Source organism: Euleptes europaea, chromosome 10 (assembly GCF_029931775.1).
Source record: "Euleptes europaea isolate rEulEur1 chromosome 10, rEulEur1.hap1, whole genome shotgun sequence".
NCBI classification, from domain to species: domain Eukaryota; kingdom Metazoa; phylum Chordata; class Lepidosauria; order Squamata; family Sphaerodactylidae; genus Euleptes; species Euleptes europaea.
Genome location: NC_079321.1, coordinates 25,246,926 through 25,308,795, shown reverse-complemented (window position 1 = coordinate 25,308,795; position 61,870 = coordinate 25,246,926). Strand labels below are relative to the sequence as shown.

General features: G+C 43.7%; 1 protein-coding gene across 1 annotated transcript; it reads right to left on the bottom strand.

Moving 5' to 3' along the window:
* Positions 1-9,764: 9,764 nt before the first annotated feature.
* SMC6 (structural maintenance of chromosomes 6) lies at positions 9,765-53,244 on the bottom strand. Its single transcript, XM_056856899.1, has 26 exons — positions 53,118-53,244; positions 51,236-51,346; positions 49,429-49,534; positions 47,460-47,596; positions 45,216-45,277; positions 44,531-44,611; positions 43,859-43,960; positions 43,322-43,441; positions 43,130-43,228; positions 42,671-42,817; positions 41,584-41,672; positions 36,728-36,892; positions 36,023-36,201; positions 33,798-33,999; positions 29,492-29,606; positions 28,047-28,207; positions 23,288-23,423; positions 22,328-22,399; positions 21,627-21,797; positions 20,979-21,116; positions 19,376-19,521; positions 18,646-18,771; positions 15,114-15,219; positions 12,157-12,309; positions 11,239-11,336; positions 9,765-9,880 (listed from the first exon to the last, which is right to left on the bottom strand). The coding sequence occupies exons 1-26, from the start codon at positions 53,242-53,244 to the stop codon at positions 9,769-9,771; spliced, it is 3,261 nt and encodes a 1,086-aa protein (XP_056712877.1). The 3' UTR covers positions 9,765-9,768.
* Between the last annotated feature and the right edge of the window lie 8,626 nt (positions 53,245-61,870).

Genomic DNA, 61,870 nt, shown 5'->3' with positions numbered 1-61,870 from the left:
ATTCCTGCTAGCTTCTAAAATAATGTCAAGCCCCCCAAAATAATGATATTAAGAACAAAATAACAGTCTGAGTCGTTAAGGCCATCTACTCCTGCTTCAAACAATATTGTCAAGAATCCTCTAAGAAGATCCCACACATAGCTTGATTGTGAAAGAATAACAATCATTTTCCTATGATTGTTATTCAAGATATACTTCCTCTAAACATGGAGATCCGATACAAGGTATTCAAGGTGATACCCGTACATAGACCTAGTCTCCATTGTTTGTATTAGAGTGAAATCAAGTGTGATCTGGTTTTATGGTTCGATTCCAGAATTCTAAGAACCAAGCAAATCAATATACACTTACTTAAGCTATATATGTTACTCCCTTCTTCTGTATAGACAAGTTGTGAGTCCAGAAGGAAGCCACTACTTGGAACATTAATAGACCAATTGCCTACACTAATGGTAGATGAAGCGTGGCTTTATGCACTGGGGGAGGGGAGATGATAAAATATGCTGAGCTGAGGAAGTATGGGGCTTCTGAAGTAATAAATCCTACCTCCCCAATAAAAAAAAAAACAGGCAGCCTGTGCAACTGGCAAAATGCCAGTGTGATATCATTTGGACCAGTAATGAAGTGAGATTCTGCAATCTGCACCAGCTACAGTATTGTAATGCATTAATTTTCAGGAACAGCCCCACACAGAGTACAGTGCATAAATTGAACCATGTGCCTGTTGATCCAGAGCTGTATCCAGGAAAAACTTTAGGATGTAAACCTAAATATTTCAGGCAAAAGAAAAACCTTCAGAACCCAAAAGAGAGTCTAGATAATCTACTGTCATCACCCCATCATCTTCTTTGAGTTTGTTTCCCTCTGTCAATTCAGCCGCTTCATAAAAATGTGAAATGAAACTGGCCAGAAAACTAAACTTTACTCAGTACCAAAATATGCAATTAGGGAATAACTCATCCCCTCTTTCTGGGTCCAGTCCGTCAGGAATGAATGGAGCCACTCTGGTGCAAAACCCTGATCTGATCTCCCAGATGGTCCAGCAATGTGAAACTAACAGTTATGCCAAAGTCAATGAGACCTTAGAAAGGACTGTACGGTTGCAGTTTCCTTGTCATCTTCTGCACAAGCATCATTATAATGCTCAGTCAAAAGAAAAAACCAGGCCTGAAGTTTGTTCATTTATTATTTATTTGAATAGTTTTACCCCACATTTCTCCTGCAAAGCAAGACTCAAAGTGGCTTACAAAACTGACAACAACAACAACAATATGAACCACTATTTAAAAATCACCATACAATAAACCACAGAAACAACATTGAAGAGGTGGGACTGAGCAGCTGCAGTCAATCAATCCCAAACAGAGCGTTCCCCTTACCAAGAGTTGCCAGATACTAGCTGGAGATCTCCTACTATTACAATGGATCTCCAGCCGATAGAGATCAGTTCACCTGGAGAAAATGGCCGCTTTGGCAATTGGACTCTATGGCACTGAAGTATCTCCCCTCCCCAAACCCTGCCCTCCTCAGGCTCCGCCCCAAAAAACTGCAGGTATTTCCCAGCCCTGAGCTGGCAACCCTAAAAATGGTACATGAGGAACTGCTGAATATTCCTTCATGTTATTGCCCCGTGGCGCAGAGTGTTAAGCTGCAGTACTGCAGTCAAAAGCTCTGCTCACGACCTGAGTTCAATCCCAACGGAAGTTGGTTTCAGGTAGCTGGCTCAAGGTTGACTCAGCCTTCCATCCTTCCGAGGTCGGTCAAATGAGTACCCAGCTTGCTAGGGGAAAAGGGAAGATGACTGGGGAAGGCACTGGCAAACCACCCCGTAAACAAAGTCTGCCTAGTAAATGTCGGGATGTGATGTCATCCCATGGGTCAGGAATGACCCAGTGCTTGCACAGAGGACCTTTACCTTTACCTTATTGTAATCTATCAATATAATCTCTGAACAATTTTTTTTTAAAAAAATGGAAATTCTCTCTCTTTGAGGGAAGCATATCCAATTTCCATTTAACTGTATATACATGTGCATGTTTAAAGTTGCTATGTTTGAGTCCAAACCTCAGGCTTTCCACTTCCTCATCAAAAGATCAAGAAAATCAGAAGAAATTGTGGTATACAATGTATTATAAAAAATGCCTCAGGACAGGGGGCCCCAGTGTGGTGCTCATAGGTCTCACAGCATCAACCGACACCTTTCCTGGTGCCGGTCAGGAAAGTGGGCAGGGTCAAGTGAGGCTTTTTGTCCAGCAGGGCTTCTGATAGGTCACTGAAGATCTGATTGACTGCAGATTTTTAAAAAGTCGTTTTCAGCAGCTGCTGCCACCACAGCACAAGGATCTTCTCTCGGGTGTGCATGCAAAAATTGTATTTGCTGGATTTGGGTATATTGGAGGCAAAAAAAATATTGGTATTCCCGATATCCCAGAATTCCACTACAGGTATGGTATTCAGATTTGGGTTTTATTCAGGAGTCTAAATTTATTTGGCTTCTTTATAGCTTATGGGGAAGTTATCCGGGGGTCTGAGGCAGCTGTTTTTTAACCTAGAGGCAACAAATTTGCCGAAATGTTGCTGGTGCCTGTCCACAGAAGAACCCCAAATTTTCAAGACGATTGGGTCAGGGGGTCCTATTCTATGGGCCCTCAAAAAGGTGCCCCCATCCACCCTCCATTGTTTCTTATGGGGGGAAACAGCCTTTTTTGCTCTAGGGCAAAAGCAAAGAGGCATGCCTGCAGCAACCACTGGTCAAAACAAGCCCAAAAGAACCAAAGCCGAGCACTAGCCTAATTAAGGAGGAACATAAGCCCTATGCTGAAATTTAATTTGAGCTTTTAAAACCAATTCCTAACACACCCTTATTAAAAGTTGCCTCCTTTTAAAACTTTACCAGAATCTCAACAATTATATGGCTCAGCTAAAACCAACAGGAGCACAACACAATAACTCCAACCAACCACAAAGAACACAGCAGCAATGCTAAACTTCCAAAGAACAACCCCCAAACCAACCCTCGAGAAAATTAAAAGGGGAAAGGGCCACAATAAACAGACCCCAAGTCCTCTAGGCAACTAAAAAACAGAGTATTGGGGATGTGTGGGGGAGGTAGTTGTGAATTCCCTGCATTGTGCAGGGGGTTGGACTAGATGACCCTGGTGGTCCCTTCCAACTCTATAATTCTACCTGGAGGTTGGCAACCCTACCTCCATCCATGAGATTTTGTGGTTGGCTCTGCCTTGTGTGGCAGCCGTTTTGTAGTTGCCCCACTGCCCTGCGGCAGAATCCCAAAGGTGCCTGCGGGCTCAAAAACGTTGGGGACCCCTGCCTTAGCATAACTCACGATGGAATAAATTATTCCAATTTAAACGTACTGTGCCGTTTCAGAACTTCAAACGGGGTTCCCAGCAGGCAAAATGTGTGTAGAAGTGGATGATCGTCTGTCTTAAAACGTCATGTGAGTAAGTTCACAGCATCTGAACATAACCTTCAATGAACTCAACTGCCATTAGAACAACTGCCAGTCAGCTGAGTATACTTGTTCCGGTCTCTGTGCAGGAAAAGTACTTCTAAGTTACCTTGATGTTCATGAACCTGGTAATTACCTTGGTAAAGTGGAAGCGAAGGCAGGCAGATAAATACTTTGCTTCCAATAACAGAAGACTATCTTGTTTCTTTAGCACGAAAATTAGCTAGAATGCATGTTTGAAAAGCAGATTCTTCTGGAGAAATTCAAAGCTGGGCACCCAACCAACACATTTCTGATTAAGCAGCTGGATAATACGAAAGAACAGAGTTATCCCTCAGCCACAGAAACATCAAAGGCTTTTTAAAAAAGTGGCTGAAATTTAAGTTGACAGTTTGAGCAAAGCTCCTTTGAGTTCCTAAGGGACTAAAGTCAGCAATTTACCTCAAGTGAATTGAGAAGCACAGTTACTGTCTTCCCTCCAGCAGTATATTCTTCATTATATAAGCATTTCTCTCACAGCACTGTAGATCATAGAAAAATGAAACCGTATTATTTCATATTGCTTCCGCACACACAACTCATCCCAACAGCGTCTGGGGTTTTGTTTTCTATAGTCCTTTTTCTGCAAGGGGGCCATTCGGAATCAAGGCACTACTGTGCTTGCTCCTTCAAGCAGAGTTTTTCTGTGCTGAGGACAGGTAAGCTACACCTTGCCTTACGGTGTATTAGCTAGTTGATTTCTAGGGTTGCCAGCTCCGGGCTGGGAAATACCTGGAGATTATGGGGGTGGAGCCCTTAAAAAATAATATGTGATGAAATTCTCCTTTCTTCAAGCCTATTGATTTGAACTGAAATTAGGCTTTCACAGCGCAATCCTAAGAGCTGCCAGCTGCACTGCGGCCTGCCACTGGTGTAACTGTGGCAGTGCTACTCTGCATGCTGCTGGGGTTTTGGAGGCCACAACTGACGTGGAAGCAAGTGGATTAGGAGTTCCTCCAGGACATAACCACCAGAAGTTCTGCTTTATAAGAAACAGTGTCTTTTATTTACAGTGCACAGATAAAACATACCATCATGTACACTACTCCACTACTACTTCCAGGCTTCTTCCAAATAGGATAGAGCTTAGGTTAGGTCAGGTTACAGAATCACAGTTACATAGCCTTATATACACCCACTGCACCTGATCTGTATTAGGCCACCTGTGGACCTGCCCAAGGCATTGCATCAGCAAACTGCCCAGATCCAGATTCCTGCAGTTCACTTTGGTACCAGCAAGGCTATTGCTTCATCTTGACCTCCCAGATCTCCCAGATCTGACAGCTATCACACAGCTGTTACTGTCAGATTATTACAATCAACTTGATACTCTGACAGCCTTCTGGTAACTGTGCAGGAGTGTCCCGTCCAGGTGTTGTGTTGTGACGGCTGGGCAGGCAGAACTGTACACCTCAGATTTTGTATTTCTGTATGTTCGGTTATTTCTGTATTATTAAATTTGTTTTGCTCATGACCTGTTGGTCCGCAAGCATAAAGAACAGAAATAAAGGAAAGGCAAGCAGAACCAACCAGGGGCTGGCGAGCGCGCGCATGTGTGTGTGGGACTAGCCCTGCACATGTCACACCTGAGGGATGGGAAGGGCCGGGGCCAGGGATCAAGGCTCCGTGCTGTGTCATATCCCTCCACCCCCTTAAAGGGACTGGGCCCTACTGTCATTCCCTGGGCAGCTGGCAGAGTTGACTAGGGCCCTAGCAATCCCCATCCCACAGACACCCCAAGCAGGCCCTTGACCGCTTGACAAAAGTGATGCAAAGGTTGCCATCACCTTGAAAGGGGCATGAGGACATAACAAGAAGAGTCTGTCCAGTGATGTGTATCCTCTGCCCACCAGTGGGCATGCCTCCCAGCAGCCTGGTCCTGCTGCCAAGGGCACACCTGTGCCACCCCCCTAACCTCTCCCGCAAGTGGTGGAGCAGGAGAAGGTGCCATTAGAGAAGGGGGAGGAGAAGAAAGAGAAGAAGAGTTGTTTTTTATATGCCAAGCATTTGGGACTCTGAGGTCATTTTTGCATGGTGATTAGCTGCGAGTTTCAGGCTGAATTGCCCCGCAGATTTTTCTGAATTTTGCACACTGAACCGTCATTCTGGAAGAGGAAGTGACTGCGAAGCTGGCACATACCTGCTTCACATTACAAAAGAGCCCACTTAACGCGACCTTTGGAGTTTGCCGCAAAGATTCCCCCTTAAAAACAATGCAAAACAGAGGCGTGTTAGCTATGCAGATGCTAATGGCTATGCAAGCAGGAACAAAGGAGCAGGCAAGTGTGGGGAGTGTAACTTCTCCTTTTGTGTCGGGACCGTGAAAAGGCATTTTTAAAGTCACATTTTAAAAAAGAGCTTTGAGCGAGCATCAAAATTGACCATGCAAAAATGGCCCGACTCATTGGAGAAAAACGAAATAATACAAATTTTAAAAATGAGGAAAAAAGGATAAAGTGAGACCAAGCAAGATGCAAAGTTAGATCTCTATAATGATGCAAACCAAAAAGAAAGAAGGGATATGGTTATTTAGATGGCAAAACTACTAAGGCAGTGGGATAAGAGGATCTGAGAGGGGGGAACACTGCAAAGAATAGGACCACAAAAGAAGGCAGAAAATAGGGAAGAAAAAGGTGGAAGTTGTCTAATCTAAGAGAACGTTGAAGCAGGTGGATAGTGAATTAAGAAGAAATTCTACTGCTGAGGGGAGTTCCTGAGGGAAGTGAGAAGAATGTGTTGTTGTTTTTAAACAAACACATGGGGAAATAATTACAAATGAAATACATTTATACCCGAGAAAGCTTTTAGGGCTGCTTCAGCTTTTGCACATGACAAGAAGCCAATGAAATACAATTGTCAAATAAATGAGCACCAGAGTAAGAGATGCATTGGTATGATGTGCATGGAACAGTACTGTTCTATACAGAAGAGCAAGAAATTCAAACTGTGACAGATGTTAGCCTAGAGATATTTTTAGATAGGCGACAATTCATGATTTTGGCTGACATGTTCAGCGAATTAGATACAGATGGAACATTCCTTTTAGACTGCACATTTCATCAACATGTGTGGATTATTATGAAAACAATGGAAGCTCCAACAATTCATAGACTTGATAACCGAAGCTGTGCCAAAAGCATAACCGCCAAAAGGTAGACATGCAGAGAAATACTTTAGGATTAATCTAAACTGTTATTAGGGGAGTAAAAGTATCATTAAATATATATGTGGCACCATGAATGCATGCAGCACTTAATAACAAAAGACCTTGCTTACACTTAAGCTGTTAATGTTTTATTGAGCAGGGGGTTGGACTTGAGAGCCAGCGTGATGTAGTGGTTAAGAGCGGTGGTTTGGAGCAATAGACTCTGATCTGGAGAACCAGGTTTGATTCCCCACTCCTCCATATGAGCAGCAGACGCTAATCTGGTGAACTGGATTTGTTTCCCTTCTCCTCCATATGAAGCCAGCTCGGTGACCTTGGGCTAGTCACACTCTCTCAGCCCCACCTACCTCACAGGGTGTCTGTTGTGGGGAGGGGAAGGGAGGTGATTGTAAGCCCGTTTGATTCTTCCTTAAGCGGTAGAGAAAGTCAGCATATAAAAACCAACTCTTCTTCTTCTTCTTCTAGATGGCCTGTATGCCCCCTTCCAACTCTATGATTCTATTATTAATTTTCCTTTCCCTAGCTTTAACAAATATTAGCTATTCATCTGCCATTTCATACTTTAAAAAAAGGGGGAAATGAAGATTAATTAACCATCTAAAGACAGGATAAGTCTGAAACACTTGTTTATACAAAGAGATCTTGTGAGTGCTCACTTAATAAGTCTAAATCAGAATATAAGGTTAGCCACTGGATACCTTTTGGCTGCATGATTTGGCACAGATTTCCAGGAAGCTGCAGTTATATTTTAACAAAAATCATGCTGGAGAAGTTTGGATTCAGTATGGGAGAGTGATAAAGGAATATTTTAATACTTCTGCATCACATAGGAATAAACAGAATATTGAAGTACGCAGAGACCTTTAGGGGTTGGAAAAAGCATGAAGAACTTTAAAAACAAACCGTGAGATCTTAATATATTGCAAGTGGTAGGAGAAACCAGGACAGAAACGTCCAACATGGAACAGTTAGTTTTGTAAATAGATGCATTGATAAAGGGAATAAAACAGTTCAATTGCTACCATACACTGAGAGCGTAGAGGCAAAAGGCTAGAATATCGATTACTTGTAAGCAAGAATTCTTTATGAGATTCTGTTTTCAGAAATAACATTATGCATCTGAAAAGTGACATCACGGGAAGGTTAAAATAACTAGAACTTCCCCACTTGCGTGTGTGTGTGTATAAAATTGGTTTCACCATGTCTCTCTAAAACAAGGGAAAACTACCCAAGAGGAGGACTGATGATGCTCATTGTTATCTAGAAATAGCAAAAACATTTGAGCATTGGTGAAACAGAAACAAGCATCAGTGGAAGAGAGCATTGATGGCATAGATGGCTTTAAAAGGGGGTTAGGCAGATTAATAGAGGATAGATCCATCAATGGCCTATCAGGGAGGAGATAAAATGCCTCTGCCTTTGACTGGGCCACACAGGTAAGGGCTCAGTGAGCAGTCCCCTACACACCTAGATAAGCAAAAAGGTACACAGCCCATAACTCAGCAGTCTCATGGTGGGGTGGAGGGAGAACTCCCACGTGCCTCAGTGCAGACTCCCACAAACTGTCAAGAAACATTTTCTACCTAATTTAATGTTTGCCATTGCATTAGCTATAAATAATAGGTTGGCTCCAGTGGATTATCATCAGCAGGAAAGGACATCCTCACCTCCACTATCTTGGTGCAGCCCAAAGGGCTCCCCCAAATACTGATCCTGAGGGAGAGAGGACCCTCAGGAGCAACGTGAGGGTGAAGCTGCAGTGGAAGGAGGGATTCAGCAAAAAATCTATGAATGGAAATCTACCACTGGATCCAACCCAAAGAATGGAATAAATGAAGCTGACTACAGAGAGCTCCAGATTGGCAAAGAAGACACACAGATGAAACAACAGAGAATACATTAAGATTATCTAATATTGCCATTGATTAACTGATGAGGACTTTTCTTCTTTTATCTATCCACTCTTTAGTCAAGCTCCAGTTTGTTGTTCAACAGATTTTATTAGAAGAATTCACTGGAGAGAAACAGAAGAACCTATACAGTTAGTTTTAAAGGAACAAATTCTGATTAAAATAAGAAAGTATTGCTAGAATTTATAGTAAGCTCTGGCTTTAGTAGGTGAGACTTTAAAATATCACTGAAATGAAAGTGTAGACTATACATAGAAGGCTGAAATGGTCTTTTGAACTTGTATGAGTATGTACTTGAAGATCTTTGCAAGATAGCATTATATCCAATAGATGCTGAAAATGATACCTGGACAGAGAATGCTATATCCCAGAAAAGTACTTGTTAGAATTATTGTATGCTGATTTAAAATACCCCTATGGTGGCTATGAATAAGAACGGAACTTAATAAAATTACAAATTTGAACAGCAATAACTTAAAACACACAAAAAATCAGTCCCACTAAATCCAACTCTCATAGCCAGTCAATTGAGTTTAAAGGCCTTCTGAAGATGTCCAGCTTCGTTCAGAAGGTCCTAGGGTTGGTAACCGCTCACTTCCAGAATTTGGTTACAGCAGCTGAAAAGGCCTTCCCTCTCATGGGTCTCAGTCAACCTCATTTCAAATCAGGTTGGTTCCACAGGAAAACAATCTCTGGACACTAAAAGCTTTTGGCCAGTTGCTACGTAATGGTACACAGAAGTGATAAATGTATTAAGTACTATCAACGTCAATCTGTAGTAGCTAAGATATACACCGCCAGAGTCCAGAAAAACCGACTGTTCTAAACATAAGTTAGCTGATCAATATGGGATACTGCTTATGTCATAGAAAAGAGTGGCCATTTATTTATTATCAGAGGAATCGTGGACAGGAATTTGTTCAATTGCTATTACAGGTGTTAAAACCCCTTTTGTAAACTTAATTGTCTCAGAATAGTTGCTATGTAAAATGTATTTATTGCCTGCTGTCTGGTATTTTGTAATACTTTTGTAACAGTAAAATCAGCATGTCTCTTGCTTCCACGAATAATATATTTCTGTTCATTTCTTTGTACAAACAAAACAGCTACTGCAATGCAGAGAAGGCACTAGTGCAAAATTTCAGTCATGTATTAAGTTGACAGTGATGTGCAGTACAAGGTGCTCATTCTTCATCTTCATCTTCTTCGCCTCTATGATGGAAATTCAGTGTGCTTTGTCCTCTCTCCGGGTCTTGCATTCGGAGGATTCGAATTAAGCGGCTGGTAGGCAAGGAACTAGATATTAAACAGTACAAAGATAATTAATAATGGTTTCTCCTTGAGCAACTTCTGCACTCCAGCCATGCTAGCTCTCCATTTCTGATCTGACTAAATTGATAATGACTTTAAACTGATGTGCAAATCCTCAGTAAATGGTATATGCATTACTTTAATCAAGACTTTCATATTGAACTTTTTTAGTTGCTTTGGCAAGGAATGTTGCTTGTAGCCATGAAACAATCCCTGAGGGGAAAGTAGCTGAACCAATAGGGCACAACGTGGCATAAAAATGCTATCATCTGTTGTTCGCGTTCCAACTTCTTATTTCTACAGGAGCCAAATTACAGGCTCGTCACAAGCTAATAGCATAATAATGGTGGCAATGTACACCCTTCAGCTGCAGGCTCCAAAGGTTTTTATGGGTGTTGTCTCATGGCTCCTATGTAATTCAAAATTCTGGGGGAAATGCCACAGGGAGCTTCTGCAATCTTCCTTGGAGTTTACACGAAAAGGCTGCAGAAACTTGTTTTAAATACAGCAGGAGCTGATAGTGTGCAAGCATACATGGCATCTGCCAACTGGACTGGAAGCTTTATTTTAAAAAGGGTGTGGGGGAATGTGACCTTGATCAGAGAAGGAGAATGGCTAGAAGTTCTTTTGTTCCAAACCTAGAACTGATTGTACATGCATACTACTTCAGTGAAATCAGCTTCCTCAAGTGTAAGAGTTTCAGAAATACCACATTGATTTTGGTACATCCATCTGATTGAGTCAGCAGCCGGACCTCTCCCGCTAATGGGTGCCATGATGGCATGGAGCAAGGCTGGCAAAGAGCAGAACACTGCTCCACACAAAATGGAAGCCTCACAGAGAAGTCTGGGATCCACCTTGTGTGTTTGACCTGGGCGGGAAGACTTGGGCATATATGCATTCCAGCTACTGCTGAAGAATAGAGAACCCTTGTGAACAATATATCATATTACATAGGGGTGGCAGGAACAAACTTGGATCCAATATCCTATTTGATACTTCCTTATTTTTTAAATTAAAAATGGAAAAAAATTCTGCAGCCTCAATTTAATTTTCTATACCCTTTATTTCCATGAGTCAGTATTCCCACTGACATTATTAAACCTCATCTAGCAAGCATTTACCTACTGCAAGCCTTTGAGATGGAAATTTAAATTATATAATGTTTCTGGATTTCGTGGTTAAATACCAAACAGTATATTTGGCAGCATGGAAGATGCATGCAACAGGGCACAAAAGCGGGGGGAAACCTACTAAAATCCCACACACTACACATGAAAGGAATTCCTGCTAACATCTCACAGTTAATTGCTTTAAGCCAGAAAAACAGATGAACAAATCACCTCATATTCTGTGGCGTGAGCAAAATAAATTGACGGTAACGTTGAGAATCTGCCATCTTAAGCATCATGTCCATTGCAATTCTTCTGTTAATCATATCCTAAAAGATTCAAACACAACTATGAAGGGTCTCATCATATAAACATCTTTAATTCAGGTTTAAATATCCACCATGTTGTAGCACAAGCTGAGATCCAAAGACCAAAGCAAAGAACACAGGTACGGGGGAATCCAAAGAACAATGTTGCAGGGAAGGGGGGAAGGCAAGTTCTCTGGACTTCCTTGTATGTAGTGAGCCCAAGAATACCCTATGTCTTACTGAGCAATGGACCACCATGAGATGGAAGATCCATGACTGGATCTCCTGACATTTTCTGCCATGGGAGGGAGCTCCAGATTTGCTTGGACCATCACCATAGAAGTGGGCTAAACGTATTTCCATGCATGATTTTTCGTCCTTTTCCCAAGCTATTAGCCCTGCTGGCCGAAGTACACACCTACATTTGAATTGTATGGATGTGGGGTTTTCTGTTTGATAGGATGCTTATGAGCTTAAAGGGAGAGTACAGATGAAAGATGCTGCCAGCTCCTCCTCCAGCCAGCTTTGTGGGTCCTGACCCTTCATCTCCTGGTCACCCATCCCAAGAATTCCGGTTTCATGTATAGGTGCTGACATCTCAAGAAGCCAACACAACTCTCCAGGGTGGCAGCCTAGAATAACTTATAAACGATCTTTGGTTTCAAGGGAAAGGCACATGATACAAACAACTTTGCTGAAGTTAAACAAGTGCAGGTCTGAGAACGCCTGGGTGGGGAGATTTCTGGGAACCCTGTATATTTCACGCTGAGTTTTGTGACGGATGAAAACTGGCCTATCAATTATTAGAATAAGCATTAGAATGAGTACATTAAAACTATACCATAAAGACATCAAATTCATCCAAACATCTGAAAGGAGATTCTGCAATTGACCACAGGGAAAGGATGAAGCACACAGTAGAGAAGGAACGTTCACCCCCAGATAAAGACTTCATGTCATCCAGAGCAGCCTTGTTTCCCTCTCCAGGTTGAACCTTTGGTTTTATAAAGAAAGAGAAGTATTATTATTAGAAGCAAATTTGAAAAATACATATTTCCAAAAACGAAAACATTTTCCCAACACTGCAGTACAGATTCTCTTCGTGAGGGAACTTGCTCTTCATGAGCCAGAAAGTATCCTGTGATGGTGACTCCTTCCATGCTTTCTGATCTATCTGCCAGAGAGGGACCGCCTCTCCCCATTTTGAATGTATACTGGCTGAAAAAAAGCCCACCCTGACTCTAGTTGCTCAACACAGATTTACAAGTCAAAAACACGCACAAAAAAATGAACTTTGTGAGTGCAGAGGGTACAAGCTGTTTTTAACTGTTAAGGAACACTGACCATGGGCAATTGAGTTGCATGGAAGTTGAACACAAGTCACTTTTAACTTCAAAAAAGGATGAGATTAGTTTAAAAGAAACTGAAAAGAAGAGTTGGGAGGAGCAAATCTCGTCAGGATGTCTAGAAATAATTTAAAACTTCAATAACAGATGCTCAGCTAGAATGTATATTGTTACTAGGAAAGGTAGAAACGATAGCAAGAGGAGGCTTGCACGGTTAGCAAATGGGGTCAAAGAAGCTATAAAAAGCCTGGGCCAAATGGGGAGAGTTTGATCAAGCGTAAACTCTGGTAAAAGAAATGCAAGATAGGAATAAGGCAAGCAAAAACAGAATTTTATGGAATGCATCACTAGAAACATTAGGACAAACAATAGAAGAGTTGGTTTTTATATGCCGCCTTTCTCTACCACTTAAGGAAGAATCAAACTGGCTTGCAATCACCTTCCCTTCCTCACAACAGACACCCTGTGAGGTAGGTGGGGCTGAGAGAGTGTGACTAGCCCAAGGTCCCCCAGCTGGCTTCATGTGGAGGAGTGGGGAGTGAGTTACCCGGAGGCTGCTGAAAACACTAACTCAGCATGCAGTTTGGGCTGGATGGTGGGGTCTCGTCATGCCTCAGGGAAGAAGTTTCTCCATGCGATTCATGGTGAACTCAGTACCACCACTACAGCACTCATGTGCCGGAGAACCTAATAAGCCTACCTGATATCTCAGTAGAGGCAGACATGATGTGGATGTGGGAGATATTCCTCCATCTTGGGGGATTAGAATAACTTCCCATAAGCCCTGCCTCCAAATCCGGATAGGACTAATCCCTCTCAGGATGTGGGTCATCCACTGAGCAAGACTTATCACAAATATTCACAATGCGGTACATTAATTTATTCATAGCTATGTAACAGATACTTCAATAGACAACACTGTTTGAACGGGAAAAAAAGTGTTCACACTTTCATCTCAGGGTGTCTTGAAGTAAAAGCCGGTAATGAAATAAAAGGATACAACTTGTGTTAACAGTAATTAAACTAGTGATAGACAAGTGATGCTCCCGCTCAAAATTTGCTGAAATGAATGAAATTTTTACACTGAAAGTGCTTTTGCTGAATTTCATGTGGTGCAAGTAAATACCAGAAACACAGACAACCTCACAGAAATTATGAATCCCCATTCTGACACGGAAGCTTTCTGGGTGATCGTTGGCCAGTTACATACTTTCAGCCAGCCCACCTCCCATGGTTGTTGTTGCAAGGATAAAATGGAGGAGAGAAGAATGATCTAAGCTGCTTTGGGTGCCCATTGGGGGGAAAAGGCAGGATATAAACGAAGCAAGAAAATGACTAATCAAATAAAGCAGAATCGCTACGGCTTGAACAGCTGTAGAACCCCACTGTTCTAAGAAAGTGGCATACATGGCATTTATAGTCCCAGTAAGGAACGCGTATTTTTGTAAAATTAATTCAATGTTGCTAGAGTCTCTCTTGGGAGTCTGAGGACACCTGCAGGCTATAATGATAATGACAATTTTCCAGATTAAGAAAGTGACATGAGCAATCCAAGAATAGCTCAGCTAAATCCTGAGCTGTATGAAAACCTGAAATCAAAGAAACACGCTGCAGTATTAAAACACAAATGGCTCAATAAATATGGCTGCTTAATAGGAAATTCCTCATGCACCAACAAGTTAAAAAAGTTTCAGCAAGAGGAAAAACATACTAACCACGGTCTCAGGGGTGGGGGCGAAACCTTTCGTCAACTAGTCAAGGTTTTCAAAAGCATGCAAACTAGAGAAGGTAGTTTCAGACCTATTTATTCCAATGGGACTAAACTAGCCAAAGTGAAAATGCTTGCACTTAACTTTGTAATAGTTTTTACAGTTTTATCAAGTTGGACAATCTGATATACTAATTTCTGGCTGTTCAAACAGACTGTATCAATAAACTTGAACTTGCACATAACTGGATTAAGCTTGATCTACGACATATTAGTATTGTAGCAGCTTGCACTTTAAGTTTAGCATTTTAGATTGCCAACGCAGATGTAAAGAGTATCTCAATAAAGGGCCAGTATCTTTTCTCCCCATAATACACCTCGTCCAAAGCAGAATATGGAGAGAAGGGATCTGTACAGACTAGCCCTAAGAAGTATCATGCTGTCAGTCATACTAGGCAGGGCCAGAACAAAACTCTCTGTGATTGGTGAAACCTCTCTTGGATGCTTAGCTTAGTTCCATTGTATGTCTGAACACCTGGTAATTATGGATAGCCTAGCAGCATCATGAGAACTGGACCACCACCCCCATATGACAGGGTATTCACTCGTGCTGCTCAACCACTACTACAGTTTCACTGCCAAGCCTGGCTCAACATAGAAATTGAGAAAAAGAAATTGAATAGCAAGCAAATATCAAGATAATTACTGCAAATTCATCCACACTAAAAATATAAAGTTACTTACTGTAATTGACAGCTTTTCATTTTTGTGGTCAAACTCAATTTTTCCAGAATATGACCGCTGACTTAACAAAGAATTAAAGTAGTATTTGCACCGCATAGTCAGAAACCTTCAGAATGAAAACAAACAAAATACTTAAATGCCCACTGAAAATATATATTACAAAGGATAAGGAGAAAAAGCTCTACTTCTAAAGCAAGTATATGGAAATACATTTCCATTTTTCAGTCTGAATATTCAAAGGATCACCCACTTCCTTTGAGTAGTTAAAATTTATGTAAGTGCTAGTATGAGTCAATTACCACTTTAAAAGATAAGGAAATTCCAGTTCAACAAGTTCCACAATTCCCTGAAAGATCAAGCAGAATGGAGGCAAAGTATGTAGGGTTTTACACACTTTATAATAATTTATAGTTATATTTCAGAGTGGTACTTCTGGGACTATTCAGTACAACTGTACAAATTTTGCAAGCTTTATTCCACTCCCAGGTGAAGTTTACAATGGGAATAATTATAAGCATGTTACATCTATAGGCCATTTTATTCAGTGGGGCTTACTCCCAGGAAAGTGTTCTTAGGATTGCTGTGTCTCTCACAAGCTCTGCTTGCAGCAGGCATATTGAGGGTAGGGATGGGGGAAAGGGCATACCCTAAGAGATCTATTTCAAAATAAATGTCATAAGTTCCAAATGATAAACAGAGAATTGTCTGAATTGGTCTCCACATTACAATATTACAAAGTAAGGCAGTCCCGCAAAGGTTTTCCACAGATTACATTGAACCTATGTCAGACCAGATTTCCAACCATAGACAATAATTGAGGGTGTGTGTGTGAATGTCTCCATTGAAGCCTATGTGGAATCTTTGTGGGGCTCTGGGGGCTGTTTTTTTAAGGTATAGGCACCAAATTTGCAGCATAACTACTGGTGACTCCTCTTAGAAGAACCCCTGAGTTTGGCAAAGATTGGGCCAGGGGAGTCCAAACTGAAGAAGAGTCACCAGTAGTTATGCTGCAAATTTGGTGCCTCTGCCTTTAAAAAACAGCCCCCCAGAGCCCTGCAAAGATTCCACATAGGCTTCAATGAAGGCATTCTGCAAATCCAATTTTTTTTTTGCTTTTTTGGATTGAGCTTTTTTGGCTCCAGTCAAATGGCACCTTCTTTGTGCCATATCTGAATGCACACCCCTAACCCAGACCCTAGAGCAGGGGTCCTCAAACTTTTTAAACAGGGGGCCAGTTCACTGTCCCTCAAACACTGTTGGGGGCCGCCCCCCCGCCCAAATGGGAAGGCAGCCAGGCGCCCAGGCAAAGAAAAGTTAACTTGCGGCAGGAGGGCGTGCCGCCCCTCCCCCAGGTGCCTCTCCATGGCCGACACTCCCCCCTTCGCTGGGCTGAGAGACCCCCCCCCCCCGCCGTGCGCCCTCCTTTCCCGCCTCCTGGAGCGGGAGGCAGGCTGGGCTGGCCCCCTGCTTGGCAAAGAGCGCCTGAGGGGAAGGGTGGGGGAGGAGGCCGGCAGGAGACGGGGGTCTCTCAGCTGTCCCCTCCCCGGAGGCGCCGCCACCCAAGCCCCCCGTGCGGGGCCCCCAGCGCTTGCTCACCCGCTCGCCTCGCTCAGCTTGCAGGCAAACGGGGATGTTCTTCTTCCAGCCCGGCATGGCTCCTTCAGGGCTGTGGCGGCTTTTGTGGCAGGAGGAGCAGCGGCGGCGAGGGGCACATTGCAGTCCGAGGCGGCGCCTCCCGTCCCCCAAGCCGCGCACGAGCCTCGGGAAAGGAAGGAGGCGGCGGCTCTTCAGGGCAGCCGCGGCGGGGAAGGCGCAGAGGCGGCGGCGGCTCCCGGGTCGGTGCAGGTGTCACCACTCTGCTGCTGCCACCGACGCTTTATACGGCAAACGGCCACCTTAGTTTGGGGAAGGGACGGGCGCGGCGGCGGCTCCGGAGGAGGGGGCCGGGTTCAGGACCCTGATGGGCCGGATCCGGCTCGCGGGCCGTAGTTTGAGGACCCCTGCCCTAGAGTAAACCTCTAATTGCTACATCACACTGTCTTTCATAGTGTGGCTGCTGTTGAATAGTTGCAAACAGCTAGGACTAGGTGAATCATGCAACTCAGGCAGTAGCAAGTCGCCTGTTGTGCTGACCCTGGCCCCAATGAGTTTTCCCTCAAAGGCCAATTTAGCCCTGCCCTCTCCCTCTTTTACTGACAGAAACTAAACCTGGAATGTTGAAGTTGCCTAGCAACAGCCACTGAGGGCATCCATTTCTTAAAACTACAGCTACTCCTTTTACTATTTCGGGGGGATTTTCAACCTCCCCTTTTTTTAAGACTACTGATTTTTCTGCAAACCTGAGACATTTTTCAGGGATGCATAAAAATCTGTCTTGTCCATTCATGGCTACAATCTCTGGACTTGAGTAACCAGTTTTGGCCAGGTTGAGAATTATTCAGTACAACTATACAAATTTTGCAAGCTTTATTCCCTCCCAGGTGAAGTTTACAATGGGAATAATTATACAAGGCAGGACCTACTGGACTTGTAGGGGGGAGGAATCCCATCCTGCTGGGCAAGACTGCTCCCCCCACATATGTTCAGCCCACCTGACTCACCCACTCACCAACTCCCAGTGATTCTGGGGAAAGCATTAGCAGCTCCTTTCTTCCTGACCATATTGCTACCCCTATGCAGCTTACAGTGGTAGTGGGAGCAGTGGTTCCTGCTACTCTCCCTGCCCACCTGTCCATCCTCCCACCCCCGCTTGCCAGCAGTCAGTTTATGTCTTTTAGATTCCCTCCCTGGCTGAGTGATGCTCTGACAACTCAGTAGTGGGGGAGGGGGAGCAGCAGCAGCTCATTCCTCACCCCCTCATTGCCTGAAGTCAGTGACTGAGTGGGTGGGTAAGCCAGGCTGGTGAGTGGTTTACACTGAGGCAGTTGAGGGGGGGGGGCTGCCAGGCTTTTCCTTCCCTTCCCTGCTTAGCCCCCGTGCTGCTGCTAATGTGGCCATGATGGGGGGTAGAGACTCCTCCTCCCCATCCTCCTCCTTTACTGCCAGCCTGCTGCACCTCTGTCATGGCACCTGAGAGAGTGCTGGGGGGGCAATAGCCACTTCCCCAGGGAAACGCAAGGCAGGGAAACTTCCCTGCTCTGCCTGCTTACCTGTGACTCCCCTCCCTCCAAAATCTCTATTTATAGAGGATGCGTGCCGCCAGGTGACAGACACGGCACTGGCTCTTCTGCCTGGGCACCTAAACAGCAGCGGAGACAGAAACTCGCTTGCTCAGCAACCTACTTTGCCTTCTCAATGGCAGTGGCTGCCAGGTGCAGTTAGCTTTTTCTGTGCTTGTGCAGTCAACACTCTTGCACTGGAGGGATTAAAATGAACTGTTTAAAGAGTTAAGATTTTTCTGCAAGCCTGGAGGTCCTCCAAGTTTGTGGGGAAAATCTCACTTTTGTGTAAAAGGCTCTAATCTGTGGATTTAAGTATATGTGCAGACCAGGTCACACTTTACTATCATGTATAAGATGATAATCACACCCACCTTCTAAAATGTATAAATGTTTTATATCTCTGATCCATCACTTCATCCAATAGTTTAATAAATTTTTTCAAGTTCTTGACTTCACCCTCTGCATTCTGGTATTTTTCTTTTGCTTCCTGAAGTTGCCTGGTTGCCAATAAAAGGGATGGTGGCATATGAGAATTAGCAGAAGACACAGTCTGAGAATTCAGGACCAGCCCACTTTAACAAACTTGGTTTGCTTAAAAAACCTTGTGGCAAAACAAAATGCTACACCGGCTAAATTTTCTCTGTGACTTTAAAATATTACCACTATGTAGCATAGGAATGGTTTACGACAAAAACTATCAACTGCTAATACCCTTCTCCTGGTTAACAAACTAAAAGATCTGTGTCAGAAGCAAAGAACAAAAAAAAGATCACCTGTACTATACCTGAATACAAATATTTACAGGCTGCATTACAAAAATGTGAACAAGAGCCAACTTGACTTGACCCACAATTCTACTTCCACTGAAATGTATAATAAAACAGTCTAGCCCCTTTTCATATCAGAAATGTCACTGCACCCCATGTTTAGGCAGAGCTGCAGTGCCTCTACGTGAAGTCCATGGAGAAAACATTTAGATTTGTTAGGCACTACAGAACATATCAAGACAACCCCAATACAAAGACGACAGCAAAAGTCAAACAGAAATACAAAGAATATCCTTGTATACTCAGAAGGGAAACAAGGAACAAGTACGTTTACCTTATTATTTCTTCTATATCTCCAGTACGCTCCCTTTCTGAATTTATCTCATTTCTCAAGCGATTCATTTCTGTATCAAGACGCTTAACAGTTTTATTTACTTCTATTCTCTCTGGGTGGATTTCGGAAGCCTTTGCAATCATTTCCTACAGATTATGTTAAAATATGCCAAAATTATCTTCATTAAATCTCTGCAACATTTTGAATGAGAAAGGGAAGACAGCAAATATAGAAAAAGCCCTACTTAATTTTATTTATGCAGCTTCATTTCTGATAGTAAGAACAATTTTGGGGTGGGTGTGAGTTGTAAAGTCACTTTCAGTTACTGTTTAAGCAACAACTGTAAGGAAATAAAGAGAAACTAGTTCATAGTATCCAATACTTTCAGATCATTCAAAACACTTTGAATGATCTGAAAATCCTCTGATATCAATGGGCTTAGAAGGACACTATAATTCACTAGGATCATTCACTGCGCTTTCCCGGTCCATATCTAATACTATCAGCCTCTATATTACATCTTTTCGTCATTTAAAGCAAGACATTAGTATGTGCCTATTTTGAAGCACTAGGGTAGGATAATCTTTCAAAGGTTAAGAAAAATACTGCACATGCAAAATGTAGCTTCAAAATACAGAGGAAAAAGAGTAACTTTCATTGGCTGATGATTACCACCCTAATGTTTCAGAACCTAAGAACTGCTTTAGTGGATCAGACCAAAAGTAATTGTCATCTGGCAATTGCTCCTGGAAGACCATAATGGAGACATCTACCCTTCCTAGTTTTTTTCTGATTACCCTTTTGAGACTGTGACTAGAACTGTATACGACATTTTTAAAATGTCAGTACAAGTTCACTGGTGCAGTTATACAAATCTTTATTTGAGAAGCTTTGAGTTATTTGCACACTGTAAACATATACTAAAGAGAAAATGAGGCATACCAACACTACCATAAGGACCAGAATTCATCTTTTATAAAATAAAATAGTTTTAACGCTTGGAGATTATATCCTTTTTCAAAGCCAAGTCAGAATTATGTGAAAGTAAAATTATGCAAATTCAAGTATAAATCATTCAGATAGCGGCACCAGTTTAATCATTATTTTGGTACATGGAACAAAATAACCTTGACATTAGTTTATCACCTTGTCTTTTGTTTTTGCTAGCAGGCCTCTGGTTAGAACCTAACAGGAGATCTTACAGTATTTCTCGTTTCATGAGGGCCTGCCCTCTATAGGGTGAGCTATCTTATAACATTGCATATTCATAAGTTTCATCAGTATGCCTATCTATACTTTCTCTTGTTAAAATACCTCCCCTGCTTGGGCAGAAGAGGAAGCTGGAAGAAGGGAAAATAACAAGCTATGTGTGAGTCTGGAAGAAAGGCCTCCTTCTAAGGATCTTAAGCAATGCATTTGAAAGCATACAGTACAATATTCAATGTGCGTATTTATTCATAGTTTAAGACGGCCATTTGGTTTTTACATAAATGTAAAGAGATGAATAAATGAAAGTAAGCACAAGGGAATGCTTACAAATGCAGTCTCAGCATTTAGTAGATAGCCCACTAGCAAAGACAGACTTTATAACCATATCAAATACCGTCAGTTCTCTCTCTTTTGCAGCTAGATGATTTTTAAGGTTTTTTATGGATTCCAAATGCTCTTTCTTTTTCCCCTCATAGTGTTGCATGTAATTTCTACTGTGTTCCAATTCATCGTCTGCTTGATTTAGTCCATCCTGTTAACCATAAATGAATATGAATGTCAATTGGTTACAATATTGACTTAAGTTATTATCACTCCATTTGACCTATTAATCTGTTTATCCTATAAATTCAATAAAAATGGGTAACAACGGGCATACCAATCATACTTATGATTATTATGGAATAAACAATACTAGAAAAATAATATTATTTTTGGTCTCAAAGAGATCAAAATAATCCAGATACCAATGTCATTAAACTCTGTTGAAAGTTTCAATAGCAAAAAACTCAAGTCAAATATAAAAACTGCATATTTTAATCACTAGGTAATTATCCTGTGAGTGTTAGTATTCATCATATTCTCGTAGGTGTAGTGTCTATACTACTCTAGGTTCTGAATACTGCATTATCTCAATTTAAAAGTTGTCAAATAGTTCCGTCCATACTTCATTAAAAATTGTAACACTTTTCATACAAGATCTTTTAAATTGTGCCCTACACTGAACAGCACTTTCAGAGTATATACTGTTTTCATAGTGTACCTTGACTGGGCCTGCTTCTTCTTCTACGTGATGGATTTTTTCTTTAATTGCTGCTAATTTCTGTTCTGCTTCTTGTAGCCTATGCTTTCCCTCCTCCATTTCCTTCTTCTGCTGAAGTATATTCTTCTTATCATTTTCCATCTTCTGCTTGACCTCTTCAGCTTCCTCTTCCTGTTAAAATTTTTGAATTTCAAGGGTAAACAGGTTATTCTTTTAAAATGTTAACACTATTGTCAATCTTTGGCCACAAAATTAGCCTTGGATGCATCCAAGCCAATCCCAAGTTTACCTAAAATGTGCCGAAAGCATGCTGCAAGAATACCAAAGAGTAGAAAATGCTAAACTTACTGCTGTTATTCCCAAAAACTGCAAATGAACTTAGTTGCTATCCCACCATTGAAACATTTATCATTTTTTATTTCTTATTAAATCAGCCAAAGGAATCACCATGCTGGGCCAGTTTCATGATAACTTCAAGTGCATCAAAGTATGAATGCAAATATTTTCAATTTCGAACAATTTAGTATTTACTAAATTTCAATTATTTCAGAATTAGCTTTAGTTAATTTAATTTAAGTGTTTAAACTTAGACTCTTCTCATGATCAGTTAAAACAAATTAATATCCACAGAATTCTTATTAATTTTCATAATAAAAACTACTCTCCCCCCATACCATTCAGAAAAGAGCAACAATGCTTACTAATGTAGATATGATGGCTGACTGTTGTTCTTCTAGATCTGCAATTTCTAGACTTATTTCTCTCATTTCTGCCTGAAATAACAGTGAAAATAAGTACATTATTGCTAGCAACATTATAGGCGAGGGATAAGGAGAGACATTCAACAAAGACATTAAATTACTGGGATTAAATACAGATAAAAAGCTTTTAAACCAATTTGTGAACATTTTGCAACTAAATCCAGGAGAGCTCAGTTGCGTTACAATACGGGGGCTGGTTGGCTTCCACAGATGCATATTTGGTGGACTAGTAATATTCATGTGTTATGATTCTAATGTGTAAGTTGGCCTGTATAGCCCCTTCCAACTTTATGATCCTACGACTTGGCTGGGACCTGCAGCCCACCCCAATATTGCCTGCTTGATGCTGCTGCACTCTTGCCACCTCCCCACATGCTTCAATCACTGTCATGTGCTGGCCGACTGACTCATTGGCACATGCTGGCAGGAACTAGGAGGAAAAAGGCACAAGCCAGTTGACTTACTCACAGACACACCTTTCTCTTGTACCTATTTGTACCCTTTTCAGGTTGTACATTCTCAGATTGTACTTTCTTGTGTTTTACCATTCTCAGGTGGTCTTCCCTGGACGTAAGCCTTGCTGAACTCATGAGAACTTACGTCTGAGTTAACATGCATAAGATTGGGCCGTAAAAAGGTCCCGAGCCACCTGAAGAAACCTGGAGAATTATTTATGAGCCCAGATGTACAAAACTGTTTCATCCTTCCTTTAAAGCAAGCATCAGGCCCCACTAGATCTCTCTTACAAACAGATGCTAAAGCTTTTAAGCCTAAAAGACAAACACGCCTTAGAATTCAGAAGAAAAACAAAACTATTTTTAAGATGCTGTATTATGTAACATATCCAAGCCAATTGTAATTATTTTGCAATATGACTGTTTCTTCCTAAACATTTCTTACCTGTTTTTTCTTTTGATGCAGTTGGTGATTATTAATGATGTTTTGATTCTTTCCTATACTATTGTTAATGGAAGATATTTTTTGTTGACAAGAGGAAAGCTGAGCTTTTTTGTTTCCAATTTCTTTCTCTAAGTGACTTAAAAGGAACAAAGCATTATGAAAGTGCCTGTAGAAAACAGATCTTCCAAACAGCAATTCAGAAATAACAGAAGAATGGACTGCTTACTTGTAATGGATGCTCTTTGAGTCGTCATATGTGTGGTGATGCATACAGGAATCCTTGATCCTGCACGCATCAGATGGAATTTTTTCCAGCTAAGCTGAAAGCAATTTTGGCTGTAGATCTGCCCACTCCAGTGCTGTAGGTACCAATGTATGTACCTCAAGTGGGTAGGGCTCAATGTCTTACTCAGTTCTTCCCAGAACTACACTGGCAAGTAAGATAACTGCTACTGGAATGGGTGGTTTGTGTGACTACTCAGGTGACCACTCGAAGAACATCTATTACAGGTAATTTATTCTTCAAGGTGTCTGTGCATTCCCATATATAGAAAGGACAGTAAGCTGGGAACAGATCAAGTCATGCCATCAGACAAACACAGCAATGGAGACACAAGTCCTGTGTTCTTTCTCCAGACAGAGAATGAGCCTTGGATACTCACCGTGAAGGCTCCTTCTGCTCTAAGATACGAAGGGCATCTACGATGGGGTGTTTCGGCTTCGCATGCTTCGGGAGGCAGGACCTAAAAACTTTGACTCCCACTTCCTGTCTCCTGGGAACGCCCCCTGTCTTTTCCAGTTCAAGACTTTCTGAGAATTAGTGGGCTCAAACAGAAACTCCCCAGGAAGGAAGCAAGCTCAGAAAATATGACGTGGTTAACACAGGACAACAGTGTAACAGGTAAGAAACAGTAGCACGGAGAAAAACAGTGCAAACAGGTAACAACAGTCGTAAATGTATGATACCTAACTAGGTAACGAAGGCAAGGCACATTGGTAATAAGATTAGTGAGAAACTGACTTACATTTTTAAGGTTAATTTTACCCTTACGGGGGAGAATACCCCTGATAATTTTCTTCCAATTTTACTCAGAACGTCTGGGCGGGGAGATGCCCTTCGTATCTCAGAGCAGAAGGAGCCTTCACGGTGAGTAACCAAGGGCATCTACGACTCGGACATACCAGAGCTGTCCCCCTATGGGTGGGATTAGACGTCCTGTAATACACTTTGAAGGACCCGTCTACCAAAGGCGGCGTCCAACGAAGCGTATAGATTTAGCTTGTAGTGCCTAACGAACGTGGAAATTGATGACCACGTAGCAGCCTTACATATTTCTTCGAGTGGGGCCCTATGGTCAAAGGCGGTAGAATGGGCAGTAATACTAGGAGGAACCGGCAGATTACTGTGTGTGTAAGCGTGAGAGATACATTTTGTGATAGTTCTACTAACCGCCGCCCGGGACATGGGTTTTCCCTTGTTAGGTGGGGTGAGATTAATGAAAAGAGAATCTGAAGTCCTCAGAGGGCCTGTGCGTCTAATGTAAATCCGCAGAGCCCATCTTAAATCTAGGAAATGCCATTCCTTTTCTTTTTGACACTTCGGATGTAGGCAAAAGGAGGGTAGCACTAACTCCTGTTCCCTATGAAACCTGGAACTAACCTTTGGGCAAAAGGATGGGTCTGCCCTTAGCACCACCTTATCAGCATGAAACGTACAGAGGCCCGGTCTAATAGATAGGGAACTGAGTTCCGAAAACGCTTCTCTTAGATCCACTGAGGTAAGGAAGTCTCCCGGTCTGAGAGCCTCTGAGATGGATTTCAGGGTCTCCATGCGGAACTTTTTTCGATGGATGAATTTGTTTAAGAACTTTAAGTCGAGGATGGCTCGCCAATTGCCGTCTCTTTTCGGAATTGTAAAGAAAATAGAATAGACGCTGGATTTCCGCTCCAGGAGAGGAACTTCCTCTATGGCGTGTATATCTATCAGATGTTGAATAGCTGCCAGCGTTCTCAATTGCTTTTCTTTGTTCAGAGGACGTGGAGAGGGAACCACCCGATTGGGGGGTTCTTGAAGAACTCTATGTGATAGCCTAACGACACTATCCGCATGACCCATGAGTCTGGGTGGAAGGAGGACCACTGGTCCAGAAAAAGACTGAGCCTGCCCCCCACATGCTGTGGAAGAGAGTCACTGTTTGGGTTGTCGTGGGGTTTTATCCCCTCTATCCGACTGGAAATTGGAGAATCGGGAGTTCCTGGAGTAGCGACCACCTCTGCGAAAGGAACCACGTTGTGAGTTCCACTGACCTCTCCTGTTGTCTTGTCTGTAGAGTGACAGTGTGAAAGGACTGAAAGGAATTCTGTTTGGATATTTACTATCTCTACGTAAGACCTTGGGCAGTGCCTTCTTCTTATCCTTGGTTTCGACAAGGATTGGTTCTAGTGACTCTCCAAACAGTTTGCTGCCCTGATAAGGATAGCCCATTAGCACTATTTTGGAGTGATGCTCTACCTGCCAGGGACGTATCCACATAGCTCTCCTGGCAGCTACTGTAGTGGCCATTGCTCTGGCAGAGAACACCATGGTATCTAGGGAAGCCTCGGCCAGAAAGGAAACCGCTTTAAGAATTCCTGAGACCCCCTCTAGGGCATTCCTGTCATCTTCGGGTATGAGCTGTCCTAACTTTCTGACCCACACTATTCCTGCCCTGGATACAAGGGCTGACGTGATGGATACGCTAGAGGCCAGGGCCGAGGCTTCATGGGAATGTTTGCAGGTTAAATCGACCTTGCGATCAACTGGGTCCCTAATCATTACCCGGCCTTCCTCTGTGGCCAGGTCTGCAGAGTGTAGTGCAGATACTGGAGATTCTACCGTGGGTACACGTAGAAGGTCTGCAGATGCAGTGGCCAAGCTATAAAACCTTTTAGTGGTTTGAGGGACCCTTTCCCCCGCTAGGGGCTTCACCCATTCAGCCTTGACCAGTCCCGTGAAATAATCTGGGACAGGGATAAAACTAGAGGGAGTGTCATTCATGTGGAAAAATTCCTTTGACCCTTTCAGTTTCTCAGAAGAGGAACTTTTGGAGTCTTCTGACAGATCTAATGCTGCTAAGGTTTTAGTTAACAGTGAGGGAAAATCTTCTGCATTAAAGATTCTGTTTTGCTTATTTTCCACAACTATCTCCTCTCCACTAGAAGAGAACTCGCCCTCCTCTCTCTCTTCCTCCTCCTCATCCATGCAGAAGGGAGAAGTATCAGGCCCCTGCTGTCTAGACAGAGAGACAGGCTGAGGTTTCAATCCGGCCCCCCGTGAGCAGCGTGTTGCGTTTGCTTGCCTTGGCGCACGAGCTGGCGCTTCTCTTACGCCTGGGGGGAGACGCCTCCCTGGAGGTTGAGGTGAGGGGGGGGGGGCGGGAAGGCTAAACTAACCATTCGCAGCCCCTCTGCGAAGGAGTCCCTAACGAGCACAGCAAGCTCTGCCCGTAAGAACTCCAATCCCCTCGCCCCCGCAATCACCGGTGGCGAGGGTACGTTACCTGTGGCTGCTCTCGTGGCAGGCCCTGGGTAAGCTGAGTCGGCGCTATCTTGTGGCGTCGGAGCGGCAACCGCAGCTGTGTGCTCTGCGCCGCAGCCCACAGACGGAATGGCAATAGCCGTTGTATGCTCGGGGGCAAAACCTGGGATCGGAGCAGCCGGAGCCGCTGTGTGTCCCTGAGCACATACAAACTGTATCGGCTCTGCGCTCATTTTTTGAAGCTTTGGAGCTTTTGGGACACGGGCGGCCGTGAGGAGGCGTTTTGCTGCTTTTCCGTGAGCCGAGCCGGCTTTCTTTTTCTTAAGTGTGGCTTTTTTTTAACTTTAGTCTTAGCGCTTGCCGACTGACTGCAGGAAGGCTGTTCCCTGTCTGTAGCGGGTCTCAGGAGGGAAGGATCCAGATCACCCTGCATAATGTACTGGTCTGGGCGACCCTCCGCCATTTTGTTTTGGCGGGAACCCGGCTATTATCCCCTCACCCTCAGTAATCCCTTAGACAGGGGTTAAAACACAGTGGGTAACACACAGGAATAGACTACAAGAGGTAAACAACTAGGAAAGGGTATGAGATTAGGTAAGGATAGAAGACAAGATGAAACCTTTCCTATAGCTGAGCAGAGAGCTGCAAAAAACACGCTCTCCTGATAGCGAGGCAGGAAAGAACTGGAGAAGACAGGGGGCGTTCCCAGGAGACAGGAAGTGGGAATGAAAGTTTTTAGGTCCTGCCTCCCGAAGCCGAAACACCCAATCGTAGATGCCCTTCTCTCTCAGAGCGAAAAGGCAATGATTGTGTCCATCACTGCTGGGTAGTTTTCCCCAACACCTAGATTGATACTTGAAAGTCATGCAAGTGCCATAAGGCATGAAACGACAACAACACACAATCCGGAGACTGATAGAAGGGTAGAAACACTGAGGCAAACAAGAAAGAAAGAATAAAAGGCCTAGTTCATTCATCATTTTTTTTTTTACATGATGAGGCTGCTGCAGTGGTCAATGAACAACTGAGCCCCAATGTGCACCGGAGCCTCTGGCCTCAGACTGGGCAGAGCTACTGCCAAAATCAGCTTAACTCCTGAAAACTCCATCCAATACTCTGCGCAGGCTCAAGCAATCATATATGTCTGAATGGACACAGACACCCAGAGAAGAACTGAACTGAACCACTGAAAAGAATTCTTAGCCATTTTAGAGAGAGTGCTAGTAAATACTTGACACTAACCTTATATCCCCTTCCACATCTCTACTGAGGAACCTGGGCCTGGTATTGTCAGAAGAATAATAACGATTGTGAAACACCTGATCACCATCAGCAGTGAAAGCTTCTCTACAATTTTTTGGAGGCATTCGCATCGTCATTACTTCGCGAGCTTCCACATTATTCTAAGGAGTAAAACAAACCCAACAATGGGACCTTTTCTGGTTGTGCAGTACTTAGCATGAATAGGAAACGACATTAAAAGAGGACCTGTAGAATTAAATTAATGCGGCTTCAGGCCCTTCCTGGTTTTCTCATGCCCTGGGTGACTGCCCCTGAAAAAAACCCTGCTGAAAGAAGATGGGCATACGCCAGTATTCTCCTGATTGTAGTAGGTCTGCATTCATCTTTCTGGAAGAACCTAATTTGCAGGCAGAATGTTCTTTCTTGAAATCAGTTACATTTTGTTTCCATAGAACAGCAAGAGGGATTACTACAGACACCAGGGAATCTTGCTTACTATTTAAATCAGACCTCAGTCTCTGCCTCACTCCAATACATAGAGGCCATCAAGCAGGTTGCTTACAACAAAACCATTGCAGGGCTAGCATCTAAGGGGCGATGGGAGAACAGCAACACAAACAATCAGGCGTAAATAGCAATACCTTACTGGGGTAAAATGGCCACAACTTTATTGGTTCCAGTTGACAGAGCCTTGGCGCAGCATACGGGCAATGGATCTGGGCATCGGCTGGCCTGCCTGATGGCTGAGGAGCAGACCACCCAACCCCCAGCCAGCCTGCTGGGGGAATACAAAGGATGGCAGTATGCGGGACTCCAAATGGGTATAAGCCACTGCATGAGTTCCCCTGCCACTTGAGGCAGCCCACTTGCCCTGACAGCCCCCAAGCTGGCCATGCCCCTGCAAGTCCTCGCTCTGAAATCCCTTAAGTGGATCCCAAAAGATGAGGGAAATGGGCACCCAGGCTGAGTTTCTCCCAAAATGGCACCATGCTAACACCGCCAATAAGCTGTGACAAAGAACAGATACGCGAACAAACTGAAGAACTGTAATACTGGGATAAAGGGAGGGATCGGAGGAACGAAGCCGTGAGGCATAACAACCTTGGCAGCATGGCCACATGAATATATACAGGGCAGGTGGACCTGAGGTGCCAGGGAGCCTGCACAGCCACAGAGGCTTCCCCAGCCATTGTAGCAGACACACCATCAAACCCCGCAGCAGAACACAAGTGTTGCCATTTCCCCCTGTCCCCTACAGGCCTGCAAACTGGGGCTCCAAGTGAGTTCGGAGCCTGTGCATGTGTTAAGTCGACGAATATCTGATGTTGCAAACGTGTTGTCTGTTACTGGCCATGCAGCAATACAGTCTAGCATTTGGTCTAACGATGGCTGCCAGAAATACTGCTTTTTTTGCATATATTGGAACAGCAAGAGTTAAATCTTACTTTGATTAGCAGGACGGTTTCTATACCCCGCATGTCAATCAGACAGTTGGCAACCACGGGATTATCAAATTCTAGTGCTGTCAACACTGAAGGGTAGACAGGATGATCAACTGCCCTAGAACAAAAAGGAAGAGTTAAAGCAGAAGTGCTCTTCTGTTAAACAGTGAAAGTACACTAGAAGTAGTATTACAAAAGAGAGAAGGCACAATTACAGAACATTTCAGATACATTCTCAGAACTTCAAAATTGTTGTATTTGCAAAAGTTCACTTAAGATCAAATATTAATGTCTAATAGTGAACTCAAAGGCAATTTCCAAAAACCGCAGCTGTATCCATCAAGAGCCTGGGGTTGATCTATGGAGATCAATGGAGGTCACCAATATAGCCAGGGTGGCATTTTACCAACTCCACCAGATTAGGCTGCTGGTGCCCTACCTCTCTCGCCCTGACCTAGCCACAGTGATTCATACAATGGTCACCACCAGGGTTAGACTACTGTAACTTGCTCTACGCAGAGCTGCCCTCAAGGCTGCTCCGGAAACTTAAACTGGTCCAGAATGAAGTGGCATGGGTCCTTACAGGGATGCTGTGGAGGGCACACATTTGACCAGTGCTCCACCAGCTGCACTGGCTCCAGATTGAGTACTGGATCAGGTTTAAGGTTTTGGTACTGACCTTCAAAGCCCTAAATGGTCTGGAACTATCGTACTTGCAGGACTGCCTCTCCCAATATACCACCACCACCCCCAAGAGCATTTTGCTCATCTGGTGAAAATCTTCTGGTGATCCCCGACCGCAAAAAGCATCCGGCTATCCTCCACCAGGCCAGAGCCTTTTCGGCTCTGGCCCCAGCCTGGTGGAACACCATGCCCAGTGAGATTGGGCCCTGCAGGAGATGGAGTTCCATAGGGCCTGTAAAACCAAGTTGTTTTGCCAGGCATATGGTGGAGGATAGCGAAGGGTTTCTATCTGTTTGGCCTCCCCTCCTGAACACATGAAGCTGCCTTACACTGAATCAGACCCTTTGTCCATCAAAGTCAGTATTGTCTACTCAGACCAGCAGCGGCTCTCCAGGGTCTTAGGCAGAGGTCTTTCACATCACCTACTTGCCTAGTCCCTTTTAACTGGAGATGCTGGGGATTGAACCTGGGACCTTCTGAATGCCAAGCAGATGCTCTACCACTGAGCCACGGCCCCTCCTCTTCCTCTCCTCTCCCCCTTATTCTTCTTTCCTTCCCCTGCCTTTATGGTTATTGTTTTTATTATTATTGATTGGTAATTTGTTGCTGCTAGGGCTTTAAAGGCACCGGGATTTTATTAGAGGCACAGTAATTGTTTTTATGGACCAACTCTGAGATTGTTTTATATGGATGTAAGCTGCTCTGAGCCTGACTTGTCAGGAAAGGGCTGCCTAGAAACCTAATAAACAAACAAATGAACAAACAAATAAAATGTAGCAGTGTTTGTGTGCTGCATTCTAGAGATTACAGAAGTTCATGCCACTGTGTACCAACTACCTCCCACCTTCATCAAAAGCATGAAGTAGACACGTTTCTGATGAAGTATTCTCCCAAAATCAAATTCCAACTCAATCCTACACAGGAGCAGGTTTGTAGCTTGGGAGTGCTGCAGAATCATGGCCTATGTGGTTGGAGGCTCAAGTCTCCTCTATGGCATGTAGCACTTTTTATCTCTTTCTTCCAGCTACAGCCATTTCTCATCTCTTATCCATGCTGGGATAACAGGTTAGATTACTGTAGTGCATACTATGTGGAGCTGCCTTGGAAAACAGCCTGGAAACTACAGCTGGTTCAAAATGTGGGAGCCAGACTACCGTTAGGAATGGGGTGCAGGGATCATATCACTCATGTGCTGAAAGATTTGCAATGGCTGCCTATTTGTTTCAAAATGAGATTCAAAGTGCTGTTTCCTACTTTTAAGGCCTTAAACAGTTTGAAGCCAGGATACCTGAAGGCTTGCCTCCTCCTGTACTGTCCAGCCCACAAGATCTCCTCACAAGCCCTGCTCTGTGTCTCTGCCTTCAAATAAGAGGCAAGTGGCAGCTAGAGTCAAGGCCTTTCCAGTGGAGGTACCTAACCTGTAGAATGACCTTCTGGGACTGACAGGTCAAAATCCTGCCTTTTTCTGCCAACTACCAACTCCCCTTAAATTCATTGAGATGATTCCAGTGAAAAGTCTTGGTATCAAGGGGCATCTCTATAGCTGAGGCTCCATGAAAAGGCTCCATGTTGGGAGGAATCATGGTGCCAAGGCTAGGATCAGAATCTGAGATGGGATCTATAACTTTAGAGAAGGAGACTTGGCATATGATCCTTTGGGCATAAAGATGGCAGCAGAGTAGATGACTGGACAGGTGAGTTGGGAGTCTTCCAGCTGTCACTCCTCCATATACAGGAAGGGAGTCTTTGGAACCATCTCCATCTGAAAAAAAAGAGCTCAGGAGGCTCAGACTCTACTAGTACAATGATGATATCTGCATCAGTTGATGTCAGGAAAATGGATGGAGTGGAGACAAAAGTCAGTACCAATACAGTACTGATGCTGCTAGAGGAACACTCTTAGGGTCTTTGTGCTTCGGTCTTGAAGCTTTAGGAGACTTCAGTCTCTTTCATTTTCATTCCAGCAGGGTAGTCGCTTTTCTCCTTTGTTGGAGCTTCAGTCATGGCTGGTCTCAAGGCCAAAACTGAGGATGCTGATTGAGCCATAATGGCTGAAGTTGAAAGAGCTCTATGTTGTAGCAAAGTACAAAGCTCAGGTAATTTCAGACAGATCTAACAGGAGTCTAAGGAAATCACTCACACAGAAAGCAGTAGTCATGCCCATTGACAGAAGGTATCTTGCCACAACAGAACTTACAATTTTTGAAGAAAGCTGTGATTGCCATAAGCACAGGGCCCTCAAAGAAGAACGGAGAAGCCAACTATTTACATCAGGGGTGGGGAACCTCTGGCCCGCAGGCCATTAAAGGCCAGAAGCATCATTTGCTGCGGCCCGTGGACTCTCCTGCGGAAGCCGCTGCCATTGCTGCAGCAGGGCCGTGTGAGTGCATGCGTGTGTGGGGGGAAGCCGGGAAGGCTTCACCTCGATTGCGCCGGGCTGCATGCGCGGCCAAGTGCGTGCGTGTGTGGAGGGAAAGCCGGGAAGGCTTTTCCCCACTCGTGCCAGGCCTCTTTCGCGGCCAGGTGCCTGCGTGTGTGTGTGGTGGTGGGGGAGGAAGCCGGGGAGGCTTTTCCCCGCTCGTGCCGGGCCGCTTGCGTGGCGAGGTGCCTGCGTGTGTGTAGGGAGCCAGGAAGGCTTAAGTGCGGTCTGTGAAGGAAGGCTTTTTTCTCTTTTCTTCTTCTTTTTCTGTCACTCTCTCCTTTTCTTTCTCTCCCTCTTTCTCTCGCTTTTTCTGTCTCTTTCTTTCTGTCTCCCTCCGTCCTTTTCTTCTTTCTCTCCCTTCCTCCATTTCTTTCTCCCTTTCTCTCTCTTTTTCTCTCCCTCCCTCCCTCTCTTTCCTTCCTTCTTTCCCTCCCTCCCCTTCCTTCTCTGCATAGCCTCTCCTAGGGTTGCCAACCTCCAGGTGGTGGCTGGCGATCTCCTGCTATTACAACTGATCTCCAGCCAATAGAGATCAGTTCCCCTGGAGAAAATGGCCACTTTGGCTATTGGGCTCTATGGCATTGCAGTCCCTCCCCTCCCCAACCCCCACCCACCTCAGGCTCTACCCCAAAAACCTCCCTCCGGTGGCGAAGAGGACCTGGCAACCCTAACCTCCCCCACTCCCCGCCGGGAGATCTACGCCTGGTATGGCCCCCGAATGATATAAATATGCAAATGGCCCTTGGCAGGAAAAAGGTTCCCCACCTGATTTACATTAACAATGATCTATTACTAGCACAATACACACCACACACACACACACAACCAGCTCCAGAGAGACGGTTACTCTCAAGAGGTTTCCCAATCCAGTTGCCAGTGTGGCAGATGACAAGAAACTGAACAGGGGGCACAACTCCTCCCTTTGGCGTATGATCAGTCTGAGGTTACATTTTTAAGGGATAGAGATTTCCTGCCTAAAGTTAGCTGGTTTTGAATCTGAGCAGGATCAAAGCCCATCAATGTGATGCACAGAATCTCACAGTTAAGTAGCCTACAGATTTTTATCATAGAATTACGTGTTTTTTTTAAACCCTATATATTTCAAAAAAATGCATTCAGCCTCCAATTGCAATACTGGACTACTATATATCAAAGACATATGCAATTTAAGTTGTACATACAAAAGAGTCAGCGCATACTTACTTTTGCCTTACATCATAAATATTATTCCGAAAAGTACTAACAATGATTTGAGGTCGGTAGCCAGCTGGACAGAACTGTGACATCAGTGTCTGTAATATTTTTTCATCGCTATGGTTATCGCAGCAAAATGCCGAAACCAAGCTTTTCAAACATGCCTCAACAGCCAAAGCAAGTTCAGCATCTTTCAGATGAATAAAAACACCTAAATACAAGAATAAAGTCTCAGCATTGTACACAACGATCATCAGCATGTCATGATTCACTATCAGCTACATTCAACAGTAAGGAGCATGGCCCCCTATGAAAGAAGTAAAACCTAATCACTCAAAGCAGGGTCGCCACATACTCACCAAATACCTCAAGTATTCAGAAAAATATGACTTTGTAAATTACCCCTAAAGAAAAAAAAATTCTGGCAGGGTATGAGCTTCTGAAGGTATCTGAAGAAGTGAGCTGTGGCTCACGAAAGCTCATACCCTGCCAGAAATTGTGTTAGTCTTTAAGGTGCTACTGGACTCCTACTCTTTTCTACTGCTAGTGACAGACTAACACAGCTACACATTGTGATCTATCCCTAAAGAAAATGATCCTCTTCCCTGATGAAGCCTGCATAGACTCAAGTAGACACAGAATGTGGAGAGCAGATGAGATTCAATTCATGGGGCAAAGGGGGTAGGGAGGACATTAGCCTGACCATCCCTGAAAGTGTATGAAATCCTGTGCGCGTCAGGAATTTCTAAATTGTTTTCCTCTGCCGCAGTTGTATTTTTTTTTTTTTTTTGCCATCAGGTCACAGCTGACTTATGGTGCCCTTGTAGGGTTTTCAAGGCAAGAGACACTTGGAGGTGGTTTGCCATTGCCTGCCTCGTCACGACTCTAGTATTTCTTGGAGGTCTCCCATCCAAATATTAGCCAGGGCGAGGGCTGAGTGTGTGTGACTGGCTCAAGGTTATCTAGCAAGCTTCCATGTCCCAAGTAGGGATTTGAACGTGGGTTTCCCAGATCCTAGTCCGACACCTGAACCACTACACCACGCTGGCTCAGTGCAGTTGTAATGCTAGCCTGTAAATAGTGTGCATACTAATTTTTGATGAGTAATATGAATATATTGTGCCGGTTGTTTATTTTTTAGCCCAGCATTTCATTGTTGTTCCTAACGTCCTTATTAATGTTCTCATTAATTTTATTCACGTAAGCTGTACTGAACTTTGAATTTCTCTTGCAGTGTAGATAAGTGCATAGATTAAGGGTGATCCTGTTGAATTCCTCTTGCAGCGTAGATAAGTGCATAGATTAAGGGGCATCCTGTTGTAAGCAGGGTTTTATTCACCCCATCACCCTACAATGGAAAATTCATCAAGTCTCGATTTTGTGACAGCTAGATAAATTCCTTGTGAGGCTGTGTAAGCAAGAGCTCTTTAAAAAGCCACAGCAGTTGAATATTGCTGTGTTTGTTCTGTGTATGAGTTTTGAATCTCTCTTCAAGTACCACCTCTTCCTTAGTCTACATAAACTTCCATTAGGTTTTTTTCCCCTTCTAAGAGGTCTCTCCAGAGTCAAGAACAGCAGTTGCATCAAGACTAAAACAGAATAATTTTGATGCTCTAGAGCACCAGCCTGAGAAATACACACAAGCGCTAAGCCCAGCCCATGTTTGCTATTTCTGATTCAAGTTTGAGATATTTTTGGGGCTGCAATGAAGAAGGCCCAGGCTAGCCTGATCTCGTCAGATCTCAGAAGCTAAGCAGAGTCAGCCCTGGTTAGTATTTGGATGGGAGACCACCAAGGAATACCAGGGTTGCTGTGCAGAGGAAGGCACTGGCAAACCACCTCTGTTAGTCTCTTGCCATGAAAACCCCAAAAGGGGTCACCACAAGTCGGCTGCGACTTGACGGCACTTTACACATACACACACACACACGAAGAAGAAGAAGAAGAGCTGGTTTTTATATGCCGACTTTCTCTACCACTTAAGGGAGACTCTTCCCCTCCCCACAACAGACACCCTGTGAGGTAGGTGGGGCTGAGAGAGCTCTAAGAGAGCTGTTCACCAGATTAGCCTCCGCCGCTCGTGTGGAGCAGCTGGGAATCAAACCCAGTTTTCCAGATCTGAGTCCACAGCTCCAAACTACCGCTCTTAACCACTACACCACACTGGCAACATCCATAACTCATATGAACAAGATGTTTGCAGTTTGTTCACAATGAAGACTTTTAACAAATACCTAGGGGTCCAATTGGTTTGTGTTTAAACTGCCCCTGCTGAAAAGCCCTTTCAATTGCGTCACAAAGGGCTGGCATATGTCGCCCAAATCTTTTCAGCCTGTCGGTCCTGGTCTCCTTCAACTGTCTTAGCTGTTGCTGCTGAGAATCAAGTACTGCTTTCAGTTCACGTTCTTCTTTCCTAGACAAGCAAGCAAAACAACTGAAATAATATGCATTGTTCTAGAATCTGCACAATTTCTACAAGGCTGTAGCAGGTAGACTTTCTTATACAATCTCTAATTAACGCTGTCAGACAGAACTGCCTAAGCAAACTTAGGTATGCATATCCACAGACTGATCATGACCAATAAGACACCCTTAAAGTTGGTAGCTGGTCCCCTTCTTTTCTAGTGTCAGTACTTTTACTTGCATTGCTTAAAAAAACAACTCTACCTATTCTTCAAGCAGGATACCTCCAAATTTTACCCTTGTGGAAATAACAGCTGGGAATCTAAATGCCATCTGCCTCCTTCCCGTACCACCTCAGGCAAAGACTGTCCTCGCACACATCCTTTATGCCGCTGGGGAATATCCCACAGGGCAAGGCACAGGAGTTACTATTGGGTTTGTGGGGGGGGGGGGAGAACGTGTTGACTGAAGGTCAAGAATTAAAAATCCAATACTCAAATTTGGGAACCAATCACGACTGCATCTGTTGTCCTTACTGAAGTCCAGCACACTCCTCTCTGTAGGCACGCACAGTACTTTGATACTGCTTTATTTCTTGATTAATTAATTCATCTTCATCATGAAATTGTTTCTGTTGCGCTTTCAATTGCTCGGTTTTTCTTTGTCTTTCCAACTCTTCAGGAGCTGATATTCCATGAGTGCTGTAACATTACACCACAGATTATTTTTCTCAAGGAATCTGGAAAAATTCAGGTTTAATTTATCTCTACAGCACTTCTCACAATCTTTCGAGTGGCTTCTAGGTACACAGTTTTATGATAGAGAAATGCAGGATACCCTTAAGAACATGCAAGGAGGCCCTGATCTCACAAAAAAAAAGAGTTGCACTTACCTGTAACTGTTGTTCATCGAGTGGTCTTCTGTGCAGGCATGCATGGGACTGCGCTTGCGCAGGCCAGCCGCGGAGAACGAACTAGAAAGCTTTTAGGAGCTTCAGAACGCCTGGAGCGCTCCCCCTCCCCTCCGTCCCAGGCCGAGAGCAAGCCGGCTTCCCGCCCAACGGTCATGTGACGGAGGGAGGAGGGGCGCTCCCCCCTCAGATCTCCTTTCGCCGCCGTGGAAGACCACCATAGCCACCAAGCAGTAGCCCACAGCGGGGAAAGGAGGGAGGGATGCGTGCCTGCACAGAAGACCACTCGATGAACAACAGTTACAGGTAAGTGCAACTCTGTTTTTCATCTTTGTGGCTTCTGTGCAGTCCCGCATGGGAGAATAGCAAGCTCACCTACCATGGAGGCGGGTGTGGGCTTGTCACCTAATTAAAAGACAACTCTCCCAAACAGCTGTTTCCTCCCTGGAGACCACATCTACAGGGCAATGCCAGAGGTACGTGGATCGAAGGACCAGGTTGCCACTTTAGAGAAGCCTCAGAAATCTGTAACGGCAAGGAAAACAGCGAAAGAGACATGAGCCCTGTTGCAAAAGGCCTCCATATGGAGTGGACACCATAGTTCGTGCTATAAACACAAAGTTTTGTAGTGTCCACCCATCGGGAAACAGTTTCCAAAGAAGCTGCTGGTTCAGCCTTCCATGCACTAGACCAATAGGTTGTTTATGTGCTGCATGGAACCTGAAGGACATGGTCTTCAGGCACTTGATTGCATGAAGAGATTGCTAGTTAGCGACTGAGGATTTAGAAGAAAACAGGTTCGGCAACGGGACCTTACCCAAGGTCGAACTTCAGTCTAGGTAATACTACCTTAACCTGATGGAAAGTGATCACAGACCAATAAGTTAAACAGATTAAATGACAGCAACCTAAAACACCACCTTAGTGGATAAAAGAAAAACAGGTTAGAAGGTGCCATTATACAAAAGGTTTAAAACATAATGCAAAGAATAAGGGCATTAGCGTAGGAAAAAAATAGACTAGCCAAGGCCCTCAAACAATTAGCAAACTGGTGTTGCAAATATTGAATAAGAATTAATCAGGAAAAGAGGGCTGAGATGACCACCAGATGTGCTTGACGGGAATATCAGCCAGGCTAGTATCATTTAATGAGTAATGATACACCCCATATAAAGGTGAAGTAAGAGGTTGCAAACCGTCTGACCCTGATCATTCAAAAAACCAAGCCCACTTGGCAGCATAAGATGACTATTTGTGCGGTATGCAAAATACTATTAACAACCTTATGACTCTAGGTAGGTCCCGATCGATGGTTGAGATGACCACGCCACCCACTGTAGTGAATCGACATTGTGGCAGAGAAGGAAGGGGCTATACCCTGATCAGCTAGTCTTCTTGAGAAAGTACCCCAACTCCCCATCAAAAGTAATCTACAGATTGGGAACACAAAACATTGTGGCCAATAGGGACCTATGAGCATCACTGGTGTCCTGGGTCTGTGAAGCCAGGGAACAAAAATGCAGCATCAAAAGAAATGTGACCAGTGAAACTGGAAAAATCTCCCCGAAGGCGTCATGGCAGCCAGTGTTCTGTAGGAAGCAGGGACATATTGCATCAGCACTTGAGATATTAGGACTCTACCTGGGAAAAACCCATTCCCTTAAAAGGGAAAGCAGGGAACATAGAGTGAGGGATTACTTGTGGGTTGATGAAACCTGTCAGCTTGGGAAATCTGAGAGAGTAGACTTCTCCCACCATCTGGACGTCCAGGAAGGAAACGTTGTGCTGTTAGGTCCTTTGCCACAACCGGAAAAAAACCTGGGACAGCAGGACAGGGAACTCTCCCTCATGCTATAGATATTTACATTGCCATGCTATATACACTCATAGCAGTGGCTGGAAAAAAAAGGTACAAAATGGTACTGGATTGTCCTGACTTCCAGAAGAATAATGTGATTTCATGAAGGAGAATATTCAGGTAAACACCCTTGCCCAAGTGCTTGTGAGAACCTTAGTACTGGAGAGAACACAGCGCAGTTCTGGATATAGGAAGACTATGTCTTCAGGTGGTATTAGCATAGTTGCCCTGTCAGACAGGATCTGTACCACTAGTCTGGGAAGGAGCAGGAACCAAAGAGATATGCAATAAAACCAACCGCAGTAGGGGACGATGACTGGAAACATATATATTTATTTGTTTGTTTGTTTGCCTTTGGTAAGGTATGTTTTTTAATGTCCTCTTGAAAACCCTTGTTTTGTAAATTTGGGAACCAGAGGTCTAATGTTTATACTGATGATCCACAATACACACAGAGGAGTATTCCCCAGTCTCAGAACCAAGCTGAAACCCATTAGTTGTCGGTCTTTTTTATTATTTTATTTTAAAGCCTCTAGGTAGATACCCTAGGATATAGTCCAGTAACAATGGTGATCAAAAATATTCCTTTTAAGAACTGATCTACACTTGCACATAAATCGTGCAGCTAAAGGGACAGAAAAACCCTGGGCCCTTGAGTTGTTAAGGGCTCGAAGAAAAAACATTCAAAGTAGCGAAAAGAATGCTATCCATTGAGTAGGGAGCAATTGGGATTGCACAAATTCAACTAGCAAATCCAACGACACATAGGGCTGACGAGGTTAGAGACAGGCAAACCTGCAGGACTGGTAAAATGAATTGTCCAATAGTCAATAATCCAATTACAGATCAACAGCACCACCTGCTGACAGCAGGCAAGCAAGTGCAACAAGCCTGTAACATACAATTAAGATAATTGTCCTTAGATGATGTAGCATATCCAGCCCTTATCACAGCCTTTGGGTTTGAGACCTCTTTCCACACACGTCGTGGGGGTAACCTAAGCCCCTAGTGCATTAGTAAAGCCGGATTTCCTCACAGACATTAGAACTGGAGCATGACTTGTAAAAATGAGAAAGAGACAAGATTAAAACAAGTATCTGAAACAAAGCCCACGATTAATTTGTGGCATACTCATTCTGCATTTGGCAGAATTGTCAAAGAAAGCGATATTGACAAAACAGACATCAAATGCTGAAAGAAATTTTTTTCTGAGGTAGAAGAAAAGACACAAGTCTCTCAAATAGAACAAGCATTATTAATTTGTACCATACTATTGTACATTTGGCAAATTTGTTAAATAAAGCCACATTGACAAAAGAAAAGAAATCAAATAGTTATTTTGTGCTATAATCCTTTCATATTTGGCACATTTGGTACATCAAACCATATTGGCAAAAAGGAAATCAAATCCTGAAGAGAAAAACTTTTCTGAAGTAAAAGAAAAAGCACAAATATCTCAAACGTAACAACAGTCATTATTTTGTGCCACACTATTTCTACATATGGCACAGTTGTTAAATAAGATTATATTGGCAAAAAAGAAATAAAATCCTGAAGAGAAATTTTCTCTGAGGTAACAGAAAAGATGCTCTGAAACAAAGCTAGTGCTCTCTCCACGGCGGCGAAGAGAGAACTGAGGGGGGAGCGCTCCAGGTGTTCTGAAGCTCCTAAAAGCTTTCTAGTCAGTTCTCCGCGGCTGGCCTGCGCAAGCGCAGTCCCATGCGGGACTGCACAGAAGCCACAAAGATGAAGTATACTTTTCCTTGAGTGGAGCCACAAAACACCCCAGATTGCAGGCTTAGAGGAGATGGGTTTCCTTTATGGAGACATATAGGCAGGATGCAGAAGACCATTTGCCTGCCTGCCAGGAAATGGCAACCTAGGTGACTATTTGGATATTCTGAGTGGGCCATAAAGGTTTTGGGACATGTGCCTTGATTTTATTGGAGAAAAGGTACAGAGCACCAAACAGTGGGTGGTGGTGGAAGACAGGGAGATAAAGATAGGGAGAAAACTGAAAAAGTAGAGAATGCACATTAGTTTGATAATGGGTATTGACATCCAGTTAGGGCCATGCTGATGCTCCACTGCTAGGGTTCTTAATGGAGTAGAAGTGACACAACTGTATAGTAATCATTAGTCATCTGACTAGTCAGACCGGACTGCCCCTAGACTGGATTGGCATGTTCCAATCACTAGATATAGGGAAGTCATCTGACGTTCCCCAGAGCATAGTAATAAAGCAAGTTAATTTCAGAAGCCATCATTGGCTCCTCCCAACATTAACAAAACACAATAGTAGCAACAGTATCTACTCTAACACATTTTTATCAAAAAAAATTATCAACACAATTCAGACTGGGTTCACGTGGATGGGGAGAGGATTTAATTCTTCATGCCCCATATACAGTTGTGACAATCAGGACCAACAGACACACATCCTGTGCTGATGTAAACCAAAGTAATAGGGACTAGAAGCCCGTTTTTTGGCCGGTTTTCTTGTGTGAGCTCATTCCTTTTGATGCAGGAATAAGCACCCTTACTTCAGTGAAACTTTGAACAAAATACAAGCACTTCCTTACAAAGTATTAGCATGGGACCACGGTTTATAAAGAATACATTACCTGCTTTTCGTTTCTTCAATTCTTTTGCGGAGTTGCTCATTGTCTTTTTCCAAGCGTTTCAGTGACGCTTGAGACCTATTATATGCAGCCTGAATAAGAACAGCAGACTCATGTTTTCTACACGCTGGAGTAATCTTAATGAGAAGACTCACACAAATATTTAAAAAGAGGAACTGTATTGGCACAAAGGCTGACCTCCCAAATTTATTTAAATGGCCAGGGGAAGAAATCTGTAGCACCTTTAATATAGTTGAATTGTGTCCGGGGCCCGCTGCCCCGGACTTCCCTGGCGAGTCCCTGAACTCCCCCAGCACATTGCCCCTGTATCTGCAAGGCAACAAGCAGCCGGACAAGGGATCATCCAAGGAGCAGGCCGGGGAAGAGAGATGCCATGACAGCGGCAGGAAGGATCGGTGGTATCAGCTGCAGACCCCGGGAAAGCCCCAATACCGGCTGGCCCGATGGCAGCCCACCCTAACCAGGGGGGAGGGCTGGAAGCCGTGTCTCCACACCATGCACCCAGGAGAAGTCCCCAGGAAACAGCCAGCATAGACCTTCAGCCAACAGAACAGGAGGTATCGGCAGGGTAGGCCTCCTCATGAGCAGTCCTGCTGGCAAGCAACGAGAGCCACAGGTGGGACCCATCCAGGTGACGGAGGGGCCAAGCAAGGAGCAGGCTGCATGGGAGGTGGGAAGATAAGAGTAAATACATTGCTACCCAGCTGAGACGTATCAGGGGAAAACAATGGGAAAGGAGGAAGAGAGCTGGAGGGTCTGCCATGAGAGGCTACACCCAGCAGCCAGGGGAGTGAGAACCTCTACGTTGGGAGGTCCGCCCCATTCTGAGGCCAGGCGCGAATTCCTCCAAAACTACGGTTGAATGCCAGGGCACTTTACAAATTTACAGGTAGCAGTCAATTATGATTTAGTTTTACTGTTCAGTCAGGCAATACAAACCATGTTGTGAAGGAATTTACATATTGATTTCAATGACTCTGAACAGAATGCAAGATCTGGTCTAAGTCAACATAAGCATGGCATAACAGCTCATAGCACTTCTCATTTAGAAGACTGTCCATTCACAGACCTCTGCATCATTGCATGCTCTTCTTTTTTTCTGTACTTCTGTTTTCGAAGCAACACATGTTGGTGCTAACATTTCAGCTTCTTCCATTATCTTTTCAAGTTTTTCTTGCATACATTTATGCTTTACTTCCGCTTCATTTACTTTAACCTGAAAAACATACAAGTGCCATAAAAAGTCAAACTGACTTTCCATGCAGCTCATTATTCCAGATTTTAACAACCTATTGTGTGGAGTCTTAGATAGTAATCAGATAGACACACAGACCAGCAGACAATCCGGTGGATGTTCTAGCTTTAGAGCCATCATCAACATCTGACATCTTGGAATGCAGGGGGGGAAAGTCATATAAATTTATTTTTGAAAGTTAATTAAAGACTAAGTACAAAAAGATTACTACAAAAATATACAGATAACATTTTTTAAATGCACCTCATTGTTTTATTTGAAACCAACATATACCTGCCATTCTTTCACTTTCTGAATAAATTTTTCAGTGCTTGCTTCCTGAACGCCAATTTTGTCTCTGATTGGTTTTATTTCAGTTTCAGTTTCTGACACCTACAAAGTAAAATTAAGAATTACACTGCTAGTATGATCATTGCACTGAACCTCCATTAGAGTAAGTAAAAGATACCAAAAACAAACTATTACCATTGCCCAAGCTATTTGATGCTGCAGCTCCTTGAGTTTATTTTGCATTTCACTCACGTAAGTCATACTTTCGTAATGATCTTTTTTCTCCAAATACTTTTTTCGAAGCTCTTCAAGAAACTTAAAACACACACAAAGGAATTATGTACTGATAAGCGGAGAGGGCAGCAACAATGGTATTAGGATAATTTCTGAATATTTTCCAGTAACTAAACTGCCTTGCCAGCTCAGTGCAGTGATAAGATATTAACAATACAGCAACTTACAAGAAATGTAAAACTACTTCAATAAGAAATGATTTATTGATAAAATAGCGGAAAGGAGTGTTTAATTTTAATTTAATTTTAAGAAGGGAAAATGTACATGCTCGTTGTGAGAATTAAACCCAACCACAGGGTCTCATTTACAAAGTCTCATTTACAAAGTCCACAACGAATGTGAAAGATCTGGGAAGAAAATTATTTGAGCTGCAGCACAACTACTGCAGGCATTCATCAGCACTACACTGCAGTTATGAGCCCGTTAAGTTTTCTCTACCTCTCCTCCTTGTTCCACTTGATCGTGTGTTCTTTGTTTTGTTTCCATGATGTATGAATAATCTTCCTTCATCTGCTCCAACTGTGTAGCTTTCATAAAAAACTAGCTCAAGAAACATCAAGTGTTAATTTTTTAAGCACTGTTTTCAACAAACAAAACGCTACAAACTCTAGGCACAATCCCAGCCCACACACAGAAGGAATTCCCTCCCTTCTCCCCAACATGCACAAAAGAATGGAAGGAGCACCAGGCTGCTATGGAATCAGTTGTGTAAGTAGGGTTGCCAGCTCCAGGTTAGGAAATACCTGGTAATTTTGGGGGTGGAGTCTGAGGAGGGTGGGGTTTGGAGAGGGGAGGGACTTCAATGCCATAGTGTCCAAATGCCAAAGCGGCCACTTTCTCCAGGGGAACTGATTTATATCGACTGGAGATCAGTTGTAATGGCGGGAAATCTCCTGCCACCAACTGGAGGTTGGCAACCGTATGTTGAGCCATCAGGCTCCCCTCTCCATGTGCTCTCCTGGATCCTGAGTAACTTCAACAGAAAAGGAGTGTTGTATGGGAAAAGGGACAACATACATACAAATACCATTCCCTAGACTAGACTGGCATGTTGGATCTATATAGAAAAGGCCTCTATCCTGTATTTTACAAATTGTTGGATCTGATTACCTTATACTTGTCTCCTTCATTTTTAGATTGTAAAAACTGTTTACTCATCTCCTGGGTGAGTACAGACACAGGATTATCCACCTGCAATAACAATCTTATCTTAATATTTAAAGGTTACCCTAGAAGTTACTATTTTCATTAACTTTTGGGGAATGTCAACCAATATCACCATGCAAGATAAATCATTCTTACAGCTGCAGGATCAGAAAGTATCCTGAGGTCATAAAACAGGCAACTATTTTTTAGTGAAATAATACATTTCCACAAACAAGCCTGCAATACATTTCTCTTCATGCACTATTACTATTTTATTTTCAACCTGCAAACATATTAATAATCTGGTTCTTGCAGCAGGAAATCAGAATATTAGGTGTCAGGGGACTTTATAAAATTTAAGCAGACGTTTCACATAAACGGATAACCCAGAGAGCCACACAAACAGTGTACCCAGCAGGGCTTCTGACATTTGTTTTTAAACACCAGCCTCTTGTGACACATGAAAAATTGCTTCTGAGGTCTAAGAACAAGGCATGTAGTTCAAAGGAATAAAATAATCAAAAACCTGCCAAAGGCACTATGATGAGTAAAAAGTTTGGACATTCTTCCTAGCCATTTTAAAAAAACACAATTAAATTACATATGCATCATATTATACCAAGTGAAATCAAAACATTTATTTGGTTACCTGGATGTTAAAGTGATCCAGAATTGCAGTAAGGTCTTCCTTCTTAGAAGAAATTAATGCACCTGAACATTTAAAAAATTATAAAAAAACTTATCAGAAATCTAAGCACAAAAACGTTTCTGACTATATAATACAGCTTTTCTTGCCTTCTCGGCAGGGAGCAAGTTCTCCTCTTCCCCCTCCTCATTGCAGCATATTGAGTGGGAACTGAATGGACTCCTGGAGGGAGGGGAAAGCAGGAAACATGTGTGGTTCTTACACCAGTAAGCAAGAAAAATAAAAGCACATAATGGGAAACCTGTAAATATGAAGAACTTGATTCAACAGACAAAACCACATTACATTACATTTAAATGCAGAGCAGTATCCCACACTGAGCTCTCTATAAAAAAGTTGTCTGAACTTCCCCAAAGGATATTTAGATATATCAAGAAATAAAATCAGACCCAACATTCACAGTCAGACAGAGGTTTGCAACTGGATTCTTAAGGTGCCAACTATAATATTTTCAGGGGGGGGGGTGTTTCATCTCACCAAGAAGTCTGATCCTTTGGTTCTCTTATGAAGGAATCCACTATGCCCACCCAGGCAAACGATGCATAACATAGTCTCCTCCTAGGAACATACCAACACCAGCTGAAACGCCCAAAGCATCCCTGACAAACCTGCCACCACCACCACCAATCATTAAGCTGCTGAATAACCATGCTTTCACATTAGCCAAACATGGAAGAAAACAACACGCAGTCAGGGTGGGAATGTCAAGTGATGTCATTCATGCCCTCCTAAATACAATGAATAAACATGCTGCTGGGGAATCCACAGTGCATTCTTTGTAAGAGGTTTCCAAGAGGCCAGCAACTGAAGCATGCAGCCAGTGGCTCTCCAGCTTCCTGCAAGCAACTCTGCCAGGGAAGAAGCCAATGCTAACCAGGGGAAGAAGGATGGACACCCATCCCCATCATAACAGCTAGCCAACTCCTTAGCCGAGTGGGTAGTAGAATCCCAACATATAAAACTTCAAGCTCACCAGAAGGACCCATGGGAACAATGACTCCCACACAGCGTTCAGAATGCCACAAAGAACACGTGTATTATTAGGAGACAGGAAACGTTTTTGCAAGGAAGAGAGATGAGGGGCCTCACAAACAAGGAAATGTAATAACTGCAACAGCAGGCAGGACTGTGAGCGGCCCTATCATTCAACGTAAAATGTGCAGTGGAACAGGAGCTAAGCCAAAATGATGGTTCTCAGCTCTGGTAGGGAACTGCTCCCTTCCCCGATTATGTGTTTTGTCATGAGACAGTTCAGGTGAACACACATTTTTAGCTCATCCTTCCCTTCAAGAAGTGCAGGGCGGTAAACCTCATCCTCTCCTTCCTTCATTTGATTTCTAAACCCTGTGAGGAAGGTTAGGTTGAAAGATAATTAAATGGCCCCACATTGCCTAGTGAGGTTTTCTCCAGTCCCAATCCAGCGTGTTGACAATACCCTACACTGGCTATCAACAAGTATGGGGGGGGGACGACAGCTTTCAGATAGCTATCATAAGAACAGTCACAGGTGAAACAGTCGCACCTTTTCTTCAGCAAAATCAGTTCTTGAGTGAGTTCTGACAGCATCACAGAGGAACAGCACTACCCATCTTCTTTGACCCTGTCTGTTTTGTTGGCATAACAATCCACCACTACAAGAGATGGGAATGAACTCTAACGGAGCACAGAACTGCTCTTCAGCTCTGCTCTTCCCCTAACACATCACATCTCCTCCACACGCACTGGTGATGCCCTGGTGGCCAAATACATGTTGCTATTATTTCCTGCATTTCATGGTCCCTTGGACCTGCTGTTTTTTAAAAAAACCTCCTACATAAAATGACTGAATAATGAGGATTCACTCACAGCATCTGAAGTAGGCTCTAGTCCATAAAAGCTTATGATAGAATAAAAAATTATTTGTCTTTAAGATGCCAGAAAACTCCTGTTTTATTTTTGCTATGCTAGGGAATCTTTGAACCCTTCTTGACTCAATGTATGATTTACGAGTTATGTGTGCTATGGTGAAAATAGTAAACCCTAATGGGAGGAAGTATGTAGCATGCTACAATACTCTCAAAACATACTGAAAATCTGATCAGTGATTATAACGCTATATTTTTTTTAAAAGCTTTATGTCATACTGACTTCCTCCTAAAAGAATAAGCGTTTTGAACACCTTTAAATTAAAATAAAATATCACCCAACCTGTGCTGCTTTTCAGTTTGTAACTACGATGTCCTTCCAAGCTTATGTGCTGATTTACAGTGATTGTGTCACCATACAATTCTGGTTTAAATGCATCTTCACCTCGGTTTCGCAGAGTTACTGAAACATCTGCAGAACTGAAGAACAAATTAAGTAAGTATCTAGCCAAGGTAAATTCACCTTCACGTTTTAAGAAATCATCTTGCAATCATGAGCTGCCACATTCTTCTTAGACCGTCAGTAACAACTAAACATTAACCTGATTATTTGTTTTTACCTGAAAGCATCACAGATTGCAGAATAAGTGCAACTCAAGGGTACAGGTAGGCAAGCAACACAGTAGGTAAGCATCCAGTGTATTACTTTGGAAGACCTTGGTTCCAAACCCTAAAATAAAGCTGGCCAAGGCTTTCTTAACAGAACACACATGCTGATTTAAATCAAAATTCATATAAGCAACATGAAAATTTTATCTCTAAAACATGTTAATCTATACATCTAATTCTGAACTTGGTCTCAGAGTATAGACCCAAAAAGCTGCAGGAAAAGGGGAGATAAAAGGTGAAGGAGTAGAAAGAGAAGCAGATGGGAGAGAAGAAAAGGTAAGAGGCTGCCAGGGGAAGGGGAAGAGGAGATAGCAGAGGAAGGGTGAGATCTGCCCTGCGAGTCCTAGCAGGTCTGCTGTTTGCCTATATACCTAATGCTCAACCCAGAATGCGTATCACAAATCTGCACAATGAGACCATGTATTCACAGGGGAGATGTTTCCCATCACAATGAAAAGTTTTAAGAAAGTGAAGATTTTGTGTAGGCTTGGAACATGCCTCCAGCATGCTTTCTCCTCAAAGTCCAGACATTACACTAGCTGGCCAGCAGTGACAGTGAAGACATGAAGCTGCCTTATACGGAATCAGACCTTGGTCCATCAAAGTCAGTATTGTCTATTCAGACTGGGAGCGGCTCTCCAGGGTCTCAGGCAGAGGTCTTTCACATCACCTACTTGCCTAGTCCCTTTAACTGGATGCCAGGGATTGAACCTGGGACCTTATAATCAGAGTTGGAAGGGATCATCAGGGTCATCTAGTCCAACCCCCTGCACAATGCAGGAAATTTACAACTACCTCTCCCACACACCCCCAGTGACGCCTACTCCATGCCCAGAAGATGGCCAAGTTGCCCTCCCTCTCATCATCTGCTTAAGGTCCTAGAATCAGCATTGCTGACAGATGGCCATCTAGCCTCTTCTTAAAAACCTCCAGGGAAGGAGAGCTTACCACCTCTCAAGGAAGCCTGTTCCACTGAGGAACCGCTCGAACTGTTAGAAAATTCTTTTTTCTGCATGACAAGCAGAGATGCTCTATCACTGATGGTTGGACCAGGAAGCCCATCCAGGCTCCTCGTGTCCTAAACCTCCCCTGCAATCAACCAGGTAGTGGGGGAAGCTGGCAACCTCTGCACTCGCTGCTTATCTCTGTGCAGATCAAATTCAGCAGGCTAATGCTTACCCTTAAAGGCTTTCTTTACTTGGGATACACATACTCGAAGGGCCACTTCTTCCTGTTTATACCCATGCAGCAACCCCACCCTTCTCTGGCCAGTATGCACTCAGTTGCTGACCAGACTCAGGCATTTCTGGTCACTGCTCGTCCAATTTGAATGGCCTCCTGCAGTGGTGAGAGAAGCTTCTGCTTTGCTTGTCATTAAAGAGGCAGCAAAACTGAATTATTTAGGGGAGCATTTCGTATCGACTGAACAGTTATTCTGGGAACAATTATTCTAGGAGTAGGATTTTGATATTTATTCTGTTATTTAAAAGGAAGCTTACCATGATTATATTGATCTGATTATTTTTGTGACCATTATATATTGCATGTTCTGTTTATTGTTACCCACCTTGTGTTTCAGCTATGTTGAAAGAAAGTAAGGATGAAAACATTTAAAATAAATAAATAACTACTACTTCACTTACTTTTGCCCATCTTTTACAAACACTTTCACAGATGATCCCCGGTTTGTCACTGTAGCTTTTCCACCAAGCCCTACAATAAGGGCAGTTAACACAGCACTCTTTCCACCTGAAGGAAGCAGCATACGAATTATTCATATTTGGTAATCAAATTTTAATTTAGCTCGAAAACCTGTAAAGCTCCTCCCAGGACATACCTCCAGATCCGGATATACTGGAGCCAAAAAATATCTGTATTCCTGGTTTCCCGGGTTCCAAATACTGGCATGATATTCAGGTTTTTGGGTTTCCGATATTTTTCAGCTCCATTATTCCCTATGGGGAATCTTTCCGGGGGGGGGGGGCATTTTTAAAGGTACATGCACCAAAATTGCAGGGGAGCTGCTGGTGTCTTTTTCTTTTAAATAACCACAATTGGACCAAGGGATACAATTCTATGGGCCTCTAAACAAGGTGCCCCCAGCCATCCTCCACTGTTTACTAGGAGTGTGCATTTGGATATGCTGAACCAAAATAAAAAGGCGCCATTTGACTGGAGCTGGAAAAAGCCTTATTTGAAAAAGCTGAACTTTTTTTCAGCTTTTTTAGGGGCACTTTTTCCCGCCATTTGGGGCCAATAAAATTGGACCCCAGGCCAATCTTTACCAAACTCAGGGGTTCATGTAAGAAGAGCCATGAGCAGCTACACTGCAAATTTGGTACCTCTACTTTAAAAAAATACTCCCGCAGATCCCTGCAAAGCAGCTTACAATCACAATCCCTTCCTCCCCCCCCCCAACAGGCACCTTGTGAGGTAGGTGGGGCTGAGAGAGTTCTGAGAGAACTATGACTGATCCAAGGTGACCCAGCTGGCTTCATGTGGAGGAGTGGAGAATCAAACTCGGTTCTCCAGATTAGAGTCTGCTGCTCTTAACCACTATACTACGCTGGCTCTCGAAAGATAAACCATAATTTGACGGCACACTTGAGATTTCAAACCATGATTCAGTGTGCCAACTGAACTGAGCCATGTTTTTGACCAGGCTTTGTTTTTTGGGCAGGTATTTGTGTTATATAGGAGCCCCGTGGTGCAGAGTGTTAAGCTGCAGTACTGCAGTCAAAAGCTTTGCTCACGACCTGAGTTCAATCCCAACAGAAGTTGGTTTCAGGTAGCTGGCTCAAGCTGACTCAGCCTTCCATCCTTCCGAGGTCGGTCAAATGAGTACCCAGCTGGGGGTAAAGGGAAGATGACTGGAGAAGGCACTGGCCAACCACCCCGCAAACAAAGTCTGCCTTGGAAGCGTCGGGATGTGACGTCACCCCATGGGTCAGGAATGACCCGGTACTTGCACAGGGGACCTTTATTTATATTTATATTCGAAGTTTTTTAACTGAATTTTAAAATATTATCTGCCAGCCTATAGCAGACATTCTCAGTTGTATTACCTGTCCATAATCGCCCACTGGGCCTCTTCTCTTGTAAACCCCCTGAAACTAGTACCTTTTTAAAACTCTGTTCGTTTTGATGTTTTACTCATGATAGAAGTTCATAAGAAAAGTATTAGGGCCCAGATGAAAAGCTGGCATATGAACAAAGAAAGACCTTGAGAGGGAAACAACAATTCTCCTTGCATGCCAGGACATTCCCACTCTCAGCCACTCAGTCATTCCCCAGGAAATCCAAAACAGCAAATCTACACAATAACATAAATTGTGTTGAAAGGAAATGATTACACAGAAAAAAACCTTAAAGATTAATGTTTCTGCTAACTGGTAAAGAACCAGTGGAAGAAAATCCAATTTGGCTTAAAATAAATGAATTAAAACTTACTTCCATTGTTTCCAACAATAAAATTGACATTAGAGCCAAACTTGAATGGTCCCAGCATTGAATGGCACATAAAGTTCTTCATTTGGATACTTTCAATTATTCCGACTTCTCCTGATGCCTACAGATATTACAAACATGGATAAGGACTAAAAAAAAACCCGCTAACATTTTGTACATAAACTGGAAAAAGCCACAGATCACCACTAACACTTGTAGCAAAAGCCTATTAACACTCATAAGCATTCAAGATAGATGTGCTAAACTTTCCAACAGTTAGAAGCTGCATATAGTTCCAGAAAGCTGACATATGAGAGACAGAATATACGAGCGAACCTATAGCTAGGACAGTGATGGCGAACCTTTTAGAGACCGAGTGCCCAAACTGCAACCCAAAACCCACTTATTTATTGCAAAGCGCCAACACAGCAATTTAACCTGAATACTGAGGTTTTACTTTAGAAAAAACAACTTCCCTGGACTCCCAGCTGGGCGGTGGGGAGTGCAGGGAAGGGGGCAGGAGCTTTGAACCGGTTCAAAGCCCCTGCCACCCAGTGGCTTAAAGCCCCTGCCACCCAGCTGGACGGCGGGGAGTGCAGGGAAGGGGGCGGGGGCTTTGAACAGCTCTGCGCAGTAGTGTGGAGCGGTTCAAAGCCCCCACTGCCCAGCTGGGTGGCGGGGAGTGCAGGGAAGGGGGCAGGAGCTTTGAAGGGAAGGGGGCGGGAGCCGCGCGTGCCGGCAGAGAGGGCTACACGTGCCAGAGTCGGCACACGTGCCATAGGTTCGCCAACACGGAGTTAGGAGATTGAATCTTTAGAACAGGTTGGCCTCGCCAATTAACATTCAAAGTAAAATATAGGCGGCTTCCAAATTTCACAGAATCTTTCACCCAGTTCATTGCACACGCCATTAAAGAAAAGGGTCAGGTAGAAATTTAAACACCAATCATTTTGATAAAGTTTTATTTTAAATGTATTTTAAGACTTCCTCAGTATAACGAAGGGAATATAAAGATAGATAATTGCCTGTATGTAACTGCATGAAGGGAAAGAAGTTGACAGCAAGGAAGAAAGCGTTCTTGTGTATTAGACCAGAATGGGTGCGGTACAAGGGCACTATCCCATTATCCCAGTGCCCACAATCAACTAAAAAGCAGAGAACTTTCCCCTGCATTACACTAAGAGGAACAGAGAAGTACACTTCTCTGTTCCTCTTAGTGTAATGCAGGGGAAAGTTCTCTGCTTTTTAGTTTTTAGTAGGCACACATTTAGGAAAGGGGGTGGAAGGAAGGTGAGATAATGAGTAGCAAAGAAAAAAACTTCCACTTCTACAACAATGGTCAAAGACTTACATAAGTCAACATTGAACAGTAACAGGGCTTTGTCACCCGAATCTTTAGAAAAATGGTGGTAGAAGAATAAGCAGATCTATTTAGCAATTCAGATATTTGATCACTTGCTGGCTCAAGCAGGTCTCTAAAGAGATGGCAAACATTTTATAAATAAATAATCAATGCATTTCTGTTTACCAAAGCTTTCAACTGAGGGGTTCCATCTTTTTGGGGCCGTTTTATGGTCTGCATCTAGCCTGAGGACAGTTTTATGGATAATGCTTTAGGATGCTAAATGGTGGTTTATGCTGGGGTTTTTTACCCTTGCTTGTTTTAAAATTCTTATATTGTTGATAGTATCTTATTGTTTTTATTTTGTGAAATGTCACAAGCATGTCTCTGGGAAAGCGGCACATAAATTACAATAATACAATCAACTGCTATGATTTCTTTAACTGCACACCCTATTGTTTAAACCTGATCACTAGTTTCATTTTAAGGATAACTTTGAAAATATGCTGCAATACTTATCGTTTACCGACTGTGAATTAGAACCACTGTCACTGAGCTGCTGTGAAAAGTCTTCTTCATTAGTGTCATCATCAGTCTCTTCTCGGAATTCTTGTCTAGGTCTTTTCTTGGATCCAGGTGACGAAAAACTTCCCTCTTTTCTCTTAGCCATAACTGATAAAGAGAAAGAATTCAGAACACAACCAAAAAAATAGGCATGATCCTACCAAAGTTTTAAGAGTTCTTCATTTTATTTAACCTTCCAGGACATTCAGTTGCTGATTTAAGAGTAGCAGTTCTCTTACAAAGGGATTTCAAAGGGAGATTAGAAAGAGAGACTGCTGAATTACAACTAATAATGAAGCTCAAGACAATTGATTCTCCTGTATTGAATAGAGATCTGGGATTCCTGTCTCATTACCAATTCTAATCTCTCCACTATGCCTACTGCCCCTCTGCATATCACATCTAATCCAATCACACCCGCTAAGGTAATTTACTTGCTTTTGACATTTACATTGCCTCTGTGTGTCTAATTCACTCTTCTCTACTTAAGGATAGATGGAATCACATTCTAGCTGTATCTGAAGAAGTGAGCTATGGCTCACGAAAGCTCATACCCTGCCAGAAATTGTGTTACTCTTTAAGGTGCTACTGGACTCTTGTTCTTTTCTACTTCATTTCAGTGCAAGAGATAAAATTGATGAAAAAGCCTTTTCCCTGGATTAAGATCAATCCAAAGTCTCTCAACAAGTATCAAATTGCAAGCTCAAGCCATATAAGAGAAACCTGACAAAGGGAAATAATAGGCAATTGCATTCTTTTAATCACAGCATTTATTTAAAGATGTCTCAAGTGCCATTCTAAACAGATTTACACCCTTTTAAATCCATTGATTTAGGAACCTCATGGCGCAGAGTGGTAAATTGCTCTACTGCAGTAAAAAGCTCTGCTCACAACCTGATTTTGATCCCGATGGAAGTCATTTCTGGTACCTGGCTTAAGGTTGACTCAGCGTTCCATCCTTCTGAGGTTGGTAAAATGAACACCCAGCTTGCTGAGGGTGAAATGTAGATGACTGGGGAAGGCAGTGGCAAACTACCCCGTAAACATAGCCTGCCTAGTAAACATCAGGATGTGACACCAGCATGATTGTCTTTTCCAGTGACTCTTGTCTTCTCATAACGTGACCAAAGTATGACAGCCTCAGTTTATTCATTTTAGCTTCTAGAGAAAGTTCCAGTTTGATTTGATCTAGAACCCACTTATTTGTCTTTTGGACAGTCCATGTAGTCATAATGAAATCATTCTGCTTTTGAAAGTTATCTGAGTGCTATGTTCTACAATAGGTCGAAACTTTCAAATGTTCCTCAAACATGTAAGCACACTTCTGTAGTTTAGTTTGGAACTGATTAAAGCCGTGAACAGCTGCTTCTAAACCACCTTTCTCAAGGAAAAGAGCTGGCCAAGCATGACATGCCACAGAAGAGACTTGATTCTCCTGTTGTAAACACAAATGTAATAGCACTTGAAGACTGTAAAGCTGTTCTTCCAAGAACAGGCTGACTCCTCAATCCTTGATCGGACAGGCAGCCAACCAATACCAACATCAGCATATTGTCTCTTTTAGCCAATACTGCCACCAGGCGCTTCTTAAAATGCCACTTCAACCTGATGTTGAAAAGGAGAAACAGGGTTTCCAGATTTCTACCAGTGAATTCATAGATGTTTAACAGGCCTGGGGTATAGGAGTATACAAGAGGTTTGGGGAATCCCATCACATGAAGGCCATGGGTATGAGCAACCTGCAGCATCACCTGAGAGCTGGTGCGGTTATAACGTTGGACTAAGATCTGGGAGACCATTTCAGTCCCCACTCTGCCAGGGAAGCTTGCTGGGTGACTGTGGTCCAGTCACACACTCGCTGCCTAACCTACCTCACAGGGTAGCTGTGAGGATAAAATGGAGGAAGGGGGAACAATGTAAGCCACTCTGGGTTCCCACGGGGAAGAAGGGAGGGGTGTAAATGAAGTAAAATAACATCATGTTAATTTAATTGTATTAATGCTTTAACATGTCAGGTTTCTGGCTGGTTTTCATTTTCTTGTTTTATTGTAATCTGCTTTGAGCAAAGAAGAAAAGCAGTACTGAAATAGACAAAATAAATAAGATGTAAAATGTCCCTTGCCATTCAGATGACTGTGTATAACACGGGTGGGGAACCTTTTTTCCGCCAAGGGCCATTTGGATATTTATAACATCATTCACAGGCCATACAAAATTATCAACTTAAAAATTAGCCGGCCAAGCCCAAGCAGACAGCTGCCCCAGATGACCCCCCCCCCCCGCATGGGTAAGCAGGCAGGAATCCAACCAGTGGCACACTCGCCCACCTGGTGGCAGAGGATGGTCTGTTGCACCAGCCGGGCGTAGCTGTCCAGCTGCATGCTGGAGTTGCTCCTGCTCCGCATGGTCAGGGCCAGATTCTACAGCTGGCTCCTGCTACCTCTGCCGGCAGGGGTGAAATGAGGACACACTGGCTAAGAACTTGCCCCTCCCCCCCTGTGCATTCTGGCCTTGCTTCCTTTAACCCAGGGGTGGGGAACCTTTTTTCTGCCAAGGGCCATTTGGATATTTATAACATTATTCGGGGTCCATACAAAATTATCAACTTAAAAATTAGCCTGCTATATTTGGTCAAACATTTAGCCAAGAGGCACGACCGGAGACGGCTCCGAGTGTCTGCCACATAGAACGACTCGCTTTTGAGCTCTGCTGTCCCCAGCTGGGCCCAAGAGATTGAGGCAGGGCAGCATCCTTCTGAGCTAGAGATCTACCAGGACCCATGAAGGGCCAGACCAAATGATTTCGAGGGCCTTATACGGCCCCCGGGCCTGACGTTCCCCACCCCTGCTTTAACCCCTCCATTGTCACCACTTCCGTCCCCAGCCCTCTTGTAGTACAGAGGGAATATGTTTCTCCATGGCCCGGGTGGGAAAGGGTTAACACAGTTTCTTGGGTGGTCCCAGCAGCTCCATAGCTAATGATTCTTCTGCAAGGGGAATGATTCTTCTGCAAGAGGAAAAAAGGTTCCTTTTCTCGGCAAAACAAACTCACATCCGCCTTGAATAGAGGCTATTCCTGTCCGCGGGAGGGGGCGGATCACCAGTCTTAGATCCTTCTGAGCTAGAGATCTGCTAGGACCCAAGAAGGGCCAGACCAAATGACTTCGCGGGCCTTAAATGACCCCTGGGCCTGAGGTTCCCCACCCCTGGTGTATAAGCAGCAGTGACAGAGGAATGAATGCTGATCGCCAATATCACTGCCATGAAAGAGGCACAAAGTTGTGATATGTAACTTAATAGCCTACCTTTCTTACTGAAACTCAAGGTGGATTACAGTGTAAGTCAATGCAATCAGTAAAACGAGACATTCGACAAGCAATATAGCCGTACTACAGAAATCTGACACATGCAAATATCAGAATGCGGTTGAGTTTGGATCAATTTATCTCCATTGAGAGCCAGCGTGGTGTAGTGGTTAAGAGCGGTGGTTTGGAGCAGTGGACTCTAATCTGGAGAACCGGGTTTGATGCCGCACTCCTCCACGTGAGCGGTGGATGCTAATCGGGTGAACCGGTTTGGTTTCCCCACTCCTCCACACAAAGCCAGCTGGGTCACCTTGGGCTAGTCACAGCTCTGTCAGAGTTCTCTCGGCCCCACCTACCTCACAGGGTGTTTGTTGTGGGGAGGGGAGGGCGCTTATAAGCCGGTTTGAGTCTTCCTTAAGCGGGAGAGAAAGTCAGCATATAAAAACCAACTCTTCTACTCTGAGAGGCAGTGTCAGATAATGGCCAGGAGTGTTGGACTAGGATCCGAGTTCAAATCCCTACTCACCCACATCACAGAATTGTTTTGGGAATAAAACGGGGAAGGAAGCATTCACCTGGTTGTTCTGGAGGAAGGGAAGGCTGCAAACGCCCTGGGAATAAAGAACTGCCAACCCCTTCCATAGCCCCGAACGGGAAAGCAGAGGGCAGCCAAGAAGTGACACCCCCCCCCGGAGGGGACACATTGGGGGTTACTGCACTTTGTATTCCCAGCAATGTATTAAGAGTTTGAAAATGTTATAAAAAACATCACTTTAAAAGGGTTTTTGGATACCACGGCTTTGTAAACGGTTGGAAGACGTCTTCACAGCTAAAGGGGCCAAACAAAGTGCGAACAGTATTTTTTAACATGTTTTCAAACTCTTAATACATTGGTGCGACTACATAGAAAGTGCGAACGGTATTTTTTATAACATTTTCAAACTCTTTTTTTTAAACAATTTTTTTATTTTCTACAGTTAACATAACAACATAAAAACAATATCAACTACTAAAAATAATAGTAAAAAAGACAAGTAATTATCAATATAATGACTTCCCCCTCTCCCTCTAAAGATAAATTGTATAAACCTTTGCTAACGGAACTAATCCCTATATATATAAAAATATATAAAAATATAAATAAATAAATAAATTATTTTACCTATTCTTATCATATCTAACATTATTAAATCAATACCTAATATAAGATTAATACAAAATATATTTTAACTAATGTATTCTAGTCCTATTCAACATTATCAAATCAATACCTAATATAAAATTAATAAAAAGTACAAAAATGGAATCAGATCAAAAAAATGTTCTTTAAATGGTCCCATTAAGAATTAAATTCTTCCACATTTTCAAACTCTTAATACTTCGCTGGGTATACAAAGTGCGGTGACAGCCATTATTGAGTTCAACGAAGCTCATCGAGTTCCCAATTCGCAGCCTGGAGCATCCTTAAAGGCTGAGCGGGCTGAAGCCCGACGTCAAAACCACGACAAAAGCGAAAGTGGAAGAAACTTAAGAGGGGAGCGTGGAAGGCAAACGTCACGCAGCTTCCCTTTCACGGGGCACATCTGGAGGCACATCTGCACCCCCCACCCCACCCCAAGAACCAAAGCGCTCAGCTCTCCTCTCCCCTCCAGTAACTGCTGGGAACCGTTAAGTTTGTACCTGTCCAAAAACTGCCCAACCGTCCTCCGCGTTCCCGAGAGCGCGCGCGCGAGAGAGAGACCGTTAAACGAATCCACTGGCGAAGAATGGAACGGGGGGGGGGCGGAGAGGCGCGCGCGAGGACGAACGCTTAAAAAACAACAACACCCCAACAACAACAACAAACCACCAAGCGGCTTCTCAGGGAGACCCTCCGGAGCGCGCCATCGCGGCCCCCATCGCGCGTGCGCACTTCCGATTCCGTGCCCGCTTCTTGCCGAGAGACGGGGGGGGGGGAGGACAAGAGAAACTGGGGTTCCGCCGACACTTGCGGGTTCGCTACGAGTTCGCCATGTGCGGGGGTAAAATTGCTAGGCGTGGGTGGAAGTGTCCTTCGCCCTGAATCTAATTCCCCAGGAGCAGCCGTGCGAGTCCGCGGCCGCCAGAGATAAACCTTGTTTTTTTTTTAAATTTAATTTAATTTAGTTTTTTTTAATTTTATTGCATCGTCCGTTCTAATCCACCCGAGTGGCACTGTGTGTGTGTTAATTTTATTTAGTTTTTTAATTTTATTTAGTTTCTTAAAAAAATTTTATTGCATCGTCAGTTCTAATCCACCCGAGTGGCACTGTGTGTGTGTGTTAATTTTATTTAGTTTTTTAATTTTATTTAGTTTCTTAAAAAATTTTTATTGCATCGTCAGTTCCAATCCACCCGAGTGGCACTCTCTGTGTGTGTGTGTGTGTGTGTGTTAAGTGCCGTCGAGCCGCCTCCGACTCATGGCGACCCTAGGGCACTGGACTCCTGTTGACCATTAGCTAGGGGCGAGTCCTGTAGCACCTTAGAGACCAAGAACAGTTGCGGGGGTCTAAGCTTTCCAGAGTCAAAGCTCTCTACTAGACTCAAATCTAGCTGTTCTACCGCAGACCAACAAGCCTAAACCCCTGAAACGTTACAATGGGCGCCACTCGCCCACTCACATTCGGTTGGGAACCGGAAGTGTTTCTGCGCGCTTCTCTTTGGGATCGCCTGCCAATAGTTCGCTGTTGCCGCCGGACGTCACAGCTTGACGCGTGCGCAGTGACGTCTTCCGAATTACGAATTGTGGCGCTGAGAACCTGCGGCGGAGTTTGGCGGGTGAGTCAGAGGTGACGTGGAGCGCAGCTACTGAAAGGTGGGGTGTGGGGGGGTGAGGTTCAGAGCCTGAGCTCCCCCCTCCTTCAGGGGTACGGGAGGCTAGGTGGCCATCTGTCAGCAATGCCCGTTCTGTGAACTTAGGCAGATCATTTGCAGGAAGGGTTGAGTCTGTGCTTGGCTTTCTTACCTGCCCAGGGATTGCCACTTTGGGGTCAGGAAGCAATTTTCCTCCAGGCCAGATTGGCCAGGGATCTTGGAGGATTCTTTCTTTCTTTCTTTCTTTCTTTCTTTCTTTCTTTCTTTCTTTCTTTCTTTCTTTCTTTCTTTCTTTCTTTCTTTCTTTCTTTCTTTCTAGATTTTTATTATTTTTCCAAAATTATTAATCACAGTTTAACAATAACATAAAGAATATAAAATAAAAGCAAATAAGTAACATTGTTAAAAAAAATCTATATATAATCAAGAATTATTGACTTCCCCTACACCTCCCTTCATGTTGTGACAAATTTGCACAAAATTCTAATCCTAATACTATTTTCACTTGCACTCAGAAGTGCAATCCTGCTCCTCATCCACACACACCCCGTGTGTTAAACAGCCTAAAGCATGCACATAGGGTTGCCAGCTCTGGGTTGAGAAACACCTGGAGATTTTGTAGTGGAACCCGAGAACACACTAGCAACTTATCTCGCAATTTAAACGTGTCCAGTACACAAGCATCCAACACAACTTAAAATTTCTGTTCCCACCGCGACGCCTTCCTTTGCTGTATTAGATAAAATTCGTATGTTTTCCCCTCGCACTCCCCGATTTAGAGCGTATATTTTGGAAGAGAAATGGGGGCGGCATTCACGTGCCAGCTCGAAGGAGCATTGTGATTGGCTGAGGTGGTAGCCTGCCGCGCTTGCCCAACCGGTGCTCAAAGCAAGGACGGCGATTGGTCCAGCGTCAGCGCCAGGGGAAATTAAGGAAAATTCGCGGGGCGCTTCATAAGGGTTGCGGGAAAGCCAGTTTAAAAAATGGTGGCGAAAAACAAAACCTGTGATTGTAATGCAGGGAAGGAGTTTTACTTTGTCAAAGCGAAACTTGCCGCCATCCCACCCTTCACATCTGCCTTTGCCTAAGCGGTCAAAAATAAAGAGATGTTGCACATCGCCCCCAACAAACCCTCCCGATCAAACGACATGACGTGGGCATAAGCCCAAACCGCAGACGTTCCATTCATTTTGAGCAGAGGAAATATGACACAACCTCATGGCGTTTTTTGCAAGCAAGCATGAATACCCTTTGCAATTGATGAGGCGGTAGCAAACTTGCGGCTGCTTGCGCAAATGGTCACGCTTTTCTACAAGCGGAAAAAAGGGGAAACGAGGGAGGTGGAGGAGTGGGGGGTGGACTGGCAGCAGGAAGTGGAGTGAAGACAGATTTTCTGTTCGCACTTTAAGGCTCCGGGCAAGGAAAACGTTTCATTTCTGTTAATTCGACGTATAAGCGGATGCTCTTAACGCGGAGAAATTGTGCTCTGGAGATGTCTCCGGAATCCTTCGCTTGAGATGAAGTGCGAACATGCAAGGAAAGCCCGCAAAAATTGGAGCTGCAAACGCGCAGGCAGGGTTTGGGCAGGGGAGGGACCTCAGCAGGGTATAATGCCATAGAGTCCACCCTCCAAAGAAACCATTTTCTCCAGCGGAACTGATCTTGATTGTCTGGAGATCAACTGTAATGGGGGGAGATCTCCAGGTGCCACCTGGAGGTCGGCAACCCTATATGCGCAGGACAGTAACTTTTGGCCGCCAGCTCCCTGCACTGTTCCCCAAGAAGTGCTAGTGGTTCCTGGGGCATCACTGCCCTTGTATCTCAGCTCAGCCATTTAAATGTATCAATGGGCATGAGAACTTATAAGGTCTGCAAATTGCTGCATTGGTCCAAAGCCATCTAACACCTTTTGTTAAAATCAACCAAAATGACACAAAACAGTTTGTGAGCTTTTGAGTCTTCATCAGACTGAATATTAAAGGGGGAAAGCGGAAGGTGAGATGTTTCAGGCCATGTTCCTAAGGCCTCTTGTCTGCACTTTGAGTACAACATCAGACAGATTTTATATTTATATGTATGTAGCTACACATTTAATTTTTTTTTAAAAAGCATGCCTATCTTCCAGTAAACCCAGGGTGGTGTACATTGCCCTTCTCTCCTCTGTTTTATCCTCACACCACCCCTGTAAGGTAGATTAGGCTGAAAGGGAGAGTAACTGGCCAAAGGTCACATAGGGAACTTCATGGCAGAATGGAGATTTTGAACCCAGCTCTCCCAAATCCTAGTCCAGATCTCTAATTGCTAAACGATGCTGAGCGAAGCTGGGGTTAGGTTGCACCTTTGGCCTTCTGGAACTGGATATATAAAAGACAGTGGCTGATTGAACATCTCCATAACAGCAAATGGAATACATCTTCTTAACATGCCAAAAGTAGAGGAAAAACAAGCACTTGGAGCTCCTGGCTCCCAATGGAATAACTACAGGCTAATCACAGCTTGCTGGGCATAAAGGGAAGATGACTGGGGAAGGCACTGGCAAACTACCCCATAAACAAAGTCTGCCAAGTAAACGTCGGGATGTGATGTCACTCCATGG

What these genes read in the sequence shown, in the direction of transcription:
- SMC6 (XM_056856899.1), bottom strand. Translation starts at nt 53,244, where the DNA reads ATGGCTAAGAGAAAAGAGGGAAGTTTTTCGTCACCTGGATCCAAGAAA. An exon ending in AGAAAGTGAAAGAATGGCAG is followed by an intron (nt 42,818 to 43,129) that starts GTATATGTTGGT and finishes TATGTTTTTCAG; the next exon opens with GTTAAAGTAAATGAAGCGGA. An exon ending in ATTTATGATGTAAGGCAAAA is followed by an intron (nt 29,607 to 33,797) that starts GTAAGTATGCGC and finishes TTTTTGTTCTAG; the next exon opens with GGCAGTTGATCATCCTGTCT.